A 67,319-nucleotide genomic window follows, 5' to 3' on the forward strand; every position below is an offset into this window, starting at 1 on the left:
AACTAGGGTAGTGTGTTTTATATATATGGGTAAGTGTAAGTGTAAGGGTCAGTGAGGGTCAGTGAGCGTGAGTAAGTGTGAGTCTCGGTGAGTAAGTGTGAGGGCAAAAGGGGTAAATGAACCCTAAAAAATCACGTGATATGCATTCCGTTTCCCCTTAATGATTCAGATAGACGGAAGGGCCCTATTTGAGAGAAAATGGAAGTTTAGGGGTTCAAAATGAGAGTTTTGGAAGTTCAAGGGGGGGGGGGGTTTACAAAATCGGCCGGAAGTTCAGGGGGGCTTAGTGAAGTTTCCCCTAAATAAATTCAATTAGAGGCTTGGTCTGGGTCTCCGGCCACCTTGCAATATGGTTTATTATTATTATTATTTGGAAAAAATATAATTTAGCCCCCAAACTATTAGCCTTTTTTTTTTAGTCCCTTAATGTTCAAAAGTGATAAAGTAGCTCTCAAACTACCAACCAGTTGCAATTTGGCCACTCTGTTAGTCATTATTGTCAAATAGGATGAAAAATTCAATACTACGTCATTTTGACAAGATTAAGTTACTAAAATACCCTTCTGAAAAAAAAAAAAAAATCAATTAAAAAAATGCCCCCTCCCCCCTCTCCCAAAATGACGTTGTTTTGAAGGGGGGGGGGGAAATGGTGGTTTAAAACGACCACCTCATTGGGTGCAATTTTGCCATTGGGTGGCCCCCGTGAGCCCCCCCTAAACCATCATTTATTTATTTATTTTTTTCAAAACGACGTCATTTTTGGGGAGCATTTTTTAAATTATTATTATTATTATTTTTTTTCATAAGGTCATTTTTTTAACTTAACCTCAAAAAATGACGTCGTTTTGTATTTTTCATCTTATTTGATGGTGTTGACTAACGAAGTGGTCAAATTGCAACTTTTTAATAGTTTGGGACTACTTTATTACTTCTTAAACATTATGGGGTTAAAGTGAAAATGACCGATATATATTTCCCCCAACCCCTCCCCCCTCCCCCCCCCCCTTTTTTCTTTTTTTTTTTTCCTTTTATTTTTTTATTTTTTTATTTTTAAGTATGGTTTATTATTTTGAATCACGTCAAACTTGTGTGAAACGTGGAGTGGAAGGGGCATTTTGGGTTCCATAATTAAAATAATATTCATGTGGGCATAATCAATACGGCCGCCAAAATAGTCCACTCTCATCTCTTATTCCTACCCCGCAAAATCATTTTCAAACTTGTACCAAATTCAATACAATATTCTTTTTCACTGAAACCCAATTAAATTTCTTCTCCACTTGGAAAATGCCAAGTCAAAACATTCGTTCGGTGTAAAAGGTTAGAGAATGGTGGAAAACAGATAGAGCCTCGGCAATGGCCACTGCAGATTCCCTGAATCAAACGCCAGCACCCAACCTTTGACTTGTCTCGAAACCCCTTTCACCAATCACCAATCACCAATCACCACCCACCAAACCATTTAAAGTAGAATTTAACAACGTCGTTGAAAATCTCGCGCTTAGACCAGTCATCCATCCTCTTGCTTTTCTTTCTTTTTTTGTTTTTGTTTTTGAATAGCCAGTCGGGACCCGGATAGACTTGGTCTCTTCTACTTCCCGTTGTTCGTTTTTGCAAGTCCGTGATTTCTCTGGAGGTTTTTTTCTTCTTCTTTGGATGATGATACAGTAGCGAGAGAGAGAGAGAGAGAGAGAGAGAGAGAGAGAGAGAGAGAGAGAGAGTTTGTGTGTGAGTTTGTTAATAATGAATAGTAAGAAGAAGACGGTTGCGCAGAAGGCGGCGGTGGAGGCGGCGATAGATGCAATAGGGTTAGGATACGATCTGGCGGAGGATTTGAAGCTTAAGTACTGTAAGAGGAACTCGGCCGAGCCAAGGCTGATCGTGATCGACGATGATCAGGTCCGGGACTTGGTGGTCCCAGGTAGAATCTCCGTTCGAAACGTGCCCAAGTCCATCAAGTGTGATAAAGGGGAGCGTCTCAGGTTCGCCTCCGATGTTCTCTCTTTTCAACAGGTATGCCCGACTATTAGTGGAGAAGGTGTTTTTGGAGGGTTGATTTTCTGCTTCTTCTTCCTCTTTTTTTTTGGTTTGTCATAGGAAGTTCTGTTTTTGTTTCAATTTTGTCTGAATTTTGTAGGATCTATGAATGGGTTTAGTTTGTTGTTGTTGTTGTTGGAATTTTTTATTTTTATTTATTTTTTCCCGGAGGTTATATGGAAATTTGAATTATGAGTTTGTCTTGTTCAATTTCTTCTCTCTTTAACACTTTCAAGACACCAGCTTTTGTAACGGAAAGTGTTAAGCTGGAAATCCTACAGATATATCTTTGAAGCGAAATTTTAGCGATAGTTTTAGAGCCTGTTTGGGATTGCGTTTGAGGAGCCTAAAAATGTTTTTAACACTCAAAAAGCCCATACTCGTATAGTTAAAAAATTAAAAGCGTTTTTAAGAGTATAAGAAGCCTAAAAATGAACAAAAAAAACACTTTTGGCAAAAGCTTAAAAATGAAGCTTTTGCCCAAAAACTCTTTTTGACTTAAAAGCTCTATTTCTCAAACGCAATCCCAAACAGGCTCTTAAATTTCTTTGACTTTCAAGTGCTATGCAAAAACTAATTAGGAGCTTCTAAAAGTATGTTTGATGGATATGTTACTTTTTAGTGTTGGTCTTAGATCTATATTTGGGTCTTATCGCAATCATGAACCGTGTGCTTTGTAGATTTTCCATTTTTGTTTCATATTCTTTGAAAAATGGAGTCATGGTGATTTCAGGGCTTCCAGTGATTAAATTATCTTTTAGTTTTCTTTTTTCCTGCCACGATAAGGGGTGGTAGATCTTTTACTTTCTTTTGAATTTTTAAAAAAGACTTGTCATATTTGTTATAAAATATCACTGAAATAATTCCTTTAAATGTACTGTGATTTTCAGTTTCAATGTGTGTATTTTAACCAGCGTATGTTTTATTATATGTTTTACACTTCTAGATGTCGGAGCAGTTTAACCAGGAACTATCTCTTTCTGGTAAAATTCCCTCGGGCCACTTCAATGCTGCATTTGAATTCACAGGGGGTTGGCAGAAAGATGCTGCCAACACTAAAAGCCTTGCTTTTGATGGTGTCTTGTTCACACTCTACAACATTGCACTAGAAAAATCACAGGTAGTATTGCGTGATCATGTTAAACAAGCTATCCCATCATCATGGGATCCTGCTGCATTGGCAAGGTATGTTCTATGGCTTTCAACTTTATCCTCATTGAGCTGTGGGCGTTATCTCTGCACACAGTTTCCATACAAATTGTTTACTGAAAGAAGTTTAAGACTAACGTAGAATTTCCCTTTTTGGGATTTCCTTTACTTTCTTCCTTTTTTTTTTTGGGTTCACTTTACACATTGAATTAATTTTTTCTTCTCACGCTCAAAGGTCGAGTTGAGAGGGTTGGTTTTTTGACCAAAACAGACCCGGCCCCCTTTGTGAAATTTTAGGCTTTTGTGAAAAAACCCTAGCCGCTCGCAAAGTCCAGAGTCTAGACTCCAAACAGACTCGAGAGGCAGAGCTCCTGTAGCCAAACAACATCTCCTTTATCTAGTTTTAAACTCCATTTGGTTACCAAATAATCGAAAGACTTTTAAAGTCCTATAGCTTCTGTAGATCAAGGAACTCCCCAACCTTCACGCGGCCTTCAATAGTGATGTCAAAGCTGAATTCGGAGAACTTGATGGCAACATGTTTCTTGAAATGAAATGATTGGATATCCTCCCAATCTCTGGTGACTGACAAAATATTAAAGAGACAGTGAGGGAGCCTACATGTTCGATGGAATGACAAATAGACAATGAGAGAGCCTTTGACTTCCAGCTGACCAAACCGACTGGCCATCGGTGTCGCTGAGGTTTGGTATATACCAGCCTTATTGGTCGGTTCAGTTGAGTAGATTAGCTTTTGACCCCTAGTCGAGTTGGAAATTGGAAGACTGCATGTTCCGACCCGAGGGGCTGAGTTTGCGCCCCTATTGAAAAGTTGTATACTTATTTAAAATGGCAAGAAAAAATTACAAAAATGTTTCTTATTGGGAAATTGATTTAAGATTGCTGGATATATGCTCCACCTTATACAATTTCAATATGCTTATGTCATTTGTTGTCAACTATAGCATATTATTTTCTTTATAAGGAAGATAATCCTCAATAGCGTGTTGCTTAGTCACCCTAATTTGAATAAAATATAAGTTTTAGATTTTAGATGAGTTTGTCTGCGTTTATTATTTTATTGTTTAAATAAAAGTGACACTGACATACAAAAAACACAGATATATACATGGATGTATTGACATGTATTACCAATACTTATAAATAGCTTCTTGGGATGTTCTTACATATGTGCTAGTCTCTTTGGCTAGAGAGTAATTGGAGATGAACAAGCATGTGGAGAGAGAGATATTTACATACATCAGGCATATGCCATAATATACATGCGAGTATTTGTTATTGTAACTTGCCTCTAGTAAATTTCACATTGAAAAGTAGAGATGTTAGGAAGTTCATAATCCCTATATATAAGGGTAGTAATCTCATATTGGAAAGAAGACAGTGAGAGGTAGTTGAAGCCCTCTGTATAGATATTGGTTCTAATAGTTTGGTGGTTTTAATTGATGTTGGATTTCAGTCCAATTGGGACTTGATCCCAGTGAGTGCTTAAGTCTAAGTGGGACTTCAGTCCAAGTGGGTTTCACAAATAAAGTGGGCTATGCTACCAGATTTGTTTATATTTTGTGTGGTAATAACTTGTATTAAGTTTAGAAAATTTATCAAACTTTGTTGTGATTGTATGAGTCCAGGTTTGTTGAGAAGTATGGTACACATGTTATAGTTGGTGTAAAGATGGGGGGAAAGGATTTGATATACGCGAAGCAACAGCATTCATCTCCTCTCCAACCTGCTGATGTACAGAAAAAGTTGAAGGATATGGCAGACAAAATGTTTATAGATGGGACTGGACTGCGTAACATAAATTCAAATGAGAGGCAAAAGGTTTGAGGCAATTCTGTCTATACATTTTCCCGTGAATTTATCACTTTAACTAAATTAACTGAAGGAGTTTTAACATGTAATGCAAAGCTATGTTCGTGTTTATAATTTGATGAATGTAGTCTTGCCTGGTTACTTGCAGTTTTTTTACCCATTTTGATTTTTTTAAGGCTACATATTCTCCCAAGCAATAGCCCATCATGTCTTGGAACCTATGTTCTTTTGTCCTTCCGCTAGTCGGATGGTGTCTTTGATGGCCCAACGCGAGAACACTAATCCATCTTGTCCTAACTCTGCTAGCAGTGTCCCTTTTAGTCGTTTGTTTCCTACAGATTATCATCTAACATAAAAAAGATGGTTCTCTTTGTATCCATTGGTGATTGTTTCTGATATCTTGTTTTAAGCCCTATTTTATAAAGTTATATTTCATATTGTGAGTTTGAGTTCTAATAGGTTGAAAGTATTATTCTGTGTGAACACCTCTTGACACAGTATATAATAGAAGTTACATTCAACCATGTATTCTGTTTTTATCTTCCTCCCCTTTTTTTTGTCCACTTTAGATGGTGAGGCATGTGGCATGCCCCCTACCTGTTTTTGTATAATTAAAAGAAGGTACTTTAGTAAAGTGGAAAATCAAATTGCACATAAGCACACTATTCCAAATGTGCACGGTATCGAATTAGCATTTCACGCACAAAACTTTCTCGTTCAAGAGTTGGAAGTGGAATTTTATGGTGATTTTCAAGTGTCTATATATGCGATCTACCAGACAATGCTAATACCCCCAAGGTCTCTGCTGATGTAATTTTTACCCCATTAAGTTGCTATTGGCTGTTAGCTGCCGCATTTTGAGTGATATATTTTAATCCGATTCCATGTTGGAATTGCTGCTGCGTACTGTCTCTGTGTTCCGACTTTCAAGAGACCTGGGTTGCATCAATACAAGGTCACACATGTTGCTCTTTAAAGGAGGTTTCATTAGTCATTTGTGCATTTTCTTATTGAAATTATCTGTACCTAGATAAATCTTGTAACTTCATCGTCTTGCTTAGAGGTGGGAACTCTTTGTACTTTCTGATAAAAAATTAGTCCCTTGCTAAGCAACTGATGTTATCTTGGTGTGGATTGATTTCTTTTGCAATATCTTGGTTAATTACTTTGGAGGAAATGTAAAGTTTAAACTATGGACATGTTGTGCAGCTATCTTAACTTGTGTCATAATTTTTGTTTCAGTTTATCAAGGAGAATGACCTCCCCTTTATGGATGCATTTCAATCAGGTTCTTATCTCCATACCGAGGTACACCTTCAGCAAATAAAATCTTAAATAACAATTTGTTTTTTGATAGGTAAACGGATAAATATAAGAGGAGAATATAGAGGTTAAGTATTGACTTACCTATTGCCATACAAGGATCCTTTATGAGACATTAAGGGCTATGGCAATGGATATGGATTGTAATTGAACTCTTCTGGTTCCTTGTATAAATACTTAAATATTTTGAACTTTCTGGCGTTTTGCTTCCTTTCATGAAGAATGTTTAGGTTAAGAATAAGAGGAGAATAGAGAGAAAATAGAGAGACGAGGCATAAGAATAGCCATTATTCTCGTAAAAGATGCAATCATTGAACAAAAAATTATACAAGAAATGTTGCATTAATTTGTCTAAAAAAAACACATTTACTCTAAGAATTGTGATTGGGGTCCAATAGGTAGTTGAATTATGAAGCCAAGATGATGAATAAATATTAAATACTTTATTTCAAGCGATATATATATATATATATATATATATATATATATATATATATATATATATATATCTTCTCTAAGGCTGATTTAGAGAATGGAACTATCGGGAGAAAGGTTTGGCTGATTTCATCCTCTCTCTTCCAACCTCGCCTGAGAATAGGCGCGTAGGTGGCGCGTGGTTACTGGTTGGGGGTCTAGTTTTTTGCTGGTGATCTAGGGAGCGGTATGGCTACTTCGAGAAAGTGGATTGTGGAGTCCAAAACTTTCGAATTTCTGATTAAGAGTGGGGTTTCAGGGGTGAGAATATTCGAAAGAGGCAATAGGAAACAAAAAACCATCTTCTTGCACAAGGATGAGGTGGTGTGGTTGGCACGAATTATTGAGGACCTGGTGGCAGTGGATTCTTCAGAGGTCTTTTGGGACTAATCCAGAGCAAGGTATCCACGGATAATTGCACAGAAATGTGCTAACAGACATGGGAGGTTTCTGACAATTGAAGAATTTGATGGGAGGCATAGGAGTGGCTCGGTCTTTATACCAGAAGGACGTCATGGTCAAGGATGGAAACGTCTCATTACGGAGGTGCACTTCGCCAAGCTTTCCCTGTGTGAGCCTAGGGAGGTTAGGGAAGTTATTAAGAAAAATGATGTAGGGGGGAGAAGGAGGAGCTACGCGGAAGTTATGGGGTCATCGCTGCAGAGGACAGAGGACTGCTTCGATACTTTCACTGAGCCAATTGCCAGGGTCCCAAGGTGGTTGAAGGAGGTTTCTGTAGTGAAGAATAAGCAAGACCAGCTTTCGGATACACAGGAGGAGGGTCTGCATGAGTCCCTAGCCGCAGAGAGGTCGGACAGGGGCGGTATGGAGGGTCCGAAGAAGAATCAGAGTTTGTATGGGGAGGGAACGAGCAACCCAAAGGCAGGGGAGTTACTGGGTCTTCTCGGCGGAGCTCCGGGGAGCAGGTTTCCGGTTCAGGCGAGCAGGTTGATCACCACGACGAGCCTGCCAGTCTCGGTTTGCGGAGCTGATCAGGCGAAGGGACGGGAGGGGGCAGGTAGTCCTGTCGTGCAAGCCTGGTTTCGTGTTAAAGAGGACTTAATTAATGCAAAGGAGACGTTGGTAAGACTGAGAGGCGAGGTGGACGTGGGGCTCGACAGATTGGAGAGGGCTATCAGTTTTGTGGAAGGCCTGAGTGCTCTACCTAGGCCTGGGGGTTCGGGAGCTTATGGGCTAGCAGGAGGGGAAAATCATATGAAGGAAGTAGCCCAGCCCAGGAAGGTTTATTGGGGTAGGCCCAAGCATGGTAAGAGATACCATCCGGTCAAGACTTATTTTAGGAGGAAAGCTGTTCGACCCGTGGAGAAAGGGGAGGCATCGAATGGAGGTCCGAAGCTGGTGGATGTGCCGGAGAGTTCGTCGGGAGGCCTTGTCGCTCCGGTGGGCCTCGCCGGTAGCCCCGAGGTTAGGCCGATGTCTTGCGACAGGGTGTTCCATGCCGGGTCTGTCTCGCAAATTGTCCCTTCGTCTCCGGCAGAGGTGCCGACAGAGGTCGTCCAGTCCAGTGAGGGGGCAGAGAGAAATAATCCGGCAAGTGAGGGCGGCCCGGGAGTTGTTCCGACGGTGGGTCCTAGTTTCAAGGATACGGTGGTGGCGAATTTAAGTGATCAAGCATCGACTCCTTCGGTCGGTGAGCTGGACTGCTTGAAGGGAGGCCCAAAGTCTCTGGTGGGTGTCGCCGGTATCTATGCCAATTCCGAGGAGAGGTTGTTGTCCTGTGACAGGGAGGTCGTTTCGGCCCTGGAGTTAGCAACCACTTCTCCGTCAGAGGTGCCGACTAAGGAAGACGAGTTCAGTGTGGGGGTGGCGAGCCCGACAAGGGTTGACACTTTGGGAGAGATATCGACGGCGGACTCCTTGGTTGAGGTTACAGAGAAGATGGGTTCCCCGATGAAGACGCAGGGGCCTCTACCCAGTCTGGTGAAGGGGCTGGTCGACCAAGGTGATTTTAAGGGGGTCTTGGGGGCCTCTGTTTCTGGGATTCTGGGTAAGCAGCCTAGCAGTGGGGTGTCTCCGGTATTCTCTGGGCCTGCTACCAGCGTCAGTGAGGAGGCCAGGATGGGAGGTTGTCAGGGTGATTCTGTGAAGGGTCTTCTGGGTAAGGAGATGGGGCGTGGCATATCACAGGCTGATAACCTGTTTGGAGCTTCTACAGAAGTGGTGGGTTCTAGCTATCAGGATCCTTTTGTCCCAGATTCTGTTCAGGAGACACAATTGGAGGTGCAGGAGAGAAATTTTATCATTCAGGCTTGTAAGGAAGTTGGCCTAACTTGTGATGGTGAGGCAGGTAAGCTTGAGGAGACCATTGGGGGGCTTATGGCCGACAACAGAGGCAAAGAAGTGGAGAGGGCAGTGTGCACTCCTATTGTCAAAAAAGGTAAGAGGGAGCTTATTAATTTGCAGTCCTCTGTTAATTTTCTGGAGCATTCATCAAGGGAAAGAAATAAGGGGAGGGTCAGTCGAGTTAAATCATGAAGCTGAAAATTCTTTCATGGAATGTGAGAGGTTTGAATGAGAGGGATAAAAGGTTGAGGGTTAGAAATTTGCTTAGAAGTTGGAAGGCTGATGTTGTTTGTTTCCAAGAGACTAAGATGGATTTCATTTCGTACAATTTAGTGAGGAGCTTATGGGGATGCCCGTATGTGGAGTGGTGTTTTGTTCCTTCCATTGGGGCTTCGGGGGGTATATTGCTCATGTGGGACAAGAGAGCTGTGGAGAAGGTAGATATAGCGTTGGGAAGTTATGTGGCGGCTTGTTCTTTCAAGAATATTGAGGATGGTTTCGAGTGGGCGTTTGCGGGGGTTTATGGTCCTAACAGAGCTATTGCTAGGCGTTTACTTTGGGAGGAATTGGCAGGGATCATGAGTTGCTGGGACGTCCCGTGGTGTATTGGTGGGGACTTCAATGTCACTCTCTATTCTAGTGAAAGGTCTAGGGGAGCTCATTCTCGGTCGGCAATGAGGAATTTTGGTGAGTTCATTTCGGATCAGGGCCTCATGGACCTTCCCTTAGTGGGGGGAATTTCTACTTGGTCAAACAATAATTCTTGGTCTAGGCTTGATCGGTTTCTTGTTACCCCGGATTGGGAAGTCCGCCACCCGGACTTGCGCCAAAAGAGGTTGCTTCGGGTTTGTTCCGATCATGCTCCTATTATTTTGGATTGTAGCTCTCGTGAGGGAGGTAAAAGGCCTTTCAAGTTTGAGAATATGTGGCTTAAAGTGGAGGGTTTTGTGGACAAAGTGCGCAGCTGGTGGGACTCGTATCATTTTCAGGGTACTCCGAGCTTCATCCTTTCCAAGAAGTTGCAAGCTCTAAAGTGGGATTTAAGGAGATGGAATGCTCAAGATTTTGGCAATGTGGGGGTTCGGATTAAGGATCGTATGGAAGATCTCAAAGCTTTGGATAGGGTGGAGGAAGAAAGAGGGTTATCCACGGAAGAGATCGAGAAGAAAAGAGTGCTCGCTAGGGAGTTAGAAATCTCTCTCCTTCAAGAAGAAATTAGTTGGAGGCAAAAATCAAGAATCCGTTGGTTGAAAGAGGGTGACAAGTGTACTAAATTCTTCCATCGGATCGCTAATGCCAACCGTAGACAGAACTATATTGAGTCTTTGAACATTCATGGAACTACTATCTCTAATCAAGAGGCTATTAGTAATCATATTACTTGCTTTTATGAGTCTCTATTCACAGAGACCCTTAGTTGGAGACCGAGGTTGGACAATCTTCATTTCGATATGTTGGAGGAGGAAGAGTCTTTTAGCCTAGAAGTTTCTTTTGAGGAAAGGGAGGTGTGGGAGGTGGTCAAAAAAATGGATAGGGACAAGGCTCCAGGCCCGGATGGTTTTTCTATGGCTTTCTTTCAGGATTGTTGGGGGGTGATCAAAAAGGATGTCATGGCTGTTTTTGGGGAGTTCTATGATCGAGGTAAATTCGAAAATAGTCTCAATGCTACATTCATTGCTCTCATTCCGAAGTCACATGGGGCTTCCGATCTGAAGGACTTCCGTCCTATTAGTCTTGTGGGAGGGATTTATAAGATCATTGCGAAGGTCTTAGCCAACAGAATGAGGGGAGTCATGAACCGGGTCATATCCAATCCGCAAAACGCTTTTGTCAAAGGTAGACATATTTTGGATTCGGTGCTTATTGCCAATGAATGCCTGGACAGCTGCCTCAGATCCGGGGACCCCGGTCTCTTGTGTAAGTTGGATATGGAGAAGGCTTACGATCACATGAACTGGAAGTTTCTACTCTATTTATTAAAAAGGTGTGGTTTCGGCGACAAATGGTGCTCTTGGATTGAGCATTGTATCTCGTCCGTGCGGTTCTCGGTGTTGATCAATGGTTCGCCCTCCGGTTTCTTTGTGAGCTCGCGTGGGGTTAGACAAGGTGACCCTCTATCGCCTTTTTTGTTCATCTTGGTCATGGAGGCTTTTAGTAGGATGATTAATGCCTCCATCAGTAGGGGCTTCATCAATGGGTTCTATATGGGTGCCAGGGAGCATGAGCGGGTTTCGATCTCCCATCTTCTTTTTGCTGATGATACTTTGGTGTTTTGTGGGGCAGAGCCGGAACATGTTAGATTTATTAAAGCCCTCAGTATAGGTTTCGAGGCGGTTTCCGGGCTAAAGATTAATCGGGCCAAGAGAGACTATAGCTATAATACAAAAACATGCTATAACTAGAGAGACTAATTATGGCTAAATGTATATGATATATATACCATATCTGACTGATAGTTAGAAGTGGCTTTATTTGTCTAAAGGTGGCAGGATCACTTTGATTAAAAGTACTTTTTCTAATTTGCCTACTTATTTATTGTCCATTTTCCTCATCCCTGTTAGTGTTACTAATCGTATTGAGAAACTTTAGCAGGATTTCTTGTAGGGTGGAGTCAGTGATTGAACTCAAATTTCATCTAGTTAGTTGGTCATATTAAATCACTACTTGTCCCAAAAGCTTAAGCTAATAGATAGATGTAAATTTAATCATTTAATCAATGTTTTAATATTCCCCCTACGTGTGGGCTCAAACTCTATTTTTAATAGGCAAAGCTCAACACGTGAAATATTTAATTGAAAAGAGAGAGATGATGGAGTCAAGATTCGAATTTATGACCTTTGGCTTTGAAACTATGTCAAATCACTACTTTTCTCAAAAGTTTAAGTTAATAGGAAGAAATAAATTTAATCATTTAATCAATACTTTAATAGGTTAAAGACTTGTATTGCAATTTCATTAGGTGGTTTAGGATAAGAAATCTGCTTTTGTTTAACAGTGCTCTTTTGAGGAAATGGGTATGGCATTATACAATGGAGAGAGAGACTTTGTGGAGATTGGTTGTGAAGTTAAATTTGACAGCATGTGGAGAGGGTGGTGTTCTAAGGCGATTAGTGGGTCTTCGAGGTTGGGGGTGAAAAAATATTAGGAGAGGGTGGGGGGTTTCTGTAGATTTATTAGATTTGAGGTGGGTGATGGTTTTAAGTTATGATTTTGGATTGATGTGTGATGTGGGGGTGGGGTCATCCTTTGAAGGCAGCTTTCTCGGTGTTGTTTTGCATAGCCCTCTTTAAGGAGGCTTCGGTAGCAGACCACATGCAGTTTTCTAATGACCTTTGTAGTGGAATATCACCTTTATCAGATCAGTGCATGACTGAGAGCTAGAGTCAATTACTTCGTTCTTTAATCATTTGTACTCTCTCAAGTTGAGACGAGGTGGTTAGAAGATTTGTTGGATCCCTTAAAAAAGATGGTGAGGTAAGATCTCTCTATCATGTGCTTATATCCCTCCCTGCTGCCTCTCCCTTTCCTTGGGAGAGCATTTGGAGAAATAAGGCTCCTTCAAGAGTAGCATTCTTTGTGTGGATGGTAGCCTCAAGAAAGATTCTAACTTTGGATAACTTGAGAAAGAGACATGCTATAGTGATGGATTGGTGTTGTTTGTAAGGAGAGTGGGGAAATCATTGATCATGTTAGTGTTGAGATGAATGTGGCATTGGGTTGGAGATGAATGGCATGTTTCTTAGTGTTGAGAGTTGGGTTCAGGTTTCTGTGTACAAAATGTTAGGAAAAATATCCTCCCCCCACCACACCCACACCCCTCCCCTCAACACCCCCCCACACACCCCCACCACCCCCACCCCCACCCCCCCCCCCAAACTACCACCTCTTTAGCTTATTGTAACGGGATGATAATTTGAGGGAGTTAAGTATCATTTTTTTTTTTTTTGGGGTGGGGGTGAAGGTCGGGTAAATTGTATTTTTCTCCAAAAAAAAGTTTCATTTTTAACTAGAATAAAGAAGAAAATATGATAATTGTAATATGGACGATAGAGTTAGAAAGTATATTGGTGGTAAATGGGCTTACTTTCAAATAAACTTGGGTTCAAGCCTTCTGAATAACTGAACTTATATATATATATATATATATATATATATATATATATATATATATAAAGTAACAGCATTGGTTTGAAAAAATGGCTGGTTCTTTAGAGCCCTAATTGGGTCTACCAATTGGAGGTTGAACTGGCCAATTGACCTGTTCTGGCGATTCTTTCCAGATGGCACAGGTTTCAAGGCCAGAGTGAACAGACCTCCAGAGGAAGTTAACCCAGTCCGACTGGCCAGTCAAGTCCGGTCTTAAGAATATTGGTTTCAGTGCTCTAACCCGGTAGTTACGGTTTATATGAGAACCAAATAGTGAAAGTGCAAAGATGGTCCTGCTCCACAATACATGTAACTTAGTCTCACAACAATTCATAAGTGAACATAGGGTCTCCAATTCTAATAATGCTTGGATAACATATTACTACATACCAGCAAAGGTCTAAATTTGACAGTTCGGGACACAACAGTTTTTTACTCAAATCAGTCATTTATATGGTTTGAGGGTCATTGTAGCCACGCTGCTGTCTTCTGCTTGATTTTTTACTTCTGAAATTCATCAGAACTGAATTTACCTTAAGTAGCTTATGCCTTTTATATATTTCAGTTTCAGGATATTAAATTCACAGGCAAGCGGAAAGGGGGAAGCTTGCATAAACATCTATCCCACGATGAGTGGTCTCAGACAGTCCAGTTTGAACCTGATGTGATCTCAATGTCATTCATCCCGATTACATCCTTGTTGAGTGGAATTAATGGTAGTGGCTTTTTGAGCCATGCCATTAACCTTTATCTTCGTTGTAAGTATGACTTATTATCTCATTGTGCATTTATTGCATTTATTAAGTAACTGGAGCACCATTTTGTATCCTACATCAGGTTGTTTCTTGACCCTATGATGTAGGACAGCCGCAATGAAGGGGCTAGCTAGGCTTTATTTGGCAGCAGTGATTTTTAGGGTGTTGGGGGTAGCTAGGAATAGGGTTTTGGTGGAAAAGGCTGGAAATGTATTTTAGGGGATATGGGGTTTCTTAGTAAGGGAAAGGTGGGATTTGGAGTTGAAACAAAGACTTAAGATTTGGTTGGCTATTCCTAGTTTGTGAACAGCAATCCAGGCATATTATTTAGACTTTATTGGGCTATTGGAGCTATTTGATTGATGGGTGATTTAGGGTTTTAAAGATTTGGATTTTAGGAAAAGAATGGTTGCAAATTCAGATCTAGTCTTGATTAGAATTATGGGAGATTGTTGGAAAATTCAAAGAGAAGTACAAAAGAGAAAAAGGATAGACAAACCTAAGCATTGTTCCTTGGATAAAGTTGCATCACACGATACTCAAAAGCAATTTTGCTGGAAAGTCTCGTAAACACATTATTTATTGAATAGAAACCATTACATTCATATACATTGGTGTTTAACACTTAAACTTACTAGGACTTAGATTTTTTTAAACTTTGACTACTAAGCCCAAACTACTAAACTGGAGAAACCCACTAAATGATCTAATAACATAATAAGGCCTTGAATAAGACTAAATGGACCAAAGTATGGTTTTGCCCTAAAATTTGAAAGCTACAGAAATACCCGACACTTAAAAGTAGATGAAACTAAAACAGATTTGATCAGTAGCTAATAAATGTCAAGAAACATGATACATAAGACTCATGATTAGCTAGGATGCTTATTTAAGGTCCAAGTAGCCTCAGTATCATCCAGTATGTGTCAACTTAATGCTTGGGTATTAGAATTATCCTTGGGGCCTTTTATCTCATGTTAAGTGCAAATTGTGATGTTATTTCCATGCTTTTTGTTGAATACTTTGCTGCAGATTTTTTTTTTTTTTTTGATAAGTAAAAAAAAAAAAAAAATTAAAAAAAAATTCTGCAGCCAAGGAAAATTGCAGAAATTGCAGCAACTAAACTTCACAAAAGGATAAACCTAACAACATCGGGTTTTATGACAAGCATTTCATAAGGAAAATTACTTAACTGAATGTGATTGATATTTTTGAGATCAAATTTTGTTGTAATAGGAAAATGTAAACCATCATTCTGTTTGACATGCTTCATGAATGCAGATAAACCGCCAATTCAAGAACTACATCAGTTTTTGGAATTTCAACTTCCAAGGCAATGGGCACCAATATTTGGTGACATTCCCCTTGGTCCAGAGAGGAAACAGCAAAGAAGTGCATCTTTACAGATCAGCTTTATGGGTCCTAAGCTGTATGTTAACACAACTCCGGTAATACTCTGTCTTATATGTAATCTTTATATAGTTTACTTTGTCTTTTTTATTTTTTATTTACTTTTTATAATTTTATAATTTTTTAAATTATGTATGTTGCCCTTGAAAAATGGCAATGCATGCCAATGCACATGGCGTATATAAAATCATAATACTAGTCATCAATCGTAACTTGCATGAAACAGTTTTAGGTTCTATGGACTTCCAAGTGCTTGTACTTAATGTGACAGTAAAAATCACCATTAGATTTTAGTCGGGTTAATATGTATATATCACATCAATAGTGATTTTCACTACTATATCAGGGAGTAAGCACTTAGAAGCATACGTAACACTTTTCCTTTAATCCATGGCATGGCTGTGGTTTGAAATTATTTATAGTATTGGCACCGTACTCAGTCGTGTATTTTCTGACAGGTTAATGTGGCTAAGAAGCCAGTGACCGGGCTCCGACTCTACTTGGAAGGGAAAAGAAGCAACTGCTTAGCAATCCACTTGCAGCACCTTTCCTCACAGCCAAAGACCTTTCAATTGCTGGATGAACCTAATCACAAAGTCTCTCATCCCTCGTCTGAACGCAGGTACTATGAGAAGGTTCAATGGAAGAGCTTTTCTCATGTCTGTACGGCCCCTGTTGAATCTGATGATGAATTCTCTGTTGTCACTGGGGCGCACTTTGAAGTTGGAGACTCTGGACTAATGAAGAAAGTTTTATTCCTACGCCTCCATTTCTCTAAAGCCATTGGTGCCCTGTCTGTTAAAAGACCCGAGTGGGATGGTTCCCCCGGCTTGGTGCAAAAATCTGGACTAATCTCAACCTTGATCAGTAGTCATTTCTCAACTGCTCAAAAACCACCTCCTCGGCCGGAGACTGTGATCATAAACTCTGCTGTTTATCCTGGCGGCCCTCCAGGGCCAACCCAGACGCCTAAGCTTCTAAGGTTCATTGACACGACGGAGATGACCAGAGGACCGCAGGACGCGCCCGGGTACTGGGTTGTGTCTGGAGCCAGGCTTTTTGTTGAGAAGGGTAAAATCTCTCTCAAAGTGAAGTATTCTCTCTTGACTGTGATTTTACCAGATGAAGAGCTGCCGGGGGAATTCTCAAGTATGATATAGTTTTTTTGTTAAAAGGGAGGATATGGAAAAATGATATACATATACACAGGAAATGAGGAAGATCTGCTGAGCTGATTGTATATAAAAATTATTCATTCGTTGTGTAAAATTTGCTTTATTCCTTGTAGATTGTCCGTGCATTTGCCGGCAGTTTAGATATTTGCACTGTAATATTGTCCAAAATTTTCACTTAGGTGGTTGCTCTCTTGTGTATGTGTGCAGTTGTCCTTAAGTGCGTCAGACACCATCGGTTACAAATGCTTTATTTATTTGTTCATTTAGTCTGACGGAAAAGTCCACAAATTGATCCCCTACGGATGCGAAAGTCATCTTATTGTTCCTTGTGGTAAGTTTGGTTTATTTTTCCATCTAATTTCTGAACTTTGGTTTATTTTTCTTGTGGAGTATTCGACAAATAATAATTCTACCTCCAAATTTTGTTTTTTTTTAAAAAAAATTAGCTTTCATCAGTGATGGGAGGCCTCCCCTTATAGAGCGGTGGCCGGGTACACATCTGGTGATGATATAGAAAAGAATTACAGAGAGAGAGAGAGAGAGAGAGAGAGAGCAAATGGACATCATCTGACGAAAGTGAACGGATTAAAAAGTTTGTGTCAAAATGGTAGTAGAGTGGAATAAGGCGAGCTTAAGCAAATGGATTGAAAACGTTAGCATGAAACTAGTGTTTGTAAATGAAAAAGCGAAATACTTTAAAAAAAAAAAAAAAAACAGAAAGTAAGAGAGCGTGGTGATAGATCATCCCTCTTCGTGACTAACTACTGACTATTAGTTTTGTGTTTAGAGCTAGCTCTTTTTTCTTCTTCTTTTAATGGATTTATGTTTACAGTAGTTGCTTTGGGTTACAATTTATAGTTAGGGCCATAAAAGAAGCATTTGGATCCTCTCCGGTCCGTTTGGTCTGGAGGGGATCCAGTCCTTGTTATTGTAGGGGCATAATTGTTGCCAAAAAAAATTTTGGACAATTATGCCCCTGCATTTACAAGGACTAGATCCCCTCCAGTCCAAATGGACCAGATAGGATCCCGGTCCGTAAAAGAATAGAGCAAGAAGAGATGGGAGGGAGTCATGACCCTCCTCCTCCCCCTCTACTCTCCTCTTCCTTCTCCCCCTCCCTTTCCCACCTCCAACTGCCTTTCTTGAGGCTCTACTTGCCTCTTTAGAGGCTCTATCCATTACCCTTAGATATTTTTCCAGTCTAAATAGCTCTGTTGTCTCCTCATTCACTGCACATCATTCAGTCTCCACCTCTTCCAGTCATTCCCAACATGAAATTTACCTCATTTTTTAAGTTTTTGGATTTTGGGTTTTTTAAAACCAAATCCGTTCACTTCAGGATGTCCCACCCCCAAACACGTTATTTCACCTTGCTCTTGGGCCTCTCTGCTTCCAGCCATCACTAGAAACTCCTCCATCTGGCCACCACACGCCTGCAAATGTATCTCACTCGCTAGCCCGTGTCCCACACTCTTTGACACGTGGGTAGCTCTCTACTGTGCATGACGTATCCCCTCTATCTGCCACCTTCCACCTTTGCTGCCAATTTTCAAAGGTTGCTTTTCGGCTTTTGGCATCCACTGCTGACGCATGGTCTTCACTTGTCGGTGAGCGTCTTACACACGTTTGCGGCTTTCCACCGTGTCCTCGCTGCCTTCCTCCACCCTATCCTTCATTGATGCCGATGTTGTTTGTATTTTGTTTTTGTTTTTTTTTTTCTTGTTTCCTTCCCTCCCTTTGTCCCTTCATTTCTGCTGTAGTTGTTATCCAACAAATGTTTGGCTAGGGTTGAAGGGTATCTTGAGGGTTATGCCCTTATTTACTTTTCATTTTCTAGGAGTTTGGATAGGGTTGAAGGGTTTCGGGACGGTCATGCCCCTATTTACTTTTCATTTTCTAGGGGTTTGGATAGGTTTGAAGAGTCTCGGGACGATCATGCCCCTACTCGTGCCTTATTTAATAGTTTTTATTAGCAGCCAAAGTTCTTGGACTTCGTGCCAAGAATGCATAGAGCTGCATCATTCATTTGATGTATTCTCTTATTTCCTATGTTTATTCTGTTTATTTTCAAGCTTATTGTTGGGTTGTCTAGCCATTTTTTTTTTGTTGTTTTTATTATTGTAATCTTTGTTTGATGTACTTACGCCCCCCAAAAAAACTTGTAAATAGACTAGAGTTTGGTTCAAATAAGCTAAGTTTGAGCTTGGTTAATTAATGAGCCGAGTTTGAACACTAAGAGCCTATTTGGAATTGCATTGAGAAAAAACCTCATTTTTAAGCTTCTTCCAAAACACAGTTTTGGGCATTTTTAGAACCAAAAAAAAAAAAAAAGAAAGGTGTGTTTACCAAACTAATCCATTTTTACTTAGCACAACTTTTTATGCACTAAAAATATTTTTTAAGCTTGATAACGTAATTTCAAACATGCTCTAATTAAATTAGGCTCAATTATTAAACGAGTAAAACTCATGCAGTTTGGCTTACAAGCTGCACGCATTAATATTAAATATATATAAAGTATAAACCCGGCAGGAGAAGTTCACCAACTAACACCCCCCCCCCCCTCCCCCCCCCCCAGGGCCATAGGCCCATAAACACTAACAAATGGCCACTCAAACTGGTAATTTCCACGCATTCTTCAATTTTTTCCACAACTCTCTCATCCAAAATCACTAAAATGCCACCTGATTCCCCTTTAACACCAGTCTAGATGTTGTTGTCCACCCCACAAGCTTTGCATGATGCTCTTGGACAATCGTTCCAATTTAGTCTCCTATAATGTCATTATGCTGCCAGCCTTCCATGGCTTGAGGAGATTTATAATATGCATACATTTTTCACTTCATTTAATCCTCTAACTTTCCATAAAGCAACATAAGAAAGACACCCACCCTCTTCTACCGCCCAACTTGGACATAGATATCCCTCGCATCTGTGGTTGGCTACTAAGAAAATTAATGGAGTGAAAGAAGAGAAAGAAGGAAAGAGAAGAATAAAGCAAAAAAGTTAAGTTATTCTACAAAATTTGAAGAAAATTTTAATATAAAAAAGCTTGATATAAATGCTCTATTAAAAAAATCCAATGGGTGGTAGACCGAAAACAGAAAAATATCTCTTCCAATTAAGCAACTGTCAATTGCAACTTCACTTGAGCACCCACTCCACTTGCCCCAAAATCAACTGTATAGAGAGAGTTGATCGATGAAGAAATTAAGGCCTCATAAAAATCAAACGACTACAAATTAATATAAATTAGTCGTCATATTAATTTACTTAAATCAAAACGCAGAAGGATCCCGAACAACACGTATCCTACCCATTATGGCATTGCTCACTTGAGTACCCACTCCACCTGCCCCAAAATCAACTTTCTAGAGAGAGTTGATCGATGAAGAAAGGCCTCATAAAAATCGAACGACTACAACTTAATATAAATTAGTTGTCATATTTACTTAAATCAAAACGCAGAAGGATCCCGAACAACACGTATCCAACCCGTTATGGCATTGAAACGCGACAACAACTATTCACCAATTTGTCGTTTTCCTTCACTTACTTGCCGGCCGTAACTCTCTTTGTCAATCACGAATAAATTCTAGAAACGTAGATGAAACTTCTTCTACCAAATAGAATCAATAGATTTTATAGAGAATACAGATCATTATGGGCCTTCATCACCGATGCAAAGTTATTAGGATAATTTTTTTTTTTAATATAAAATTATTAATAAATACTTTAAAATATAAAACACTCAAAATTATTTTATGGACCGTTCATCTTGCAGGGACATGTAATATAAATTCTTTGTGATAAATGTTTATTTGATATGCTCTAACACACGTCAAAACATTTTTTTTTTAATAACGTAAAACTTCCATCTCTGTCGACAAACTCCGGATCCGTACAAAGTCTCTCCATCTTTGTCGGCAAAGTTCAGATCTGTACAAAGTGTCTTTGTGTAAGACTCTGATTTATTATTGCTTAGGCTTCAAATTCACCCTAATAAACGCAACAGTTGATGAAACAAAAGTGACGCTTCTCCACTAGTGGGATGGAAAATCTACACAATCATTCCAAATATCCAAACTTTCTATCCCACATCAACTCTTAGATGCCAAGAAAGACGATAAATTAACAAATCAAGCAGCACAAATCTATCACGCAACGTGATAGATAATTAGATTTTAAGAAAACTTAAATCTTTTAAACTCTAAGATAACTTAAAACCTTTTTCAAACATAAGATTTGTGATTAATTATTTGCTTACTCTTTATTAACTGATCATCATTTAAATAAAAAATATACGACGGCTTGGATTTGGAGTAAAACTCCTATGGTCATTGGAGATAAACTCATACTCAAAGAAGATGCACTCCTTATTTACTACTATCACTAAAAACAATAACTAAAAGGGAAAATAGTAAGGGTTTTCCTAGTGTTTTCTTGTTCTTTTCGTTCTAGGTGGATATTATTTTCTAAAAGTTGGGTGAAAGAAATAAGGGCCACTTTATTTTTTGTTTTTTGTTTTTTTTTTTAAGAAAATAATATCCACCTAGAACAAAAAAAACACCAAAAAAGCACTTAACATTCCAACTAAAAAATACATACTAAAAGACTTGTATAATGAAGATAACTAGATACCTTCGTAAGATAATATATTTCCTTCAAATATCTATTATCTAACACAAGTAATGTGAAATATTTTATATGGGACTCATCATAACTGATCGGACAACTCAAAAATTATTTAGACAGGTGAGTTCTATATAGAATTTCTCACATTATTTATTCAAATTATTAGCAACTCGAAAAAATAATTACTGATACTTATCCCACTAGATTGGGATCCTTCTTGGTCACATTTCTTTTTTCCCTTCTACCGAATAGGGGTGCAAAGGCGGTTACGGTTAGCGGTTAGTGACAATAACCGCTAACCGTAACCGCCTTAGCGGTTAGTAGATTTCACTAACCGCAACCGCTAACCTCCTAACGGTTAGCGGTTAACCGCCGGTTAGCGGTTAGCGAAATAGATAACCGCCCGCTAACCGCTTTTTTAAAATTGGGCTTTTTGGGCTTTCTTTAGGGCTTATTTTTTTGGACTTATTTTTACCCTCATTTTTTTTTCTTGTATTTTTAATATCTTCTAAATCCTAAATTCCTAAAGTATCTAATAATGCTTTAATTAAATTGTAGACTTGTAGTTATAAGTAATATATTGTTTAATTCAATTGAATCATTTGTGATTATCATTGTATATGAATCATATGATTAACTTGTAGACTTTGACTTATGAGTTATGTCATATTATATATGCATTATTTATTATTATATAATCATATGATTTAATGATCAAGTCATCATGTGATATAATCATATCAATTATAGTGATAATATATAAATTACTAAAATTATAATGATAATACATTAATACTTAAATTGTGTTTATAAGTAACACATTGGTCATTGTTTAATCCAATGTCAATTACTTAATTTGATATTATACGAATCATATCATCATTGTACATTAATAATATGATTCACTTGAAGTCTTGAATAAAATATTTGAATTGTCATTGAATCATATGATTAAGTATTTATATTATACATTTATATTATTCATATACATATGTAGACTTATATAGACTTATAACATATATATACTTATAAGTTTATAACATACATTGAAAATAAGTCTCTAGATATTTAATTGTTGTATCAGTATGAATTGATATACTTATAAGTTATGTCATAGTATATATGTATAATTTGTTATTATATAATCAAATGATTTAATAATCAATCTCATGTGATATAATCATATAAATTATAGTGATAATATATTAATACTCAAATTGTAATTTAATTATTTTTTTAAAAAAATTGTAATTTAATGATCAAGTGATTATATGATATAATCATATAAATTATAGTGATAATATATTAATACTCAAATTGTGATTTAATTATTTTTTAAAAAAATTGTGATTTAATGATAAAGTGATTATGTTATATGTATAAATATTTTTATAATTATAATTATAAAAATATATTATATAAAAAGGCAGTTAGCGGTTAGCGGTTACGGTTAGTAGACCCAATAACCGCTAACCGCTAACCGCTAGGCGGTTATAGCGGTTAGGCGGTTAGTGGTTAATGCGGTTAAGCGGTTAAGCGGTTGGCGGTTATAGCGGTTAGCGGGCAGTTTTTAACCGCCCGCCTTTGCACTCCTACTACCGAATCAATTTGTACAAATTGACAATGGAAAGCATCCTCACAAATCCCTCACCCTAACTTACCTCTCTCTTATTTGCCCAAGGGATTTTTTTTTTTTTTTTAAAGGAAAAAATATAAAAAAGCCCCTCAAATTACTAGCCGTTTTTAGCCCTCCAAACTACTAAACTATTGCATTTTGGCCACTTCGTTAGTCAAAACCGTCAGTTTGGACGGAAACTGCAAAACAACGTCGTTTTGTTAGGGGCTACTTTATCACTTTCTGAACATTAGGGGGCTGAAATGAAAATGGCTGGTAGTTTGGAGAGCTTTTTTATATTTTTTTCAAATTTTTTTTTTCATTAAAGGAAAAAATATAAAAAAGCCCCTCAAATTACCAGCCGTTTTTAGCCATCCAAACTACCAAACTATTGCATTTTGGCCACTTCGTTAGTCAAAACCGTCAGTTTGGACGGAAACTGCAAAACAACGTCGTTTTGTTAGGGGCTACTTTATCACTTTCTGAACATTAGGGGGCTAAAATGAAAATGGTTGGTAGTTTGGGGAGCTTTTTTAGATTTTTTTCAAATTTTTTTTTTTCATAAAAGGGCATTGTAGTAACTTACCCATAACAAAACGACGTCGTTTTGAAGTTTCCATCCAAATTGACGGTTTTGACTAACAGAGTGGCCAAAATGCAATAGTTTAGAAGTTTAGGAGGGTTACTTTATCACTTTTGGAACATTAAGGAGCTAAATCGAAAACGACTAATAATTTAGGAGGCTTTTTTATATTTTTCTCTATTTTTAAAAAAGATTCAGATTCAAGATTCAGAATCTGGACACGAAAGGGTCGACATAGCTCACATAGCCACACGGAGACACGGATTTGGACTCCACGTTCGTTGGGGCGCACGGCCGTTCCCAGAAGGCAAGCCGCGTTCGTTGCACAAAAAAAGTCCCGCCCTTTTCCCTCTTCATTCTTTTTTTTTTTTTTTTTTTTAGTCTTCTTTATTCCTTATATATATTTTTAACATTCACCGCGGACTGGTATATCGAAGCAGCAGGAGGCTCTTTCTCTCTCTCTCTCTCTCTCTTCGCATCTGAGGATTTTCTTCCATTCAAGCTACTTTTTCAAAGGGCGAAAATCCTCTCTCCCAAACACGAACACAAGCGCACGCATTCTGGATTCTAGGTATTCTTCTCGAGGTATTCGTTCTTGATTGATTCATTCTATTCATTTTCCATTTCTGTAGATATAGTTTTATATTGTTTAATTTTTCAGATCTGAATTTCCAGGGATCAGATAATTTTTTACGCAGAATTTGATTCCTGTGATGTAATTCATCTGCTATTGCCTCATATGTGAATGTTTGGTTTAATTCCTTAAGAAGCTTGTATTGAACTTTCGTGCTTGATTTTGATATAGCTACTTTTGGCTTACTTTATTCAATTATCTTTTCTGAATTTTGATTTTATCGTATAGAAAACTCGTATTTGATGTGCTTTCTCTTTATATGTGTTGATGTATGTTTTTTTTTCTCATGAATTGTGTTGTTTTCATATGATCAGCTTTTGTATGCATAATCTGCTTGGAGCTGGATACCATCAAATCTGTCACCTGTGAGACAAAACTGAAATTGACGGTTGAAATTTAGGCTCCCTCTCATGGTTTATTTGGGCAATTCGCTTGTACGGTTGCTGACCAGCTCCGATGCCTACTATCCATTTGTTTTTGGATGTCTTGCCATTGGATCATTTGGGCTTCTGGCTGTCATATATACATTTCTTAGGTGGAAAAAAAGGACGTCTCTAAAATGGGTTAAAGCTGCGGCGACAGCAAAGAAAGAAGTTTGGAATAATCTAAAATTGCCCCTATCACATCATATGTGGATCGAAGATTTTGCTTATTGTGAAGAGCCATCCATGTGCAGTGTTTGCTTGACTTCCTTGGTGTCTCCTCAAAATTTAGGTACAAAAGCTTCATCACTTACTCCTGTCCATCGTTGCTCTGTCTGTGGTGTAGCAGCTCATTTTAATTGTTCTCAGTTTGCAGTAAAGGATTGTAAGTGTTTGGCACAAGCTGGTCTTAACCATGTTCGACACCACTGGTCAGAAAAATGGGTTAATATGGATGATAACCCTGATGTATTTGCTTTCTGTTTTTACTGTGATGAACCATGTGGTGTTCCTTTTCTTGATGCATCTCCTACATGGCATTGCCTATGGTGTCAGCGCCTCATTCATGTCAAATGTCATGCCAAAATGGAGAAAGAATCTGGTGATGTTTGTGATCTGGGTCCTCTTAAAAGGACTATTCTTTCTCCACTCTGCGTTAAAGAAGTTGATGAAGCAAACAGTGGAGTTGGAATGCTAACTTCTATCACAAAGGAAATTATATCTTCTTCTGTTTATGGTCAGATTAAAAGAAGGAACCACCGCAGCATCCGTGGAAGCAGTCGTTCTATTAATGGTAAGTTGCAAGATGCTTCAGTGACTGATACAGCTGTGGATTATGCGCTTAATGGCCTTGCTGATTTGAAGAGGCCCAGTGTTGATTTGAATATTGATTACAAAAAGAAGGATGGCAAACCACTCAGTGTAAAGGGGATCCATAATGGGTTAAGACAAAGAAAAAATGGAACTGCCACCTATTGTCAAATTAAGAAACTTGCACTGGTTGATTTGCCGCAAGATGCCAGACCTGTTTTGGTATTTATAAATGCCAGGAGTGGAGGTCAAGATGGGCCTACTCTTCGGAGGAGACTGAACATGCTATTAAACCCTGTGCAGGTGATTTTTGAGCTCTTTAGTACCTATCAATCTTATTATGGTTTATGTGAAACAATGACTTTTGTTGAAAATACCTAGGCCTGGCTGGATTATGTACTTCCTAATTGCTGTTGCACATTACATATATTATCGCAAATTGGCTCTTTCTGCTTGTTGAAGACCCATTTTGGGTCCACAACTCCCCTGTTTGCTCTCCAATAATTACAACACGAACAGAACACAAATAAGCGAAGTTCAAAATTCTTTATTCTTTACCCTGCATATGCTTAAATGCAGTTTAATTCTTGCTACAATGCTATGCGAGGATGGCTAGTGGGTTCCCAGAAATAACTCGATCGATTTTCTCAATATTTGGTAAACTGTTTTGTCTGCATGTAAATTATTCTTGGGCTCCACTGACTTATTTTTGGATTAAAGTTGTTAACTAAAATAAATAATTTGGTCCTCTCACTACTTCCTCCTACTCATCTCATCTTGTTCATGCTAACTGTTTAATTGGACAATTTATTGGCACCTAGAAGCCTCTGTTAGGGTATAAATATAGCCATATCATTCTATGATTTGTAGTGGGTGTACTAAATGAATCTATTACCATAAAAATGGTCTGAAAAACTTCTTTTTTTTTTCTTCTTACTCACCAATTTTAATATTGAGTTACTTCCTCAGATAAGGAGACCTATAAGAAAACAATAGCCTAAAAATATAGAAATTGTTACTCATCTACTATCTTCTTTCTGTGTGTGTGTGTCTCTCTCTCATGCTGATGTGATTGGGATATTTGGCTGAGTTTTGTTCCCATTTGCAGATTTTTGAATTGACTGCTTCTCAGGGCCCTGAGGTGGGTTTGGATTTGTTCAGTAAAGTACAATACTTTAAGGTTTTGGTCTGTGGTGGAGATGGCACCGTTTCATGGGTCCTTGATGCAATCGAGAAGCACAATTTTGAATCACCTCCACCTGTTGCTATCCTTCCACTCGGTACAGGAAATGATTTGTCAAGGGTACTGCAGTGGGGAAGAGGTTTTTCTACAGTTGATGGACAAGGTGGCTTGACCACACTTTTGCAGAACATTAATCATGCTGCAGTTACAATGGTAGATCGCTGGAAAGTAAATATTAGAGAAGAAAATCCAGAACGCAAAGTTAATAAAATGCAATCCAAGTTCATGATGAACTATTTAGGTATTTCTCTGAAGTTTCTATTTTTAATTCTTGTTTCTTGGACCTATCTGATCTTTGCTATTTTTGGTTTTCTAGGTATTGGATGTGATGCAAAGGTTGCTTATGAAGTTCATGTTACTCGGGAGATAAATCCAGAAAAGTTCTGTAGTCAGGTAGCTATAGTTCTTTTTGTTCATCCTATTTATGTTAAAATATTTAATTTATTGAATTTTCTGCTTATTTGACCTACACTTTTTAAAGATCAGGTGTGGTTTTTCAAAGTATCTATACATAACATGCTTTATCGCTATAAGATATCTCTAGTTAATGTATTCTTCTTGGATTAGGACGTTAGTGTGGCTAGTGTGTCTTGCCTATTGAACTTGTTTTTTACTCATCTTGGCTGCCACTAGGAATGGCTTGACAACAAGTGTGACATGTATCAATTGCAATACGAGTTTGACTTTTCGAGAATCTTAACCTGTTATTTTATTTTTATTTTTATAAGTAAATTAATCCCATTAGAAAGCGCAGAGAGGCACAACCTAAGTACATAGAAAGTATACGAGAGGGATCCCCAAGTAGGGGGAAAAAGAAGAGAAGTCCAATAGTTCAGTAAAACAAAAAAGTGAGGACTATTAAACACTGCTATCCAAGCATAAAGAGATTTGAACATAACCGTCTTTAGCTCTGCCACTGCAATCTCGCAATCTTCAAAGCTCCTCACGTTCTGCTCTCTCCAAATCCAACAAATTAAGCACAGATGGGCCATCCTTCAAGCTTCTAAAATGTTACTACTTCCCGACTAACCTGTCCATTTAGCCAACAACTCTATCACCCATTTAGGCATGACCCACCCTATACAAAAAAGACGGAAGGTCGAGATCCATAATTCTCTCGCCACTTCAATGTAGAAGAAGATGATCTATGGCCTCTCCACTCTTCTTGTACATAGGGCTGGCAATTTTGACACGACCCGCGAACCCGACACGAAGTTAACAGGTATTGGGTTTGGGCTTATCGGGTTCGGGTCTTAATCGGATCTACTCGATTAAGACACGATTAAATTCGTGTCTGGCGGGTCGACCCGCCATACACATTTAATAAATGGGTTTGACGAGTCAGTCGGGTCTGGCGGGTCAATCGGGTCTAGCGGGTCAACCGGGTCAATCGGGTCTGGCGGGTCTCGGGTGACCCTCCAGACCCATTTAATTTTTTATTATTTATTATTATTTTTTTTTTATAAAAAAACCTATGTCTAAGTTCTAACTAAGTTAACCCTAACACTTACTGACTCACTCACGGCTTCATTTCACTCTTCACTTTACGACTTCACAGTTTTCACTTTACTGGCCTACTCCTTGTTTTTCCGTTACTTTTTCTAGGTGGGTCTATATATTAAAACATTATCTTTTAAATCATTATTTATATATTAAAACATTCTCTTTAAAAAAATTTTATTCTTCTTGGATGGTTAAGATAAATTTGACTAGTTCTTTGGCCTAAGAGATCCCTTTATTAAATTATTTTTTCCAATTTTGATTAAGGTTTTTTTTTTAACGGGTCAGGTTGGGTCGTGTCGTGTCTACCCGATATGACCCGGTTATGCTAAACGGGTCGTGTCGGGTTATCCGGATATTTTTCGTGTTATAATCATGTCAGACCTGCTAACCCGTTTAGCTAAACGGGTCGTGTTCGTGTTTCGGGTAATCGGGTCGCGGGTCTTAGCGGGTCATAATCGGGTCTACCCGATTACCCGTTTTGCCAGCCCTACTTCAACACCAATACATCACTATGACGTTCCTCTTCCTCAAGTTATTCAAAATTAAGATCTCCCCTAACACAGTCGTCAACACAAAGAATATCGCTCTCAAAGATGCCTTATATTCCCAAATGCTTTTATCAGGAAATTGGGAGCCAGCGGGAGTGCAAAGCACATGATAAGAATATATTACTTCAAACGCCTGCTTTTTGGCGGGGATCCAACTTGAGAGTACAAAAGGTCAAAGAACAAAGTGACAAAGTCAGTTTCCCAATCATGCATTAGTATGGTAAATGATATATTCCACTGAAGCTTGCTGTTAGAAAATTGCACATGATCCCAAGCCTCCTTATTGCGAGCAATACTAAACAATTCCGGAAAAAGTTGCCTTCAAAGGATGATCCCCACACTACAAATCATGTCAAAACCTAATCTTAGACCCATCTCCCAGCTCATATCTGATAAAACTAGAAAAAAAATCCCTACCCCCTTTTAATGTTTTTCCACACCCCACTTTGAAGGGCCCAACTACCTCATTGGAATACCAACCTCCCCTCATGCTATTACATTTGGTTTCCACCACCAATCTTCATAAAGCCTCCTTCTCCGTAGCATAATGCCATAACCATTTCCCCAAAAGAGCTCAATTAAACTAAATCAGATTTCCAACCCCCAAAGCATTGGCGTACGTCGGGGAACAAATCTTCTACCAATTGACTAAATGGAACTTGAACTCGTCACCAACTCTACCCCACAAAAAAATCCCTATGAAATTTCTCAATCCTATTAGCAACACCTACAAGGATGTAGAAAAGGACAAATAATAAATAAGCAGATTGGAGAGAGTGATTTTAATCAGTGTCAACCTGAACCTACTACCCTTGATTAAATGATTAAATTTACCATTCCTATTAGCTTCAAATTTTAGAATAAGTATAGATTTAATATGGTATCAGAGCCAAAGGTCCTGAGTTTGAACCTTGTCTGTCATTCAACCCAATTTCAATTAAATATTTCACGTGTTGGGCTTCATCTATTAAAAAGGAATTTGAGCCCACACGTGATAGATAGTGTTAAAGTATTAATTAAATAATTAAATTTACCATTCCTATTAGCTTAAACTTTTAGGATAAGTGGAGGTTCAACACTAACCAACCAAATGACCCATTTTTTCAACAATACATCCCATAGTGGTTTAGCCTTATACGAAGCTCCCAAAGGAAGCCCAAATACTTCATTAGCAAAGAGGCCACCCTACAACCAAGGGTAAGTCAAACCTATATTACATCATTCACATCGCTAACGTAACTCTTATTTAGAAAAATTAATCTTTAACCCCGAAATCACTTCAAAACATAAGAGATAGAGCAAATGACAAAAGATGGTTGTGATTTGCCTCATAAAATATGTTAGTATCATTAGCAAACAAAAGATAAGACACTAGAAACTCATCATTATTCCTTGACCCTACCGAAAAACCTAATAAGAGCCTCCCATTTACTATGGTAGACATCTTCTTACTCAAAGCGTCCATGACAACCACCACAAACAATAGAGGAGATAAATGGTCCTTTTGTCTCAAGCCACGTGAACTACAAAAGAAACGAGAAGGAGATCCATTAATAGGAATGAAGAAATGCATCATAGAAATACAGTGAGCTATTCAAGCTCTTCATTTCTCCCTAAAGCCACATCTCCTCAACAAATACACTAAGAATTCCTAGTTAACATTCTTTTTGATAAGTAATATTGTATATATCAAAAAGCGTAGAGGGGCGCAATCTTAGGACACAAGAAGTATACAAGAGGATACCTAATTCCCAATTAACATGATCATAGGCCTTCTCTAGGTCCAATTTACAGAGCAAACCAAGTTTCGCTGATCTAATTCGTCTCTCTAGACATTCATTAGCTACCAAAACTGAACTGGTTTCGAATAATCTTTTATTATTTTTGTTTTTTCTTGTTGGGAGAATGTAAATGGTAATATAACTATAGTATTTCATAGAGAGGTTTGTTATCTTTAATATGCTTTGTATGGATTTGGCATTTGCTGACTAATATTTTACAAACAGTTTGTTAATAAATTGCGATATGCCAAAGAGGGTGCCAGGGATATAATGGATAGAACTTGTGCTGATTTACCATGGCGAGTTTGCCTTGAAGTCGATGGGAAAGACATTGACATTCCAAAGGTACACTACTACCAAATTCAATTTTTTTCTTCTGTTGTAATTGCAGCCTTTCTAATCCTTTCCCCACCCCAGGATTCTGAGGGTTTAATTGTGCTCAACATTGGCAGCTATATGGGTGGAGTAGATCTTTGGCAAAATGACTATGAGCATGATGATGATTTTACTGTGCAGTCCATGCATGATAAATTGCTTGAGGTTGTATGTGTTTGTGGAGCATGGCACCTTGGCAAACTTCAGGTCTGAGATTCTTCTTATATTGTGTGCTTCTCAAAATAAGCATGTTCTGTTTATTACAGAGTCTATATGTGCTTTGCTATTTGTTTGTTTGTTTATAACCACTGATGCAATATTAAACATTCTTCTTCATCTGAACTGTGCTAGTATATGTACTTGAATGTCCTCCCAAAATAGTAAAGCACATACATATTTTCTAGTATATGTGCTCTACTATTTAGTTGAATGTCCCTTCTCTCTCTCACACACACACACCCCCACACGGCAAGCACTTTCTAAAAGGTTTTGACAATTTTAAGCAAGCACATTGCTCTTATGCCAAATAATAACACCGACTTTTGCCTTTTTGCTTTTGAGAGCTCTAGTTAAGATGTCCCATATAAACAACTCGAAAGTTGGTTCAATTGGATCTGATCAATAGAGTTCTGGCATCTTCCTCCACTGATCCATTGCTATAAAAGTTGAGTTTAAACTTGCATTTCAGTGATTTACTTTTTCCAACTCGAACAATTAATGCCATACAATAAGAAATTGTGCATGTTGAACCATTTTCTTTTTTTTTTTTCTTTTTCTTTTTCAGAATGTTATTGTAGCTTTTAAAATGCCAAACTTGGAACGCATCGCGTTTATATTTACTATATCTTTGATCATAAGGCACGATCAAAAGAGGATGTTTATACACGCGCATGATTAACAAAATATATATATATATATATATATATATATATATATATATATACATGCATCTTCTAATAAATAACCATGCTTTACAAAAATGCATGGTACCTGGACAATCACCCCTTGTGTTGTTGAATCGCCAACTCCTGTAGCAAGATCTGAAAAATTAGAAGATTTATTTTTTTCTTTTTTTGCATGTATATGTTTATTTATTTATTTATTTATTATTATTATTATTATTATTTTAATTTTTGCCTACCCAAATAAAGGGTATAGTCTTACACCCCCCCCCCCCCCCCTTTTTTTGTTTCTTACTTATCAGAAAAGAGAGATATATTTTTTGCCTTTATATACAGACAGGATATGGGAATTCATTGCTGAAAATATTTCTGGAAATGGGAATTCAAGCATAAAAGAATAATTCTGTATGACTACAGGTTGGACTTTCCCAAGCTAGAAGACTAGCTCAAGGGACAGTCATAAGAATACATTCTTCCAGTCCTTTCCCAGTTCAAATAGATGGGGAGCCATTCATGAAGCAACCTGGAAGCATAGAAATATCACACCATGGGCAGGTATATTATTATGCTTTTTTATTTTTTATTTTTGATGCATACCTTCTTATGGTTTGCATTGGTATAATTTATGTGCTATTACAGTTAATATACCTTTTGATTTGGGGGGTTGGAATGTATCAGTCTCTTAATAATACTACCAAGTTTATTTCTGAGCTTTCCCCAAGTATTTCAACTTTAATTGAAGTGTTTTTGGTAACTTGATAACGTATTCTCAGGTGTTCATGTTACGGAGGGCTTCTGAGGAGCCCAGAGGGCATGCAGCTGCAATCATGGCAGACGTGTTAGTGGATGCTGAGTGCAGAGGCATTATCAATGCATCTCAGAAGAAAGTACTTCTCCAGCAGATGGCCCTCCTTCTCACTTGATCTTTATCTCCTAGTCTGGCTGACGTGAGTCCCTCGTTCTTCCCTTTTTTTTTTTTTTTTTGGTTGTTGAGGCAGAATAGGTTTTTCTTACACTAATTTTTTTTTTGTTGTTGCAAAATTACTCCTTTTTGTGCCAGTACTTGTGTACTCAAGCAGGAGAGAGAGAGAGAGAGAGAGAGATGAGCGGCTCCGATTGTTTAAAAATATGCTGAGATTTAATGGGTTTTCACTCAAAAAAAGAAAAAGAAAAAGAAAAAATATTCGGGGTTACAATCCCATTTTTCTATTAAGTTTTGTGTCATTTCCATTAAGTTTTGTAGCCTTTTGTACAGAATATGAATAGAGAATGAGTTTGGTTTCATCGTATGTAAAAATACAGTAAAATAACCAAACCAAGTGAGATTTCGATTTCTGACTATCACGTGTTAAAACAAATGGATTCTTTTATTTATCATCTTCACGGGTCAGGGAGACAATTTCTTCGTGGGTTAGATTCACTTCCGACATTAAAATTTAAACTTATTATTATTATTATTATTATTATTTTGAATTTCAGTCCTGTGATTGTACTGATGAAATTCCTCTTATGCGCATATTTGAGCTGTAGAGACCTTTTGTTTGCATGTTAATGGTGGTCCTTTGCTGATCTATGTATTTCTTATTTCTTCATCAGTTCTGTGACTCTGTTTGGAGACCTCTCGTGACTCCCTCCAGTTCCGTAAAACTGATGCAAACTAGAGGGTTCGTTTGAAAATGAGAAAATAAATAGAAAATAACATAAAATTGATCTCTTTAAAAATAAATGATATATACCACGTTTTTTATTTATATATCCCATTTCTCTGTGAAAGCTATGCAAATCAGTGCACTTTTGCCAAGACTCATCTGTTCTTTTCAACTCGTAGATATAGGGGTTACCCAGACTTGGTTGGCCTACTAGCTAGCAATAGGAGAATACACTGATTAATGTGACCGTTGTGGAGGTGTAGTCTCATCAAGATTCAAGGACTTCAAATTTTTTATTTTTTTAGTTTATTAAAAGCAGCTCCGACTTTCGGCACATTTGACCCTAGTCAACCGATCACTCATGTCCAGTTGCAAATTAGGATTATTTTTGGGTAGAGTTGGAATCTACCTAAATAAATTAGTATATAAATTCATATAATTATTATTTTTTTTATGTGTGCATGTGTAAGTGTTTATGTAAAATAAAAATAGAAAAAAATTAAAATTTAATTTTATATTAAATCATAAGTAATAAATGTACATGTATACAACAATCATCATGTCATAAGTCATAAAGCATCAAAATAATATTTTTATAAGCTTTTAAAAAGAGGTTTGGAGTTACTGAAAGACCCCCTAAGTATCTAAGTATGTTCCTAGCTCTGCCCGTGCCCATGGCGTTCATTCTTGAAACGGCATTCCATACCATGGTTTACCACAACAATACCATCACATATTGGTAACATCGTTTGTCATTTATGTTTACCACCTAAAAATAACTTATCACATTGACTCGTTTTAAAATTTTCCCAATCAACAAAGGTCTTCAATGGATAAAACAACCTCGTCCCTACCAATTTACCACAGTAAAAACGTTCTCTTTCTAAGAGGGTTCTGGAAGATGGTACACGCGCGGTTCTGTGAACGTAGGGTTGACCAGAAAGTTACCCCACATGAAAATGAAACATTATTGATTTGTTTCATTCATTATATTAAAAGAAAAAGGAACAGCAACAACACATGTGGGGGAGCAGCAGTGTGGTGTTGTGTTGAAGGTTAGACAAAAGGGCAGAATTAAGAGTATTTAAGAAAAGAAAAATACAGATGGCGATGGGATATGATTGATAGGATCGATAGATAGATAGATAGAATGGATACAAACGGGACCCTCACATTCCTCAATCTGACCACATCAACTATCTATCATTCACCTTAACTTCACATGACTTTGGCCTGGGGTACCACCCCACCACCCCCACCCCCACCCCCACCCCCACCCCCTCTCTCTCTCTCTCTCTCTCTCTCTCTCTCCATGACACAAGAAAGGTAGGGCACTTAATTGACGAGTACCTCATGTAATGTCCTTCACTTAATTTTTTAACAGTATTTTTATACTCTCTTTCACTTTTTATTAATAAGATTGAACTTGTTTATGAGGCTAATTCATTTAATTAGGAATCACGTTTTATGAAACAAAGGTCATTAGTTTAAATCTCATTTTTCTTCTTTTTTTGTTAAAAAAAAAAATTGAATTTAATAACATTTAATATTTGGTTCAAATTAAAGAACCTCTAAATTAATATTATATTAAATCATCATTTATTTAAAAGTTTAATCTCATAAAATTAAATAATAATGTTAATTATTCAATTAACATATTAACGAGCAATCTTCTATATGGGAGAGCTATCCTATTCATATGAAAAATCCCCGCCCCCCCTCAATCTACATGGCAAATATATAACATTGTGCAACATTAAAAAGGTAACAAAACACACTTTTGAGAAAAGTTTAAAAACAAAACTTTTGCTGAAAATCTCTTTCTAACTTTAGAAGTTTTATTTCTCAAAACAATCTCAATCAAACTTTAAGAATAATAATCTAAGTTTTTGAAGTAGGCATTTAAGATTTTCACGTAATTAAACATTGATTTTTCCGTGAAATAAAAGGATATGTGCATGTGAAGAGATAGAATTAGTGAAAATAATTTGAGACTATGTAGACTTTTAAATAAATTGGAGAGATATATTGAAGAAGAGAGAGAAAAAGAGAGAGAGAGAAGAGAGAACGGAAGCATATAATGGACAACATTATAGTAAGACTGATTGTATGAAGTATTACAGAGATATCTATTTATAGAGAGGCTATGAGTGATAGGCAAGTAAACCTAGTAGACTAAAGTAATGTAAACCTAGTAGATTAAGGAAACCCTACATAAGGAAAGAAATAACCCTAGAATAATATTTAACACCCCCCCCCCCCCCCCCCCCTCTCTCAAACTCAAGGTGTAAGCTTGAGTTTGAGAAAAAGAAAGGGAAATAAATAGGTTTTTTTTTTTTTTGAATTCACCGAAAAAGCTGCTTGTGTCGAACGAGTCGTCAGAGTGACTCCATAAAAGTTGCTAGAGATCGGTGACCTACTAATGGAATGGTGGATTGATCCACTGTGATGGGCCTTGATTGAATTAAGTTATGGCAGTTTGACTCGAAAATCATATACTAGTAATGGACTAGCTCGCTTGGTCCGCTGAGTGCAGAGAAAAGGGTCGATTGAATGAGCTAATCTGGCCCGAAAACCCTTGGTCCATTTTGTTTGATCGGGTAAGCTGAGTTGAGAGAAAGGGCCGGTTGAAGGGGCTAATCACGCTCGAAAACCCACGGACCGAATGAAAAGTCGATCTAACATGAAAATTCGAAACTAGTAATGAATCGATGGCTTAGGAGCGGCGTCAATGATCGGTGAGGACATCGATTGGCAAGGCATAATTGGGCCGGTTGAAAGGGGCTCGTTTGGCCCGAACCCATGGACCAGATGAAAGATTGGTCTGAACGAGAGTGCCCACCTCAAGAAGAATGAACCGGATTGAACTGTGCAGAAAAAGGCTTGGAATAGAACTGAACAATGCATGAATCGACTTGAACCGGAAAAAACAAAGGCATTAACTTGATGAAGAATTTCATTTTGTGCCATATAGAGATGCCAAAAGCAAAAACAAACCACAAATATGAATTAGGACGAAAAATTGAGTAGGAAACACCTGGTCAACCTTAGGAGCAGTCAAAGTCAATGGTCAACACTATGAGAAGTCAGAGTCAAAACTCAAACAAGGGGTCAAAGGCAAGCCTGACAAGCAGCTGACGTGGCTAAGGCTAATGTGGATCTTGTTCTGGTTGACACATGTTGAAATTTTGCAAGAAGAAAAGACTCGCATGTGATGTACATGCGCTACAATGGCGGTAGAACTTAGGTGCATGGTTCCATGCCCAAACACATTAGTGGCGCATGGGAGCGCATGTTATGTCCATTGGCGGATTTTTGCCGGCTCTTGGATGGTCGGTAGCAGAGCTGTGGAATGGAGTGGCAACAAAACTAATCGGAAGAAGGCAATGGTGCGTGGGCAAAACTGTAGCACCTTCAGGCGAAGCATGTAAGTGCGTGGAGGCCCAGATGATGCTGTACTCGGCGAATCTAGACTCGCTGGGCCTTGATGTGTCGATTGGCGCTATTACCGAGGTGATCGGCGCTTTGTGGCAGTGCATAACAGAATGAGTAGATTCTTTGGGGGCCGTGGTGGCTCATTTGGACACCGTTGGCGGCAAATGGACCGACCCGCTTCTGGTCTATAGACATGGAACAACTTTTGAGGCTATGGGCAACATAAATTTTGGAGGGCTTGGTGTAGGGTGACGAGACTGAAATTCATCAAAGGAGAATGCCATAAAAGTTGACCTTTATTGAAGGCCACAAAAAAATGGCTCTAATACCATGTTAACTATATTGAAGAGATATAATGAAGAAGAGAGAAAAAAAGAGAGAGAAGAGAGAGTGGAAGCATAAAATATACTACATCGTAGTAAGACTGATTGTATGAAGTATTATAGAGACCTTTATTTGTAGATAGGTTATGAGTGATAGACAAGTAAACCTAGTAGACTAAGGAAAGATAAACCTAGTAGATTAAGAAAACCCTATAATACATAAGGAAGATATAATCATAGAATAATATCAAACTCAAGGTGTAGGCTTGATTTTGGGAAAAAGAATGGGAAAGAAATAGATTTTTTTTTTAATTCATCGAAAAAATCTGCTTGTGTTGGAAGAGTCGCCAAAGTGATGCCATAAAAGTTGCTACAAACCGGTGGCCTACTGATGGAATAGTGGATTGGGCCACTATGGCAGGCCTTCACTGAATTTAGCTTTTGCAGTTTGACTCATAAACCGTATACTAGTAATGGACTAGCTTGCTTGGTCGGCTAAGCGGAGAGAAAAGGGCTGGTTGAATAAGCTAATTTGGTCTGAAAACCCTTGTATCATCTTGCCTAATCTACTGAGCTGAGTTGAGAGAAAGGGTCGGTTGAAGGAGCTAATCACGCCCGATAACCTGTGGACCGAATGAAAAGTCGGTTTGACCTGAAAATTTGAAACTAGTAATGGACTGATGGCTTAGGAGTGGCGGTAGTTACCGTTGAGGATAGTGGTTGTTAAGGCATAAGTGGGCCGGTTGAAAGGGGCTTGTTTGGCCCGAACCCATGGACCAAATGAAAGATTGGTCTATCCTGAGAGTGCCCACTGAAAGAAGAATGAATCGGGTTGAATTGTGCCGAAGAAGGATTTGGAACCGAATTGAACAATGCATGAACCTACTTGAACTAGACAAAACAAAGGCCTTAACATATTAACTTTATGGTCAATATGCGTGTTGATATATGGGTCTTGAATCCAATGGTTGTTTTGTGACCGGCACAGCAGCCTTTATGGGTGGTCACTATAGGACGTACATCATTAGTAGCGTAGGCTACTCGAGGTCGGACTCGGTCGGGCTGCTTGTGTTATGGACGGTAGTGTACAATGGTCGGGGCATCGACATTGTATTACAAGTCTCTTGGTACAGTGCCAACCCTGCTGAGAAAATGTAGTATCTCGTGTAGACCAGACTATTGAACTATCACTTTTACTCATGATTATAACATGTATTATATCTATATTGCATCCATGGACTGTGTCATACCTAAAATGTTGCATTCTTTATCAAATGGAGTTCATTACTAAAATTGTATTGGTATTATGTGCATTAACTCTCACTAAGTCCTTAGACTTAGCCATTTTTATTTCCTCCCTTTATTATGTATAATTACGCGGTTTATCTAGCTTAGAGGAGGATGCCTACGAACCAGAGTTGGGAGATTGCTCAGGACTTGATTAGAGTCATTTTTGAAGATCTAAACCTAGTGTGGCTGAAATCTATGTGGGATGATGGATATGATAGAGATTGTCATCTCTTTGGCATTACTCAAGATTAGGCGTTAATCTTATGATCTTATTTCCAGACATTATTATTTTGGGGATATAATATTTTGATGATCTATTTGACATGATGCCTTATCTTTCCTCTAGTGACTATTATGTGTGGCATTTATTTGTTGCTTTCTATTCTTGTAGTCAAAGTCTTCTGTTGTATCTCTCGTTTATGAGAGATTGAGATCCCTGAGTCTTGTCCCGTGAAGGATAGGGCTAGGAGATAAACCATGGAGTCAATTACCAGTTAATTGATTTCTACGATGCATTACAATTATAGAGACCTCTATTTATAGAGAAGCTATAAGTGATAGGCTAATAAACCTAATAGACTAAGGAAAGATAGACTTATTAATGTGACCATTGCGGAGGTGTAGTCTCATCAAGAGTCAAGGACTTCAAATTTTTTATTTTTTTATTTTATTAAAAGCAGCTCCGACTTTCGGCACTTTTGACCCTAGTCAACCGATCACTCATGTCCAGTTGCAAATTAGGATTATTTTTGGGTAGAGTTGGAGTCTACCTAAATAAATTAGTATATAAATTCATATAATTATTATTTTTTTATGTGTGCATGTGTAAGTGTTTATGTAAAATAAAAATAGAAAAAAAATTAAAATTTAATTTTATATTAAATCATAAGTAATAAATGTACATGTATACAACAATCATCATGTCATAAGTCATAAAGCATCAAAATAATATTTTTATAAGCTTTTAAAAAGAGGTTTGAAGTTACTGAAAGACCCCCTAAGTATCTAAGTATGTTCCTAGCTCTGCCCGTGCCCATGGCGTTCATTCTTGAAACGGCATTCCATACCATGGTTTACCACAACAATACCATCACATATTGGTAGCATCATTTGTCATTTATGTTTACCACCTAAAAATAACTTATCACATTGACTCGTTTTAAAATTTTCCCAATCAACAAAGGTCTTCCATGGATAAAACAACCTCGTCCCTACCAATTTACCACAGTAAAAACGTTGTCTCTTTCTAAGAGGGTTCTGGAAGATGGTACACGCGCGGTTCTGTGAACGTAGGGTTGACCAGAAAGTTACCCCACATGAAAATGAAACATTATTGATTTGTTTCATTCATTATATTAAAAGAAAAAGGAACAGCAACAACACATGCGGGGGAGCAGCAGTGTGGTGTTGAGTTGAAGGTTAGACAAAAGGGCAGAATTAAGAGTATTTAAGAAAAGAAAAATACAGATGGCGATGGGATATGATTGATAGGATCGATAGATAGATAGAATGAATACAAACGGGACCCTCACATTCCTCAACCTGACCACATCAACTATCTATCATTCACCTTAACTTCACTGCCGTTGGCCTGGGGTCCCCTACCCCACCCACCCAACCCCCCCCCCCCCCCCCCCCCCCCCGCTCATGACAGAAGAAATAGGGCACTTAATTGACGAGTACCTCATTTAAAGTCCTTCACTTAATTTTTTATAAGAATTTAATTATTTAATAGTATTTTTATACACTCTTTCACTTTTTATTTTAAACTTTTTCTTAATAAGATTGAACTTCTTGTCAATACTAATTCATTTGGTTAGCAGTCACATTTCATTAAACGAAGACCATTAATTCGAATTTCATTATTTTTCTCTTTGTGCAAAAAGATTGAATTTAATAACATTTAATATTTGGTTCAAATTAAAGAATCTATAAATTAATATTATATTAAATCATCATTTATTTAAAAGTTTAATCTAATAAAATTAAATAATAATTTTAATTATTCAATTAACATATTAACGAGCAATCTTCTATATGGGAGAGCTGATGCCCACGAACAGATTTTTGGCTGTTCATGGCAAATATATAACATTGTGCAACATTAAAAACATCACAACACACTTTTGAGAAAAGTTTGAAAACAAAACTTTCGCTTAAAATCTATTTCCGACTTTAAAAGCTTTTTTTCTCAAAGCAATCTCAAACAAACTTTAAGAATAATAATCTAAGTGTTTGTAGTAGGCGTTTAAGATTTTCATCTAATTAAACACAGATTTTTTCATGAAATAAAAGGATACGTGCATGCGAAGAGATAGAATTAGAGAAAACAATTTGAGACTGTGTAGACTATTAAATAAATTGGAGAGATATATTGAAGAAGAGAGAGAAAGAGAGAGAGAGAGAGAGAAGAGAGAATGGAAGTGTATAATGGACTACATTATAGTAAGAGTGATTGTATGAAGTATTACAGAAACCTCTATTTATAGAGAGGTTATGAGTGATAGGCAAGTAAACCTAGTAGACTAAGAAAATGTAAACCTAGTAGATTAAGGAAACCCTACATAAGGAAAGAAATAACTCTAGAATAATATAAAATATATTCTTAACATCCCCCCTCAAAGTCAAGGTGTAAGCTTGAGTTTGAGAAAAAGAAAGGGAAATAAATAGATTTTTTATTTTTTTTTTATTTTTTTATTTTTTTAATTCACCCAAAAAGCTGCTTGTGTCAGAAGAGTCGTCAGAGTGACTCCATAAAAGTTGCTAGAGATCGGTGACCTACTAATGGAATGGTGGATTGAGCCACTGTGATGGGCCTTGACTGAATTAAGTTATGGCGGTTTGACTCGAAAACCATATACTAGTAATGGACTTGCTCGCTTCGTCGGGTGAGTGAAGAGAAAAGGGTCAGTTGAATGAGCTAATCTGGCCTGAAAACCCTTGGACCTTTTTGCTTGATCGGGTAAGCTGAGTTGAGAGAAAGGGCCGGTTGAAGGGGCTAATCATGCTCGAAAACCCGTGGACCAAATGAAAAGTCGATCTAACATGAAAATTCGAAACTAGTAATGAATCGATGGCTTACGAGCGGTGGCAAGGATCGGTGAGGACATCGATTGGCAAGGCATAACTGGGACGATTGAAAGGGGCTCGTTTGGCTCGAACCCATGGACTAGATAAAAGATTGGTCTTAACGAGAGTGCCCACCTCAACAAGAACGAACTAGATTGAACTGTGCCAAAAAAAGGCTTGGAACAGAACTGAATAATGCATGAATATACTTGAACCGGAAAAAACAAAGACATTAACTTGATTAAGAATCTCATTTTGTGCCATATAGAGATGCCAAAAGAAAAAACAAACCATAAATATGAATTAGGACGAAAAATTGAGTAGGAAACACCTGGTCAACCTTGGGAGTAGTCAAAGTCAAAGGTCAACACTATGAGAAGTCAATGTCAAAGGTGAAACAAGGGGTCAAAGGCAAGCCTCACAAGGAGCTGATGTGGCTAGGGCTGATGTGGATCTTGTTCTGGTTGACACATGTTGAAATTTTGCAAGAAGAAAAGACTCGCATGTGATGTACATGTGCTACAATGGCGGTAGAACTTAGGCGCGTGGTCCCATGCCCAGACACATTAGTGGCACATGGGAGCGTATGTTATGTCCGTTGGCGGATATTTGCCAGCTCTTGGATAGTCGGTAGCAGAGCTGTGGAATGGAGTGGCAACAAAACTAATAGGAAGAAGGCAATGGTGCGTGGGCAAAATGGTAGCACCTTCAGGCGAAGCATGTAAGTGCGTGGAGGCCCAAATGAGGCTACTCGGCGAATCTAGACTCGTTGGGCCTTGATGTGTCGATTGGCGCTATTATCGAGGTGATCAGCACTTTGTGGCAGCATATAACAGAACGAGTATATTCTTCAGGGGCCGTGGTGGCTCATTTGGACACTATTGGCGGCAAATGGACCGACTGGCTTCTGGTCTACAGACTTGGAACATTTGAGGCTATGGGCAACATAAATTTTGGAGGGCTTGGTGTAAGGCGACGAGATTGAAATTCGTCAAAGGAGAACGCTGTTGTGCAAAAATCTACCTAAATTAATAGGTAAATAATTGTACGTTTTACCTGCAAGTACACAAGGTCAACATGGTAGTATAAGGTGCAAGTACAAGATTATTCCCACGAGGATTGCTGAATTTATGTTTAAAAATAGATTCCTTAAGCAAAAGCAAAATAAAAATTGATTGTTGATTTGATGATAACAAAGGGTAGGGCTTTGATATCCACCACTAATTATATTAAACTAGTAGTTCAATATGCCAATGCTTTGATCAAGTTATGCATATTTAATGTTTGCCAACCTAAGGGCATGGGTGTATACTCCTTAAGCTATTGATTTCCCTAAGCAATGAGTTAGGCATGGGTGTATACTCTAACTCTTCTCTTTCCTAAAGGATTTAGCATGGTATATACTAAGTTGTTCTTTAGAAAAGCATATGTTCTATGGAAATCGAGAAACACACAGGGCCTAGGGCATGGGTGTATACTCCTAGTTCCCTATGTTGATTAACCCAAGAATCACGGTGTGGATTCTTTTGTTACTTCAGTTAAAAACCCAGGACTCGGTCATCCAAATTGATCTAACTAACAAGTCCATCCCACATGCACATGTTGATCAGGCATACACATATGAGGAATTCATGCAAGCAAGTATTAATCAAGTTAAATAGCACAACATGATCATCACAAGGCGCCAATCTTGAAATATTAATTTAACATAACTAGGGCTTCAATCTAGCCCTCTAAATAAATTAGCTACACATAGAGTTGATGTTAAACATCTTCCTAAAATAAAAGAAAAGAAAAGAATAAACCCGAGACTTGACTTGAGCGCTCCTATTCTTCTCCCTTCTCCCAGCCTACCTATTCTAAAGGCCTAGGAGTCTATTTATAGGCTTTAGAAGTCCTTGGGAAAGTAGTAAACCCTAGGGTTTTCATAGGGTTTCAGTCCTATTACAATTTGGAGTTCGAAAAACCCTAATATGGAAATAGGGACATTGTAGCCGCCACTTGGAATGCCTCCTGCGCACGGGTGCGCTCGATCGCAGCCCGTGTGCGCTCGATCGCAGGTCTATGATCGATCCTTCTTTTCCCTGCGCTCGATCGCTCCTAGCCTGGCTCGTGCAGCATCTTCTCTGGTATTGCGCTCGATCATAAGTACCCTGCGATTGATTGCAGTACCAGGGAGCTCCAATTTTTCCATCTTCTCTTTTTGAGCCTAAATCACACAGTTTTACTTCACTTTCTTCCAAAAGCCTGTAAAAACATCAAAAACACAAAAAGGAATTAAAATGGCCTAATTAATTACAACCAAAGGATTAAAACATGTAAGATAAGGACTGAAAATATGAATATTTTAGCGTTTATCACACCCCCAAACTTACATATTGCTAGTCCCTTAGCAATACAAAACTCAAAACTAAAAGGAAACTGAAAACAAAAAGGTAAATCCATGTTTCATGGGATGTACGATTGCATTTAGCATATGCAACAAGCCTTTTAAACCACTAGGAATTCTCTAGTGGACGAGTGAAGTCTCGTGAGGGTTTTCCAGAAATGTTACCCACAAACCTCATGCACAGTTAATGTCATCCTAAAAATTAAAGTATCACTTCAAGATCATGATTTTTATTCATTAGCAAGCTTAAAAAGATGAACTCCATCTTCACAATGAATTGAAATCTCAAAGTGCAACTACTTACAAATGACATGCTAAAATATCACAAGTTTGAAAACAGTGTAAAGTGAATTAGCACAAAATTATGAGGCTTCCAAATCTTTCCAATATGTAAATGTCTCAAAATCTCAAATTTCACTGAAATTCCTATTAGAATGACACAAGGCATATTTCTTCTTTTTTTTTTTTTTTTTTTTTTAGTCAGGTTGTGCAATGTTGGTTCTCTTAAGCTTTCTAATTGACCCTTGTAGCGAGTGTTAAGTCAATGGCTCCCAAACCAGGTGGTTTTAGGGCATTAGGTGTAGAGACACCCCTAAGGACCTACTAACTCGAGTCAAAAAGGCTACAAAACCAACTAACCATAACAATGATCAAATCCAAAATTTTCACCTTTTGACGTGAACACTCAATGCTTTTAGACAAGAGGTCCAATTACTCAGTAAAAACCATCAATGATCATTTATTTCACTTATATATATATATATATATATATATATATATATATATATATATATATATATATATATATGCAATAGTGTCATCTAATAAGTCATCCAATGTTATTCAAGATGTAGAAAAACACATATCAGACCTCATGTCATACCTCACAAATTATGTGCTAATGTGCTTATGTGATCAAATCAAACATGTGATTTTTTAACTGTCCTAAACAATTAACCAAACTAACAGATTCACTCATCAAATCATGTGTTCAAAATTTTAAGCTCACTGATGAATTCAAGCCACAATTCTTTCTAGATCAACCTAAAATTTTTGAGCAACAAGAACATGCATAATTATTATTATTATTATTATTTTTTTTTTCAAACAACACACAAAACAAACAACATGAAATTGGGACAAAGTGTGTGTGAACATGTGTGCCCATACCCCCAAACTTAAATGACACATTGTCCCCAATGTGTCTAAATTAAGGAAAGAGTGTACCCAGGAGATGGTTGACCATGTCTTGGAAAGTATGACTCACTGCACACCCCCAAACTTGAATTGATGCACATTTGTCCCTGCAAAATAATAAAACACACAAACAAGTAAAAAGAAACAACACTAAAACGAAGTAAAAAGGAACATGAAAAGAATAATAAAAATAACTAGGAGATGCTGCCAAGTGCGCTCGATCGCACATGTTGTGCGTTCGACCGCACTAACAGATGGAGACCTGCGCTCGATCGCATGTGTGGTGCGATCGATAGCAGAAATAGAATTGAAAAACATAACAAAAGACTTTTAACACTAACACACCAAAGTAACACAAAACACAAAGGAAACAAAAATAAAATAAACATCATAATAAAAAGGATATGCTATGGGGTGCCTCCTATGAGCGCTAAGTTTAACGTCTTCAGCCAGACTTTGGTCATCTCTCAGTGTTGCCCAGAAGTAGATGCTCCAGATGGTGGAGGGGGTAATCGGCTTAGGATGGACCTCATGACTTCTTCCATGGCAGTCAAGCGTTGATGTATGTGGACCTTATCTTCCCAGGCCTCCCTTCGTTGATCGGCGAGCTCTCTTTGAAGGCCTTCCATTTGCTCACAAAGGGCTCGGTATTGGATGGCTCGAATATCAATAGCAGCTTTGTCATCATTGTCAGTTTCCGACTCAGAGTCTGGTTCATCTTCAGCCATTGGCTCGGCCTCATCCACCTCTTCCCCAGCTTCTAGGAGTGCCTGGGGCATATGGGAGCAGCTTTTGTTCCATTGGCGAATGCCAAATAATGGAGTGGTCGTGACTGGTTCGTCAGCTGCAGTGCCCTTGATGCCCTTTTTCCGAAGGATATGTGTGAATAAGTAAGGGAAAGGCAACCCCCATGAGTGAGTGGACTCTACTCCCCCAACATGCACTCCATTCCAAAATTTGTAGATTTGGTTCCAGATAATTTCGGGAATGGAAAACCAGGCATCCTTGTGAAAGGCGTAAAGGGTTTGTAGAAATTGATCTCGCCTTTGCGTTTTGTGTCCTAAGGGGAAGGCATTGCGATGAAGCACCGAGTCCACAAACCATAACCTTCGCGGCAACTTGGACCGGCTTCCAGCATTGTGGTGGGCATCTGCATAGTCTCCTTGACACATATCTTCGATGATCTTCGCCACATAATATCGGGCCGGTTGCTCGGCAAGATTTGCAGTTTTGGGAGGATACTCATCATTGCACTGTAAGGCGGCGGCTATGTCGGCCCTCGTCACGTGAACAATTTGCCCTCGAACTTTGGAGGAGATAGCAGCCAAGTTGTCACAATCATGGGAGAGCTTGGTGTAGAATTCAACGACTAGCTTCCGGTAGACGGTAGAGGTCACTGGTTTGAAGAGCTTCTTGAGACCCCTTCGCCTAAACTCGGCAACTGCCCATTAAGTTACCTCGTTGTTTTGGAAATCTTCTCTGATGGTGAAGGTGGTTTCAAACAGGAGCTCCCGCTCTTCAAAAGCTGGTGGGGGAGAAATATCATGAGCTCTGGACCCTCTGGAAGATGAAGCACGTGTTCTAGGCATTTGGGAGTTGGTTGGGGACTTTTGTTGAACACGTAGTGTGCACTCCGATTGACTTACAATGACAACTTCGGCCAAGGATGCTCCAAACTCCCTGCAAACACATCAAAAGTCCAACACAGAGGCAATGTGGGTGGATAAACACCCACTATTGCAAAAAAATATTGAAAAATATGGAGATTGAAGGAGTGTTCGGTGATGTTTTAGGGTTGGGGTGAGGTTGGAATGTGATGTGGTTTTCGGTGAAAGATGGTGGTATGGTGGCCGGAAATGGGTCTTAGATGGTGGTGGTGTAGTGGATTTGGTGAAATCTAGTTGAAGAATGGGAGGAGAATGAGTGCCAGAGGTGGAGATTTGGGAAGGGACTGTACGGCGTCGGGAGAGAGGTTGTGGGCCCTGGGGAAAAAGTGACCTAAATAGTTTGCAGGCCCTGCTGTCCAAGTGCGCTCGATCGCACACCTGGTGTGCTCAATCGCATTCGGCCAAAGGCGCGCATGTCTGGGCATAGTGCGCTCGATCGCACCTGGGGTGCGGTCGATCGCCCTAACAGAGGGTATCAGGCCCCTTTCGGTAACTGCGCTCGATCGTAGGGACCCTGCGATTGATCGTAGTACCAGAATGTCAAAATTTTTATTTTATTTTATTTTATTTATTTTTTTATTTAGCAAAAGAAAGTAAAAGGTCAAAACATCAGGGATAGTCAAGACATGTGTGAAGGAAATGAAGTGAGATGAAAACAAAACGAGATAGACAATGTTACCGTCCTCTTAGTGGCATCAGTACCACTATTGTGAGTAGATGTGCTTGAGGTTCTTGCTTGCTCAACGCATCTACTAGTGACTGTAAGACTCCTAGTGTGAAGAGCTGCACTTGAGCTCTTCAGAATTAGGCTCAAGTGCTCTTGTAGGAATGGGACCTCTTTGAACTGTGACTGCCTTCAGCTGCTGATGATTGCTTGGGTTAGGTATTGTTTGAGCTGGGAATTCCCCCTGCTTCCTCTCACTCAGCTCCTTTGCCATCTGACCCATTTGCACTTCCAGCTTTTGTATGGCTTGCTCAGTCTTTGTATTGACATGTTTTTGATCAGCCATGAATTGTTATTGTGAAGTCACCAGGCTATGTATCATGTTCTCTAGTTGGTTCATCTTTGGCTCTTGAGCTGGTTGGCTTGCTTGTTGGGTCCCCTTTTGCTGTCCTTGATTATTACTCCAGGAGAAATTGGGATGGTTGCGCCATCCTGGATTGTAAGTATTTGAGTATGGGTTGTTCTTGTGGGGATAATTGTTTTGTCCCACAAAGTTCACCTCTTCTTGTTCTGCAAAAGGACACTTCTCAGTGGTGTGATCTAAATGGGAACAAATAGCACATACCTGGAATTGCGTGTCCTGTTGCAACGGTGAAGTTTTTTGAACAGTCATGGCTTTGACAAGCATATCCAATTTCTTTTCTACTGCAGCCAACTGATTAGTTGATCCTCCACTGAGATTCACCTCATACATGCTCTTGCTCTTGACTCCTCTCCTTCCTCGTGAACAGAATTGCTGTGAGTGCTCACTTAATGTCTCAAAAATTTCCACAGCTTCCTCACTACTCCTTTCCATAAGTGTTCCTCCGTAGGCTAAATCAACCATCCCTTTGTTAGTATCATCTAATCCTTCATAGAAAATTTGTACCTGCTCATCTTGAGGGATGTTGTGATGTGGACACTTTAGGAGTAAGGAATTGAAGTGATCCCATGCTTCAAAGAACAAGTCTCCATCTCGTTGTTGGAACATTTGAAGTTCCCTTTTAAGTTGCTTTGTCTTCTGGGCTGGGAAAAACCTCTTCAGAAATTTGGTGGTCAATTCTTCCCAAGTATGAATGGACTCTGCAGGCAAGGAATTGTACCACAGTTTAGCATTATCTTTCAAGGAAAAAGGAAAGAGAACTAACCTGAGTCTCTCTTGAGTTAGGCCTTGAACATTTTACAACTTCCATAAGTCAAAGAATTCCTTAAGATGCAAGTTGGGATCCTCAGTAGCTGTGCCTCTGAAGTGGGTCAATGCATTGAGAATTTGAGGAGAGATATAATAACTGCCATTGATAAGCGCCGAATGTTGCACATTCAAGCCCTTTAATTTACATATGTTAATTCCTTAGCATTGTTATTTGTTTGATTTTGTTTTGTTTTTGAGTTTCAGGTTTCATTTGACAAACCTTTGGAAGTTGGGCTTAAAAAGACAAAAAGTTGAGCATTCTGGAACTAGGATCGAGCGCAGCACTCCTGGGATCGAGCGCACATGCGCTCGAGCGTCTGCGACCAAGGATCGAGCACATACCTGCGCTCGCACGCACACCAGCTAGGCTCGAGCGCACTATGCTCGAGCGCACCAAATCTTGGATCGAGCGCACACGAGCGTACAGTGCACGGCAAGAATTCCTCTCCAACATGGACTTGGATTTCAGTCTCCTAATTGGATTGGGAGACTGCTCTCTGGTTTTCTCAGGATTTTTAGGGTTTTTAGGGTTCTCATAATCCCTATAAATGGGGCTCTAAACATTGTAAACAGACACCGCTTTCTAGAGCTAGAAATCAGAAATTTGTCTTTGCAGTTTAGAAGATCATGAGCGGCTAAACCCCTTCGTGGGGTGTTGATGCAACCCTATCCAAGCACAATGGTTTGATTGTATTTAATTTCTAGATTTTCAATTTATGCATGTTGATTGTATAACTATGAGGATTGCTACAATTGATTTTTGTTCTTCATATTAAATGCAATTGTTCTTAAATTCCAAAATCAATATTTGTGAAATTCTTCTCTTGTCTTAGAAAGTATTTTACTTTTATTGATCTCAAATCATTCTTGTTTTCTGTGATTATGAGAATGATGGTTATACAATGGGTTTAATTGACATATGATCAATAGGATTTGATAGGCCATGCCTAGGGAAGACGGATTGTACTACACCCTAGTTTAGTGTAATTTAGGTAGACAATTCGTGCCAACCGAAGATGGGTTACACTTATTCATTGATTATATGTATCCTGTTATAGAATTTGATAATTTATACCTAGGGAAGACGGGTCGTACCGCATCTTAGTGGTTAGGTGGACGATCCGTGCCAACCGAAGATAGATTATGCTTATTCTTTAATAAGGTAGTTTCTTGTTTATTTATAACATGCATAGAATGAATTTCTGGGATTAATTATGATTAGCCATTGTTATGCGGATAGAGGTGAAGTCAATACCCTACATTCTCTCTCTTATTTTATATTTCTTTTATTTTCATGCACTTTAGTTTTAAAGAAAATCAAATCAAATATCTTTTTAATTAAGCTAATTTTAATCTTTCAAATTTTGATAATAAAACCCCTGCAGTCCTTGAGGTTCGACATCCTCTCTATAGCTGTATCCTACAAAGATTCATCCTATTGCGAGTGGTTATTTTTATTATTGATATTTTTGGACACAAAAAATACCACATCAATTTTTGGCGCCGTTGCCGGGGACTGCTTAACGGTTTTATTGTCAAAATTTAAAGATTGATTTTAGCTTAATAATTTATTTTTCTGCGAATTTTAATTCTGTTTTGTGTTTGATTATTATTATTATTATTATTATTATCTAGAAATTGCAAACAGGTCCGTAAGCAGCCTTCTTTGTGACTGCGATCGAGCACAGGTCGTGTGCGATCGAGCGCACAAACGCACTCCAGCAGGATCCAAGCCAGCAGCGCTCGAGCCCCCTACTCCTGCGCTCGCACCCATCTGCGGCAGTACGCTCGAGCTCACCCTGCCGTGCGATCGAGCGCACTAGCAGCATCCTGCATCCAGAACCCTAAGTGCACACTAAGGCCGTTTGTGAGCTTTGTTTGTTTTCTATTTTTTTTAGCTTATTTCTTTTCTGTTCTTTTCAAATTTCTGTTTAGTTTATGCGAGGTCTTCGTTCTTTGTATTTTCCATTAATTTCTTGCGACCTTGAAATTGAATGCACCCTTCGACAAATTAGATCCCAAAAGAACTCTAATTTGCTAGAAGAGCGTTCCACTGAGACCATGGGGGACGGTAACCACGTAGCATTACAAGATCACTATCTTCCTACCACTTACACTACTCCCACATGTCTCCGGTTGCCGGAAATTACGGCAACCCATTATGAAATTAAGCCTAGCACTATACGAAGTTTACCTTCCTTCTTAGGGCTTAGCACTGAAAATCCTTATGAATTCCTCAGTGATTTCGAAGCAATATGTGAGACCACTAAAATGAAGGGATTCACTGAGGATGCCCTAAGGATGCGTCTTTTTCCTTTCTCCCTCAAGGAAAAAGCCAAACATTGGTTTCAATCCTTAACGCCTAACTCTATTACTTCTTGGGCTCAACTGCAGCAAGAATTTCTTAAGAAGTATTTTCCCATAGGAATGACCAATGATACTAGGAGAGCCATCACTACCTTCTCCTAGTATGAGGGAGAAGATTTCTATGAGACTTGGGATAGGTTGCAGAGCTTGCTTAGATCATGTCCACACCACACTGTCCCGAAATGGCAGCTAGTGCAATGTTTTTATGATGGCCTAACCGAGTCCAATAGAAAAATGGTGGATGCATCAAGTGGGGGAACTTTTATGTTAAAAAGTGAAAATGAAGCATGGGCTATGTTTGAAAATTTGAGTAACAATTCTCTTCAGCAGGTTTCCACCAGACGAAGGGCACCAGCACCTAAAGCACTCAAGACAGAGAGTTTGTATGAAGCAGGCCATTCCCCAAACATAGCCAACCAAGTAGTTGAGGCTATCACCAAGAAGCTAGATCAAGTTTTGATGATTGCTGGTTTTGTTCCTAATACTGCCCAAATGCACACACCACATGAATCTTGCTCATTTTGTTCAAGTCCTATGCATCATGTCAATAACTGCCCTCTTGTTGGAAATTTTACTGATGTTGCAAATGAGCAGGTTAATGCAGCTTTCTCCAAACCGGGTAATGATCCATACTCCAATACCTACAACCTCGGGTGGAGAAATCATCCAAATTTCTCATGGAAGAATTCAAATTCGAGCAACTCAGCCCCAGGGCCATACAATCAAGCTCCATCCAACAAGCAGCCTTACCAACCTCATTCCACTTACCAGCCTCCATAGCAGCACTACCAGTCTCCATTAGAGTCTAATTTTGAGGATCAGATTCTAAAAGCAGTGAATGAGCTGACCAACGAGATAAAGCAGTCAATCAAATCTCAAGAGGAAAGAGTAAACTCACATACCCACTCCATTGCCAAGCTAGAAGCTCAAGTCGGACAACTTGCCAATACCCTCAATAGGAGGGAAGAAGGAAAGCTTCCAAGTCAGCCAGTGACCAACCCTAGGGGACTATACATGGTAGAAGGAAGCACATCTCAACTGGAGCAAGTTCAAGCCGTCACCACATTGCGAAGTGGAAGAATGGTTGACAATCATGTGGAAGAAAAGAAGGATGAGCAAATTGAGGCCCCACAGAATCTGCATCAGGACAAGGGTAAACAAGTAAGCATCGAGGCATCTTCATCATTTACCCCCACTTCTGAGGTACCATATGAGCCTAAGGCCCCCTTCCCAGAACGTCTCAAGGCACCCTCCCATTTCGGGAAACAAGGAGAGAAGATACAAGACATGATGGAAACCTTCAAGCAGGTTCAAATCAACATCCCACTCCTTGATGCCATCAAGCAAATTCCAGCCTATGCAAAATTTCTCAAGGACTTGTGCACTCAAAAGAGGAAGAATCAGAAGCACATTCCCAAGAAGGTCATTCTTACCGAGCAAGTAAGTTCTCTGATTCAGCATAACACTCCTCCAAAGTTCAAAGACCCCGGAGCGCCTACAATTTCGTGCGTCATCGGAAACACTGAGATTGAGAGAGCTCTCCTCGACTTAGGAGCTGGTGTTAATCTGCTTCCATACTCGGTATATCAGAAACTGGGCTTAGGGGAATTGAAACCGACAAGTACTGTCTTGCAATTGGCTGACCGCTCAATCAAGAAACCCCGTGGGATTGTGGAAGAGCTTGATTGGACTTCTGAAGGATCGAGGTAAGATCCTTCGGGACTCGGAATTACATTGAGAAATACCTCATAGGATCAAGCGCAGGCCCTGTGCGCTTGACTCCTCATTCCACCAGGGTACATGATTTCCATCCAGGTTTACTTTATCCATTGTTGTTTCATTCCTTAATTATATTTTTGCAACAATGTGTGCTCTTGATTGGTATTTGGTTGGAGTATCACTTTGTTTTTCAGGACATGTGTTTTTGCATTCAAGTTTGGGGGTATGATATGCCCACATCTGCTCATTCAGGTATTCCTATACTCTTGATCTTATTCTTTAGTTCTATAATACATTGGGGACAATGTATGATTCAAGTTTGGGGGTATGGAAAAACAAAACACAGTCCAGTATTATTGTTATGTCATTCTTAAGCATATGGTTGAACTTTGATTTTGGTTTGAAATTCATTGGTAGGCTTAAAGTTGTGAACACATGATCATATGACTTAGGGATTTTGAGTCTTATTACTTACTTTTGGCAACATGAGATGCTTCTTGTTTCAATTTAAATCTACCTTGAGCACACTAACACATATCTGTGAGGTATGAATTTTGAGACCAATTATGTTTGTTTTCAATATCTTGAATTCTGTTGGGTGACATATTGGGTGAATAACTTTGGCATTCTATAAAAAAAAAAAATAGAAAAAAAAAAAAAATCAAGTTTGAATTTTTCGCTGAGTAACCGGACATCTTGCCTCATTAAGCAGTGAGTGTTCGCGTCAAAAAGTGAAATTTTTTGGTTGATTAATAAAATGGCTAGCTTAGTTTCGTAGCCTTTTTGACTCGAGTTAGTAAGTCCTTAGGGGTGTCTTTATACCTAGTGCCCTAAAGCCATTTGGTTTGGGAGTCATTGGCCTAACACTCGATACATGGGTCAACTAGAAAGCTTAAGGGAGCTAAGCATTGTAAAGCCTATAAAAAAAAAAAAAAAAAAAAAAATTAAAAAAAAAAAAAAATTTGTATGCCTTGGTTGTTTCATTTGATATAAAGTCCAATAAATTCTGAGATGTTGATTCATTCATATTGGAATTATTTTGAAGCCTCATGATTATGTGTTAGTTCACTTTGCACTAATTGAAATTTGTGTATCTCAATCTGCCATTTGTAAGTGATTTGACTTGTAAATTCCTGAAAATTTTGAAGATGGAGTTTATAATTTTAAGCCTGCTAATGAATGAGAACCATTATTTTTGTGATGCTTTATCCTTTTGAATGACATAATGATGACAATGTTTATGGGTATCATTCCTGGAAAACCCTCACGAGACTTCACTCATCCTCTAGGGAACTCCTAGGGGTTTAAAAGGTTTGTTGCATATGCTAAATGCAACCGTATATCCCACAAAAGCTGGACATATCTTTTTGTTTTTCCAGTTTATTTTCTGTTTTATATTGCTAAGGGACTAGCAATATGTAAGTTGGGGGGTGTGATAAGCGCCGAATGTTGCACATTCAAGCCCCTTAATTTACATATGTTAATTCCTTAGTATTGTTATTTGTTTGATTTTGTTTTGTTTTTGAGTTTCAGGTTTCATTTGACAAACCTTTGGAAATTGGGCTTAAAAAGGCAAAAAGCTGAGCATTCTAGAACTAGGATCGAGCGCAGCACTCCTGGGATTGAGCGCACATGCGCTCGAGCGTCTGCGACCAAGGATCGAGTGCATACCTGTGCTCGCGCACACACCAGCTAGGCTCGAGCACACTGCACTCGAGCGCACCAAAGCTTGGATCGAGCGCACACGAGCGTACAGTGCACGGCAAGAATTCCTCTCCAGCATGGACTTGGATTTCAGTCTCCCAATTGGACTGGGAGACTGCTCTCCGGTTTTCTCAGGATTTTTAGGGTTCTCATAATCCCTATAAATAGGGCTCTAAACATTGTAAACAGACACCGCTTTCTAGAGCTAGAAATCAGAAATTTGTCTTTGAAGTTTAGAAGATCATGGGCGGCTAAACCCCTTCGTGGGGTGTTGATGTAACCCTATCCAAGCACAATGGTTTGATTGTATTTAATTTCTAGATTTTCAATTTATGCTTGTTGATTGTATAACTATGAGGATTGCTACAATTGATTTCTATTCTTCATATTAAATGCAATTGTTCTTAAATTCCAAAATCAATATTTGTGAAATTTTTCTCTTGTCTTAGAAAGTATTTTATTTTTATTGATCTCAAATCATTCTTGTTTTCTGTGATTATGAGAATGATGGTTATACAATGGGTTTAATTGACATATGATCAATAGGATTTGATAGGCCATGCCTAGGGAAGACGGATTGTACTACACCCTAGTTTAGTGTAATTTAGGTAGACAATTCGTGCCAACCGAAGATGGGTTACACTTATTCATTATTTATATGTATCCTGTTATAGAATTTGATAATTTATACCTAGGGAAGACGGGTCGTACCGCATCTTAATGGTTAGGTGGACGATCCGTGCCAACCGAAAATAGATTATGCTTATTCTTTAATAAGGTAGTTTCTTGTTTATTTATAACATGCATAGAATGAATTTCTGGGATTAATTATGATTAGCCATTGTTGTGCGGATAGAGGTGAAGTCAATACCCTACATTCTCTCTCTTATTTTATATCTCTTTTATTTTCATGCACTTTAGTTTTAAAGAAAATCAAATCAAATATCTTTTTAATTAAGTTAATTTTAATCTTTCAAATTTTGATAATAAAACCCCTGCAGTCCTTGAGGTTCGACATCCTCTCTATAGCCGTATCCTACAAAGATTCGTCCTATTGCGAGTGGTTATTTTTATTATTGATTTTTTTGGACACAAAAAATACCACATCAATTTTTGGCGCCATTGCCACCTCCGGTTGATATGCTATGCATGGGGGTTGTTGGAGGTTTGTTGGCACGTATGCTTGCTTCATTTGTCTCCTCACTCGTGGTGGATTTGCTTCTAAGGGTTTTGGCCCAATTGGATTTTCTGGCACGTCTTCCATTTCAACTTCTTCTTCTCCTTCTTTGTCTCTAGGTCGTTGTCGAATTGTCCGCTCAATTTCAAGATCGAGGGGAAAAACGGTTGAGGCTTGAGATCGACGACCTTGCATGAACTTGGCAGCTTCAGCACTGCCTGGTCCGGATGCTCTCTGGAACTGCGCTCGATCGCAGGTTGGTGCGTTCGATCGCAGTGCGCTCGATCTGACGATTGATCTCACTCACAAAATTCCAATCCGCAACCTGCAACAAAAAACAGAAAAGTTAAGGGAAACAAGAAATTCTTTTTGATTTTTGCTAATACTAAATTAAAAATTGAAAACTTAAAATAACAAAACTAAAGGAAGATAAATTTAAACAAAATTCGCCGCAATCCCTGGCAACGGCGCCAAAAACTTGTTATGCAAAAGTCTACTCAAATTAATAGGTAAATAATTGTACGTTTTACCTGCAAGTGCACAAGGTCAACATGGTAGTATAAGGTGCAAGTATAGGATCATTCCCATGAGGATTACTGAATTTATGTTTAAAAATAGATTCCTTAAGCAAAAGCAAAATAAAAATTGATTGTTGATTTGATGATAACAAAGGGTAGGGCTTTGATATCCACCACTAATTATATTAAACTAGTAGTTCAATATGCCAATGCTTTGATCAAATTATGCATAATTAATGTTTGCCAACCTAAGGGCATGGGTGTATACTCCTTAAACTATTGATTTCCCTAAGCAACGAGTTAGGCATGGGTGTATACTCTAACTCTTCTCTTTCCTAAAGGATTTAGCATGATATATACTAAGTTGTTCTTTAGAAAAGCATATGTTCTATGGAAATCGACAAACACACAGGGCCTAGGGCATGGGTGTATACTCCTAGTTCCCTATGTTGATCAACCCAAGAATCGCGGTGTGGATCCTTTTGTTACTTATGTGAAACCCAGGACTCGGTCATCCAAATTGATCTAACTAACAAGTGCATACCACATGCACATGTTGATCAGGCATACACATATGAGGAATTCATGCAAGCAGGTATTAATCAAGTTAAATAGCACAACATGATCGTCACAAGGCGCCAATATTGAAATATTAATTTAACATAACTAGGGCTTCAATCTAGCCCTCTAAATAAATTAGCTACACATAGAGTTGATGTTAAACATCTTCATAAAAGAAAAGAAAAGAAAAGAATAAACCCAAGACTTGACTTGAGAGCTCCTATTATTCTCCCTTCTCCCAGCCTACCTATTCTAAAGGCTTAGGAGTCTATTTATAGGCTTTAGAAGTCCTTGGGAAAGTAGTAAACCCCAGGGTTTTCGTAGGGATTCAGTCCTATTACAATTTGGAGTTTGAAAAACCCTAATATGGAAATAGGGACATTGTAGCCGCCACTTGGAATGCCTCCTGCGCACGGGTGAGCTCGATCGCAGCCCGTGTGCGCTCGATCGTAGGTCTGTGATAGATCCTTCTTTTCCCTGCGCTCGATCGCTCCTGGCCTGGCTCGTGCAGCATCTTCTCTGGTATTGCGCTCGATCGCAGGTACCCTGCGATTGATCGCAGTACCAGGGAGCTCCAATTTTCCCATTTTCTCTTTTTGAGCCTAAATCACCCAAATTTACTTCACTTTCTTCCAAAAGCCTGTAAAAACATCAAAAACACAAAAAGGAATTAAAATGGCCTAATTAATTACAACCAAAGGATTAAAATATATAAGATAAGGGCTGAAAATATGAATATTTTAGCGCTTATCAAACGCCATAAAAGTTGACCTTTATTGAAGGCCACATAAAAATGGGTCTAATACCATGTTAACTATATTGAAGATATATAATGAAGAAGAGAGAAAAAAAGAGAGCAGAAGTATATAATGTACTACATTGTAGTAAGACTGATTGTATGAAGTATTATAGAGACCTCTATTTGTAGATAGGCTATAAGTGATTGGCAAGTAAGCCTAGTAAACTAAGGAAAGCTAAGCCTAGTAGACTAAGAAAACCCTATAATACATAAGAAAGATATAATCCTAGAATAATATCAAATATATTCTTAACATCCCCCCTCAAACTCAAGGTGTAGGCTTGAGTTTGGGAAAAAGAAAGGGAAAGAATTAGATTTTTGTTTTTTTTTTTTTTTTATTTGCCAAAAAATCTGCTTGTGTCGGAAGAGTTGCCAAAGTGACGCCATAAAAGTTGCTACAGACCGGTGGCCTACTGATGGAATAGTGGATTGGGCCACTGTGGCGGGCCTTGACTGAATTAAGCTATTGCACTTTGACTCATAAACTGTATACTAGTAATGGACTAGCTCGATTGGTAGGCTGAGCAAAAAGAAAAGGGCTTGTTGAATAAGCTAATCTGGTCTGAAAACCCTTGGACCGTCTCGCCTAATCAACTAAGCTAAGTTGAGAGAAAGGGTCGGTGGAAGGGGCTAATCACGCCCGATAACCTGTGGACCGAATGAAAAGTTGGTTTGACTTAAAAATTTGAAACTAGTAATGGATTGATGGCTTAGGAGCGGCGGCAGTTACCGCTGTGGACAATGGTTGTCAAGGCATAAGTGGGTTGATTGAATGGGGCTCGTTTGGCCCAAAGCCATGGACTAGATGAAAGATTGGTCTAACCCAAGAGTGCCCACCGCAAGAAGAATGAATTGGGTTGAATTGTGCCCAAAAAGGATTTGGAACCGAACTGAACAATGCATGAACCTACTTGAACCAGACAAAACAAAGGCCTTAACTTGATGAAGAATCTCATTTTGTGCCATATAGGGATGCCAAAATCAAAAAGAAACCACTATTATGAAATTATGACCAAAAATTGAGTAGGAAACACCTAGTCAACCCTCAGAGCATTCAATAGTGAACAGTCAATAGTGAACGGTCAACACTATGAGAAGTCAAAGTCAAAAGTCAAACAAGGGGTCAAAGGTAAGCGTGACAAGGAGCTGATGTGGAAAAAAATGACATGGATCTTGGTCTGGTTGAATTTTGCAAGAGGAAGAGACTAGAGCGTGATTTACAGGCGCTACAGTGGAGCCAGAACTTAGGCTTGTGGTCCCACGCGCAGTCACAGTAGTGGTGCGTGTTACGTCTGTTAGCGGATTTTTGGACAACTCCTTGATGGCCGGCAGTGAAGTTCTAAAATGGAGCTGCAACAAAATTGATTGGAAGAAGGCATCGGTGTGTGGACAAAATGACAGCACCTTCGGGTTGAGCGTATGAGTGTGTAAAGGTCTAGATGAGGCTGTACTTGATGTATCTAGACTCATGGGGCCCTAATATATCGATTGGCACTATTACTGAGGTGATCAGCACTATGTGGCGGTGCATAATAGAATGGGCAGATTCTTCTAGGGTCATGGCCACTTGTTTGGACACCGTTGGAAGCGAATGGACTCGCCAGCTCTTGGTCTATAGACTTGGAATGGCTTTTGAGGCTATGGGCAACAGAAATCTTGGAGGCGCTTGGTGTAGGGCGAAGAGATTGAAATTCGTCAAAGGAGAACGCCATAAAAGATGACTTTTATTGAAGGCCATAGAAAAGTGACTTTGATACCATGTTAAATATATTGGAGAGATATATTGAAGAAGAGAGAGAGAAGAGAGAGCAGAAGCATATAATGGACTACATTGTAGCAAGATTGGTTGTATGAAGTACTATTGTAATGACCCAAATAATTAACTAAGCTTAGGTAGCTTAGTTAGAAGTTTTAATTTGGTTTTGGGTCACTAGGAACAGTGTTGTGCAAAATATCTACCTAAATTAATAGGTAAATAATTATACGTTTTACCTGCAAGTGCACAAGGTCAACATAGTAGTATATGGTGCAAGTACATGATCATTCCCACGAGGATTGCTGAATTTTTGTTTAAAAATAAATTCCTTAAGTAAAAGAAAGATTGATTGTCTAAGTGATGATAATAAAAGGTAGGGCTTTGATATCCACCACTAATTATATTTAGCTAATATAAAAATATGCCAATGCTTTAATCATGTTATGCATATCTAATGTTTTTCAACCTAAGGGCATGGCGTATACTCCTAAGACTATAGATTTTCCTAAGTAACGAGTTAGGCATGGCATATACTCTAACTCTTTTCTTTTCTAAGGGATTTAGCATGATGTATACTAAGTTGTTCCTTAGGAAAGCATATGTTCTATGGAAATCGACTAACACATGAGGCCTAGGGCATGGCATATACTCCCGGTTCCCCATGTTGATTAACCTAAGAATCGCGGTATGGATTCTTTTGTTACTTATGTTAAACCCAGGACTCGACCATCCAAATTGATTTAACTAACTAGTCCATACCACATGCATATGTTGATCAGGCACACACATATGAGGAATTCATGCAAGTAGGCATTAATCAAGTTAAATAGCACAACAAGATCATTACAAGGGCGCCAATATTGAAATATTAACTAAACATAACTAGGGCTTCAATCAAGTCCTACTAATTAAATTAGCTACACATAAAATTGATGTTAAACATCTTCATAAAGAAAAGAAAAGAAAGGAAAAGAATAAACCCGAGACTTGAACTTGAAGAGCTCATCTTCTTCTCCTTACAAAGCATATCTATTCTAGAGGCTTAAGGGTCAATTTATAGGCTTTAGAAGTCCTTGATAAAGTAGTAAACCTAGGGATTTCGTAGGGTTTTAAAACTTATTACAATTGGGAGTTGGAAAACCCTGATATGGAAAGAGAGACATTCTGACCGCCACTTGATGTGTCTCATGCGCACGGGTGCGATCGATCGCAACCCGTGTGCGCTCGATCGCAAGTCTGCGATCGATCCTTCTTCTGTCATGCGCTTGATCGCTCCTGGCCTAATTTGTGTTTGATCTTCTCGGGTACTGCGCTCGATCGCAGGTACCCTGTGATCGATCGTAGTGTCAGAGAGCTCACAATTTTTCATCTTTTCTCTTTTGAGCCCAAATCATTAGATTTACTTCATTTTCTTCCAAAAGCCTACAAAAGTATGAAAAACACAAAAAAGAATTAAAATGACCTAATTAACCAAAACCAAAGGGTTAAAACATGCAAGTTAATGGTTGAAAATATGAATATTTTAGCACTTATCAAACAACTAAAAGGGCATTTTGAGAATTTTGGACTTTTTGACTGTACGTACGTATGGGGACCATCCAGACGTACGTTGACTTTTGGTTGACCACTGGTTCATGCCCGTACGTATGATGTAGCCTTTGGTCCGTTGGGTAAACAGTACGCGAGCAAATGCCCTGATAGCACCGTACGTACACTGCTTTTCAGAACCGCCCTGCAGCGCTCACAACTTTTCCCACCTATAAATACCCTATCCCATATGCATCTCTTGAGCCTATTTTTGCCCCTAAGCCCTCTGGAGACCCTATGTGAGTGATTTATGAGCTTGTGTTGTTCTTGAAGGAGAAGAGGTGGTCTCTTGGAGGTTTTGCTTCAAGAAGGTAACCTTCTACGCTTAAGCTTTCTTTTTAGTTGTTATACTGCTTCGCTAGACTAGCTTAGTTGTTAGGTTGAGCCTCTAGCTAGGTTATGCTTTTAATCTTTGTTTAAATTTGGTTTAGCTTTTCATCTTTGTTGAGCAGATTTTCTTGTACAAAAAGGTATTATTTTGAGATTGGAGTTTGTAGAAATCCTTTTTGGTAACTTTAGAACCAGTTTAGGAGGATAGGCGGACGTATGGAACAAATAAGGTTCTACCTCAACCTTCTGGGCGAACGTACGGCCCGGAGCCCAGACGTACGACTAGGAGCATTCCAGGGAACGTCATTTTGGCCAGTCGTCTGGTAGCCTCTGTTTCCATGTTCTAGGTTCATTTTAGTTGGACTTAGGACTAATAGAAGGTTTTCCACAAATTTGGAGAATCCAGACCGTTTGGAGGATTGCTTGGAGAACTTGTTCGACCTAGGTGAGTTTTAACTCACATGATGCTCGCCATTTATTTTCCCACATCGCATGACTATTATGTATACCAAAATATGCATATTTGCAACTCTCACAATATACACTTTGTTGCACATGAACTCTATCATTTGTGAAAATGTGTTGCTTAACAAGATAATGACATTGAGATTTGTAAAAACATGCATGTAAAATACGGATAATACTAATTGCATCGTATGACATGGTACATCGATATGTGCGGGATAACGGCCATGGACTTACTATACATGTTAACTTTATGGTCAATGTGTGTGTTGATATATGGGCCTTGGATCAAATGGTTGTTTTGTGACCTTCACAGCAGCCTTCACAGGTGGTCACTATGGGACGTACATCATTAGTAGCATGGGCCACCCGAGGTCAGACTCAGGCGGGCTACTAGTGTTATGGATGGTAGCGTGTAATGGTCGGGGAACCAACATTTTATTACAGGTCCCTCGGGACAGTGCCAACCCTGCTGAGAAGGGGTAATGTCTTGGGTAGACCATATTATTGAACTATCACTTTTACTCATGATTATAGTATGTATTATATCTATATTGCATCCATGGACTGTCATACCTAAAATGTTGCATTCTTTACCAAATGAAGTTCATTACTAAAATGGTATGGGTATTATGTGCATTAACTCTCACTAAGTCCTTGAACTTGCCCCCTTTTTATTTCCTCCCTTCATTGTGTATAATTGTGTGGTTTAGCTAGCTTAGAGGAGGGTGCCTATAGACTAGACTTGGGTGATTGCTCAGGACTTGATTAGAGTCATTTTTGAAGATCTAAACCCAGTGTGGTTGAAGTCTATGTGGGATGATGGAGGAACGACACGGGCGGATATGATAGAGATCGTCATCTCCTTGTCATTACTCAAGATTGGCCGTTAATCTTATGATCTTATTTCCAGACATTATTATTTTGGGGATGTAATATTTTGATGATCTATTTATGACATGATGCCTTATCTTTCCTCTGGTGACTATTATGTGTGGCATTTATTTGTTACTTTCTATTCCTGTAGTCAAAGTCTTCCGTTGTATCTCTCGTTTAGAAGAAGTTGAGATCCCTGAATCTTGTCCTGTGAACGACAGGGCTAGGAGACGAACCATGGAGTCAATTACCAGTTAATTGATTTCTACGAGGCGTTACAATTATAGAGACCTCTATTTATAGAGAAGCTATGAGTGATAGGCTAGTAAACCTAGTTGACTAAGGGAAGGTAGACCTAGTAGACTAAGGAATCTCTAAAATACATAAGAAAAGAAATAACCCTAAAATGATATCAAATATATTCTTAACATCCTCCCTTAAATTGAAGGTGCAAGCTTGAGTTTGGAAAAAAGAAAGAAAAAGAAATAGATTTTTTTTTTTTTTTTTTAATTCGTCGAAAAAGTTACTTGTGTTAGAAGAGTTGCTAGAGTGACGCCATAAAAGTTGCTAAATACCGTTGGCCTACTAATGGAATAATGGATTAGGCCACTATGATGGGCCTTGACTAAATTAAGCTATGGTAGTTTGACTCAAAAGGGCTGGTTGAATGAGCTAATCTGGCCCAAGAAGCATTGGACCAACTTGCCTAATCGGCTGAACTGAGTTGAGAGAAAGGGCCAGTTGAAGGGGCTAATCATGCTTGAAAACCCATGGACCGATTGAAAAGTCGGTCTGACCTGAAAAGTTCAAAACAAGTAATGGATTGATGGCTTAGGAGCGATGGCAATGACCGGTGAGGGCAGCAATTGTCAAGGTATAAGTGGGTCGATTGAAAGGAGCTTGTTTGGCCTGAACCCATGGATCGGATGAAAGATTGGTCTGACTCAAGAGTGCCCATCACAAGAAGAATGAACCGGGTTGAGCTATTAAAACTCATAAAATCAGATAATCTCAACTTACATGAAAATATGGTTGCTCTTCATCGGTGAGGCTTCATTCTTAATGTTAGTTGAGAAATTAGTTACACATAACTATGGAAAATAAATCCTGAACCTAAAGAAAACCTAAGCTAGAGGGAGAACTACTCTGAAAATTTCATACTCAGCAACCTCTATAGCCTCGTCCGATGTCTCTTCTATTTATAGGGCTTTGTCTAGGGCTTTTCTAGGGTTTTTTGTCCCCAAAAATTGGCTAGGGCTTTTTTCTCCCCAAACACATAGGGTTGGTGCTGAGCAGGAACTAGTAAGTGCGCTCGATTGCCAACTAGGTGCACTTGAGCGCACTCGAGCATATGGTGTTGTCTCTTATGGTGCAGTGCTTAGGCGCTACTGGCTTGTCCATGGGCGTAGGTGCGCTCGATTGCATGGCTAGTACGCTCGAGTGCACTAACGCATGTAGAACCCCTTCTACTGAGCAGTTGTGCTTGCACGCTGTTGCGCCTCTGCTCGAGTGCAGGTGCACTAGAGCTTAAGCCCGCTGGGCTCGAGTGCCAGTTTGGTGTGCTCGATGCCTTCCCTTGGTGGCTTTCTTCCCAACTTTGCATTTTTGACCTTAAACTCGCAATTTTCCCTTTAACAACCTACAGAACACTAAAAACACAAAACTAATACAAGGCATTAGATTATAATACGGCTAAAGGATTAATAAATTCAAATTAAAGGGCTCAAATATGCAATATTTGGCACTCATCAAACACCCCTAAACTTACATATTGCTAGTCCCTTAGCAATACAAAACCAAAAATAGAATGAAAACATGAAACATAAATCCTCTATTGTGGGCGATACGATTGCATTTGGCATATGCAACAAGCCTTTTAAACCCCTAGGCATCCCTAGTGGACGAGTGAAGTCTCGTGAGGGTTTAATAGAAATGATACCGATAAACATTGTTAGCACTATGTTATTGAAAAGAATGAAGTTTCACACAAACGATGATTCTTATTCATGAGCAAGCTTAAAAAGATGAACTCCACATTCAAAATCTTTAGGACAACCAAAGTCAAATCACTCATAAATGGACAATTGAGACATCATATGCTCTGATAGCTGCAAAGTGAAATTACCATACAATCATGAGGCTTCAATTTAATCTCAAGACAAATGATTATGTACCTCAAAATTCGTAGGAATCCCTATCAGATGAAACAACCAAGGCAAGATATGCATTTTTTTTTTCCCTCTTTGTGTAGGCTGTGCAATGCTTAGCACCCTTTAGCTTTCTAATTCACCCCATGTAACGAGTGTTAGGCCAGTGACTCCCAAACTGGATGGCTTTAGGGCACTAGATGTAAAACAACCCTAAGGGCTTATTAACTCAAGTCAAAAAGGCGACGAAGCCAAGCTAGCCATACCATCAACCAAACTGAACTTCACACTTTTTTACGCGAGCACTCAATGCTTCATGAGGCAAGCAGTCCGGTTACTTAGTGAAAAACTCAAAATGATCTTCTTCTTTTTTTTTTTTTTCTTTCTTTTTTCTTTTTCTTCTTTTTACAAGCTAAGGTTATTCATCTATAAGTCATCCAACAAATCTCAAGATAAACATGATTAAACTCAAATTTCACACATCACAGACCATATGTTAATGTGCTCATCATAATTCAACTCAAAACAAGTGAAGTCTCTTTTGCCCAAAAATAAGTTAAAGGACTCAGATTCCGAATGAAATGATCATGTGTTCAACACTTTAAGCAAGCCAATGAAGTGCAAACCATAGTTGCAACTTAGCTCATACTTAACAACAACATAGCACTTTTTTTTTTTCTTACAGAAAAAAGACAAATAAATTAAAACAAACAAACTGACAGTGTGACTTGTTAAGTGCTAAAATATTCACATTTTCAGCCCTTAACTTGCATGTTTTAATCATTTAGTTTTAGTTAATTAGGTCATTTTAATTCCTTTTTATGTTTTCCATACTTTTGTAAGCTTTTGGAAGAAAATAAAGTAAATCTGGAAGATTTGGCCTCAAAGAGAGAAAATGGGAAAAATGGGAGCCCCTGACACTGCGATCGATCACAGGTTCCCTGCGATCGAGCATAGTACCAGAAGACAAAGCATGAAGTAGGCCACGAGCGCTTGAGCGCACAACAGAAGAGGCTCGATCGCAGACCTGCGATCGAGCGCACACGGGTTGCGATCGATCGCACCCGTGCGCAGGGGACACATCAAAGCTGCGGCCAGATTGTCATTCTTTCCATATTAGGGTTTTCCAACTCCCAATTGTAATAGGTTTTGAAACGCTACGAAATTCCTAGGTTTACTAGTTTGTCAAGGACATCTAAAGCCTATAAATAGACCCTTAAGTTTTTAGAGTAGGGAGACTTTTAGAAGGAGAAGAATTGAAGCTCTTCTAGTTCAAGTTTCAGGTTTATTCTTTTCCTTTCTTTTCTTTTCTTTTCTTTTATTTGATGAAGATGTCTAATATCAACTTTATGTGTAGCTAATTTATTTAGTAGGGCTAGATTGAAGCTCTAGTTATGTTTAGTTAATATTTCAATATTGGCGCCTTTGTAATGATCTTGTTGTGCTATTTAACTTGATTAATACCTGCTTGCATGAATTCCTCAGATGTGTGTGCCTGATCAATATATACATGTGGTATGGACTAGTTAGTTAAATCAATTTGGATGGCCGAGTCTTGGGTTTAATAAAAGTAACAAAAGAATCAATACCGCGGTTCTTGGGTTAATCAACATGGGGAACCGGGAGTATTCGCCCATGCCCTAGGCCTCATATGTTTGTTGATTTCCTTAGAGTATATGCTTTCCTAAGGAAGAACTTAGTATACACCATGCTAAATCCCTTAGAAAAGAAAAGAGTTAAAGTATACGCCATGCCTAACTCGTTGCTTAGGGAAATCTATAGCTTAAGGAGTATATGCCATGCCCTTAGGTTGACAAACATTAGATATGCATAACATGATCAAAGCATTTGCATATTGATATATTATCTAAATATAATTAGTGGTGGATATCAAAGCCCTACCTTTAGTTTTTCATTTATCTTTAGATCTTTTTATTTCTTTTTCACAATATCAATTCAGTGACAAGTTGCTATTTTTAATTAATTCTAAATAAAATCACAATTCTCGTGGGATCGATCTCGTACTTGCTGAACTATACTATTGTTTTGATCTTGTGTACTTGCAAGTTTAAATGTACTAAATATTATATATTAATTTAGGTAGTATTTGGCACAACAAGGTTTCGGCGCCGTTGCCGAGGATTGTTTGATTTTGTTTGAAGTTATTTTCCTTAGTTTATTTTTGTTTTAAATTTTTCTATTTTTCTAGTCTTTTCCTCAGTGTCTGTGCCTCTGGAGGTGCGATCAATCGCCCAACCAGGGCGATCAAGCGCACCAGTACGATCGAGTGCACCTCAAAGTGCGATCGATCGCACATCCAGAGAGCAGCACAGTACTGCGATAATTATAGATCTGATTTTTTTTCTTTTGTTTTATGCAGAGTCAGTTGAGTCTGCATCTTCTTAAGTTTTAATTTTAATTTTGTTTTTATTTTTATCTTTTGTTATTTTTACCTTCACACATGTGGGGTAGCACTCCGACACCTCGTAGACCATGTTCATGTTGCCACAACCCTTATCACAGTGTTAGAGAATGTCCTACATTGAGGCAAATTTCTAACCAATATTTGAACACAGCATTCTCTAGACTGGGGAACAGCCGCTATTTTGATTCTTGTAACCCAACATGGAGCCAACAATCCAATCTTTCATGGCAAGCTCAAGCTCCTAGAAATCATTCATATTCCTCTCAATCGGATCCACCACTACAAGATCAGCTGGATGCCATGCAAAAGACATTAAA

General features: G+C 38.7%; 2 protein-coding genes across 4 annotated transcripts; both read left to right on the forward strand.

Moving 5' to 3' along the window:
• Window positions 1-1,280: 1,280 nt before the first annotated feature.
• LOC132165566 (MACPF domain-containing protein At4g24290) lies at window positions 1,281-16,878 on the forward strand. Its single transcript, XM_059576187.2, has 7 exons — window positions 1,281-2,013; window positions 2,984-3,222; window positions 4,836-5,028; window positions 6,262-6,327; window positions 13,832-14,024; window positions 15,303-15,469; window positions 15,890-16,878. Exons 1-7 carry the CDS (start codon window positions 1,744-1,746, stop codon window positions 16,589-16,591), a joined length of 1,830 nt encoding a protein of 609 aa, XP_059432170.2. The 5' UTR covers window positions 1,281-1,743; the 3' UTR covers window positions 16,592-16,878.
• Window positions 16,879-23,845: 6,967 nt separating this feature from the next.
• DGK2 (diacylglycerol kinase 2) lies at window positions 23,846-33,055 on the forward strand. Of its 3 annotated transcripts, none has more exons than XM_059576536.2 (9): window positions 23,846-24,024; window positions 24,388-25,608; window positions 26,414-26,789; window positions 26,865-26,941; window positions 30,606-30,725; window positions 30,798-30,962; window positions 32,075-32,212; window positions 32,431-32,604; window positions 32,718-33,055. In XM_059576536.2, exons 2-8 carry the CDS (start codon window positions 24,484-24,486, stop codon window positions 32,578-32,580), a joined length of 2,151 nt encoding a protein of 716 aa, XP_059432519.2. In that variant the 5' UTR covers window positions 23,846-24,024; window positions 24,388-24,483; the 3' UTR covers window positions 32,581-32,604; window positions 32,718-33,055. The 3 variants fall into 3 exon arrangements, with proteins under 3 accessions (XP_059432519.2, XP_088367879.1, XP_059432521.2); XM_088511753.1 differs by having other exon boundaries at window positions 23,846-24,010; XM_059576538.2 differs by lacking the exons at window positions 32,075-32,212; window positions 32,431-32,604; window positions 32,718-33,055 and having other exon boundaries at window positions 30,833-30,946.
• The last annotated feature ends 34,264 nt before the right edge of the window (window positions 33,056-67,319 follow it).

This window comes from Corylus avellana, chromosome 11 (assembly GCF_965113065.1).
Source record: "Corylus avellana chromosome 11, dhCorAvel1.hap1.2, whole genome shotgun sequence".
NCBI lineage: Eukaryota > Viridiplantae > Streptophyta > Magnoliopsida > Fagales > Betulaceae > Corylus > Corylus avellana.

Coding starts and splice junctions, on each gene's coding strand:
- LOC132165566 (XM_059576187.2), top strand. CDS start 1,744: ATGAATAGTAAGAAGAAGACGGTTGCGCAGAAGGCGGCGGTGGAGGCG. Junction 2,014..2,983: donor ATGTTCTCTCTTTTCAACAG/GTATGCCCGACT, acceptor TTACACTTCTAG/ATGTCGGAGCAGTTTAACCA. Junction 5,029..6,261: donor ATTCAAATGAGAGGCAAAAG/GTTTGAGGCAAT, acceptor TTTTTGTTTCAG/TTTATCAAGGAGAATGACCT.
- DGK2 (XM_059576536.2), top strand. CDS start 24,484: ATGGTTTATTTGGGCAATTCGCTTGTACGGTTGCTGACCAGCTCCGAT. Junction 25,609..26,413: donor TGCTATTAAACCCTGTGCAG/GTGATTTTTGAG, acceptor TCCCATTTGCAG/ATTTTTGAATTGACTGCTTC. Junction 30,726..30,797: donor AAGACATTGACATTCCAAAG/GTACACTACTAC, acceptor TCCCCACCCCAG/GATTCTGAGGGTTTAATTGT.